Source organism: Lynx rufus, unplaced genomic scaffold (genome assembly GCF_022079265.1).
Source record: "Lynx rufus isolate CCGP_SWC_20201006 ecotype Redwood Valley unplaced genomic scaffold, mLynRuf1.p SCAF_4, whole genome shotgun sequence".
NCBI classification, from domain to species: domain Eukaryota; kingdom Metazoa; phylum Chordata; class Mammalia; order Carnivora; family Felidae; genus Lynx; species Lynx rufus.
In genome coordinates, this window is record NW_025814856.1 from 50,908,591 (window position 1) to 50,970,706 (window position 62,116).

Genomic DNA, 62,116 nt, shown 5'->3' on the forward strand with positions numbered 1-62,116 from the left:
TGGAGACACAAAGAGCCTGAACAGCCAAAGCAATCTTGAGAAGAACAAAGATGAGACATAATGCTTTCTGATTTCAAACTATACTGCAAAGTTATAGTAATCAAAACAGTATGGTACTGGCATCAAAACAGACACATAGATCAGTAGAACAGAATAGAGAGCCCAGAAATAAACCCACACATACAGGGTCAATGTATTTACAACAGAGTACCCAAAAATATACAATGGGGAAGACAGTGTCTTCAATAAATGATATTGGGAAAACTGGACGGTCACATGTAAAAGAATAAAATTGGACCACTATCTTACACCATACACAAAAAATGAACTTTAAATGGATTAAAGACTTGAATGTAAGACCTGAAACCATAAAATTGGAAGAAAACATAGGCAGTGAGCTCTTTGACATCAGTCTTGGCTGTGAGTTTTTGAATATGACACCAAAGCAAAGGCAACAAAAGGGAAAATAAACAAGTGAGACTACCTCAAACTAAAAAGTTTCTGCATAGCAAGGGAAACTGTCAACGAAATGAGAAGGCAACCTATGGAATAGGAGGAAATGTTTGCAAATCACATACCTGATAAGGGATTAATATCCAAAATCTAAAAAGAACTCACACAATTCACTAACTCAAACATTTAAAGATAGAGAATCAGAATAGACATTTTTCCAAAGAAAAAATAAGGGTGGACAACAGGTATGTGAAAAGGTGCTCAACATCACTAATCAGGTAAGTGCAAATCAAAACCACAATAAGATGTCATTTCAGGGCACCTGGGTGGCTCAGTTGGTTAAGCGTCCTACTCTTGATTTAATTTCAGATCATGTTTTCACAGTTTGTCAGTTTGAGCCCCACATCAGGCCCTGCGCTGACAGCCTGCAGCCTGCTTGGGATTCTCTCTTCTCTCTCTGCACCTCCCCTGCTCGCACACTCTTTCAAAATAAACTTTAAAAAATTTTAAAAAGATGTCATTTCACACCTATTAGGTTGTCTTCCCCTCCCACTCCCCCACCCCCAGTTTGGAAGCCAGTTGAATTTCTGATGGAATTTCCTTACAATAGGGTGGCCAGGCCCTTCCATGCTGCCCAGGGCTCCAGGGGTAGGAGCAGAAACAACAGTTTAAGGCTGAGGCTGCTGCTGTGTCCTGGATGCAACAACAACCTGTTAATCATGTTAATCAAGGAAACAAAAAACCCTCTAAACTCTATGGCAAATGGCTATTCTTAAAAAGACAAGAAGTAAACAGTGTTGGTAAGGATATGGAGAAAAGGGAACCTTTATACACTATTGGTGGAAATGTAAACTGGTACAGCCAATGTGGGGAACAGTATGGAGATTCTTCAAAAAATTAAAAATTCGGGGCGCCTGGGTGGCGCAGTCGGTTAAGCGTCCGACTTCAGCCAGGTCACGATCTCGCGGTCCGTGAGTTCGAGCCCCGCGTCAGGCCCTGGGCTGATGGCTCAGAGCCTGGAGCCTGTTTCCGATTCTGTGTCTCCCTCTCTCTCTGCCCCTCCCCCGTTCATGCTCTGTCTCTCTCTGTCCCAAAAATAAATAAACGTTGAAAAAAAAAATTAAAAAAAAAAAATTAAAAATTGAACTATATGATCCACCATTCCACTTCTGGGTATTTACCCAAAGGAAGTGAAAAAACTAACTTAAATGTGTGCACCAAGTACTCGTAGCATTATTGACAGTAGCCAAGATGTGGAAGCAACGTAAATGTCCATTCATGCATGGATGGATGAAGACTCTGTGTGTATGAATATTATTCAGCCATAAAGAATGAAATGTGTTGGCTCAGTTGGTTAAGCGTCTGACTCTTGATTTTTGGCTCAGGTCATGATTTTGTTGTCCATGAGATTGAGCCCCACATCGGGCTCTGCACTGACAGCATGGAGCCTGCTTGGGATTCTCTCTCTCTCTGCCTCTCTCTCCGTCACATGCCTGCACATGCACATGCACACATACGTGCTCACCCAAAACTTAAAATTATAAAAAAAATTGTTTTAAGTTGCCATTAAAAAAAAAAAAAAAAGAATGAAATCTTGCTATTTGTGACAACATGGATGGACCTGGAGGGCATGTTGCTACATCAATTAAAGTCAGAGAAAGACAAATACCATGTAATCTCACTTATGTGTGGACTCTTAAAAAAAAAGAAACTAAAGTCATGAATACAGAGAACAGATTGGTGGTTGCAAGGGAATGATGAAAGGTTAAATAGGTGAAAGTGATCAAAAGATCAAATATGCAGTTATAAAAAATATACATCCTATAGGTGTTGCGTATAGCATGGTGACTATATAATTAATATTGTGTATATTCACATGTTCCTGAAGGAGTAGGTCTTCAATGTCCTCATCACAAAAGTTTGTTGTAACTGGCGATGGATGTTAACTAGACATTGTGATCATTTTACAGTGAGTTGCCTGTTGAACAATGTGAGATTGAACTTTGCAGGCCTACTTCTATGTGGATTTTTTTCAGTAAACATTGGAAAAATGTTTAGAGATTTGCAGCAATTTGAAACAAATTACAGACAAACCACATAGGTAGAAATACCAGGGGGATAGTTAGGTATTATTGTCAGAATACACTATATAACCTACAAAATATGCTTTTATTGACTGTTCATGTTGTTGGCATGGCTTATGTGCTCAACAGTAGGCTATTACTAGTTAAGTTTTTGGGAAGTCAGAAGTTATACATGGATTTCAAGCTATGCAAGGGTCAACTATATATACATACATTTAACTCTTATGTTCTACACCTGACTGTAACTAATGTTATATGTTAAATCTCAATTTTAAAAATCAACAATAAGACTTAACAGGAAGAATGTAACATCAGACATACATAGCCTTCATGTTTTAGGTCCAGCCAACACTGTTAGCCTTATTTCCTCTATTTAAACCTTTTATGTCTACCAATATAACTATAATTTCATTAAGATCAGGATTTCACTCTGTTTATTCTCCACAAGGCTAGCTTACAAGATGTGCTTTAATTCTTTAAGAAATTGACAGAAGGGACATGAGGAAAGGAGAGAAAAACTTTTTTGGAAAAATTAATGTGGATTTAACTAATTTTCTAGAAGATCCAACAAAGTTGAGGATTTTAATAAGGAGTTAATATCCAAAATACGTAAGGAGCTCATACAACTCAAGAGCCAACAAACAGTAACATATAAGTGATATCATGTGTTATTTGTCTTTCTCTATCTTATTTCACTTAGCACAATACCCTCAAGTTTCATGTATATTGTTGCAAATGGCAATATTTCTTTTTTTTTTTTTTTTAAGTACAACGAAATTTTCTGCCTAAAGGACCTTATAAAACAGAAATGGTAGTGAGGAGAAGAAGTAGTGTTTAGTTTACTCATAAAAGATTTAACATATTATTCAGGCACATTGGTTTTTAAAGGCTCTACTTAATGTGTGCATGCATTTTAAGGTCCATTGTTACTGATACCCACAAGTAGGTATAAAGCCTTTTAGAACTCTTAAATAAAGCTTTATTTGTAGTTATCTGCAGATTGCTTCCCTCTCATATCCTTGGCAAAGAAAAAAAGAACCTGATTAAAAAATGGGCCAAAGATCTGAACAGAATAGACGCTTCATGTACAGATGGCAAATAAGTATGTGAAAAGATGCTCAACATCATATGTCATTAGGGAATGACACGTTAAAACAATAATGAGATGTCTCTAGTTACCTATTAGAATGGCCAAAATCCAAAACACTGACAACACCAAATGCTGATGGGGATACATAGTGATAAATACCTTCATTCATTGCTCGTGGGAATGCAAAATGGTACAACTACTTTTGGAAGATATTTTGGCAGTTTCTTACAAACTAAACATACTCTTTTTTTAATGTTTATTTACTTAGCACAAGCAGGAGAGGGGCAGAGAAAGAGGGAGACACAGAATCCAAAGCAGACTCCAGGCTCTGAGCTGTCAGCATAGAGCCCAGTGGGGGGCTCAAACTCAAAAGCTGTGAAATCATGACCTGAGCCGAAGTTAGACGCTTAACTGACTGAGACACCCAGGCACCCCAAAATAAATGTACTCTTAACTATACAATCCAGCAGTCACACTCCTTGGTATTTACCCAAAGAAGTTAAAAACTTATGTCCACACAAAAACCTGCACATGGATGTTTACAGCAGCTTTATTGATAATTGCCAAAATTTGGAAGCAACCAAGACGTACCTCAGTAGGTGAATATCTGGATAAATAAACTGATGTATCCAGAAAATTGAATATTATTCAGCACTAATGACATGAGCTGTTAAAACCATGAAAAAAAAACATGGAAGAACTTTTAATGTATATTACTAATGGTGAAAGAAACTAGTTTGAATAAGCTACATAGTGTATGATTCTAATCCTCTGACATCCTAGAAAATACATAAGTATGGAGACAGTTAAAGATCAGGGGTTGTAGGGAGGGAGGAATTAGTGGGTGGGATACAGGATTTTTAGCATGGTGAAATTATTTTCTATGATACTGCAGCAGTAGAGATCTGCCATTACACATTTGTCCAAACCCACAGAATGTATAACACTAAGAGTGAACCCTAATGTAAACTGTGGGCTTTGGGTGATAATGATGTGTCGTTATAGATCCATCAATTGTGACAAATGTACTGTTCTCATGGGGGATGTTGAGAAGGTGGGAGGATATGCATGTGTAAGTGGTGGGGGGAAATGTGGCAATCACTATACCTTCTCAGCTTTGCTGCGAACCTAAAACTGCAAAAGAAGTTTTATTTAAAAGGTGACAAGTATAGAAGACAGGTCAAAAAAGACACAAAATGTGTATAATAGGAGTTCCCAAAGACAAATAAGGAAACAGAACAAATACCAAAAGTTATAATTTAAGAAAACTTTCCTGAAATATTTTAAACTACCAATTGAAAGAGGATACTGCATATCTGGAACCCAAAATGACCAATATCAAGACATCCTAGTAAAACTGTTGGAGTTTAAAGAAAAGGAAAAAATTTGGGGTATCCAGGCTTCCCAGAAAGTTACTTAAATGGGAAGAAAATTTAGCTATATCATTATATCAGGGTTTTTTTCACAGCAACACTTTATTGACGAAAAAAGATGAAATATTTAAAATACTCAGACTGTTGGGGCTCCTGAATGGCTCAGTTGGTTAAGCATCTGACTTCTAATCAGGTTATGATCTCCTGATTCATAAGTTCCACCCCGCATCAGGCTCTCTCTGCTGTCAGGGCAGAGCCCGTCAGCATGGAGCCCACTTCAGATCTCTGACTCCCTCTTTCTCTGTCCCTCCCCTGCTTTCTCTCTCTTTCTCTCTCTCTCTCTCTCTCTCTCTCTCCCTCTCTCAAAAATAAGTAAATAAACTTTAAAAAGTTAAAGAAAATAATAATAAATATTAAAATAAAAGACTCAGACAGTGATAGTTAAGCATCTCTTGATTTCAGCTTAGATCCTAACCTCATGGTTTTGAGTTTGAGCCCCGTGTCAGGCTCTGTGCTGACAGCATGGAGCCTACTTGGGATTCTACCCATCCCCCAGTCAATAAATAAATAAATTAAATAAATAATAGGGATGCCTGGGTAGCTCAGTTGGTTGATCATCTGACTCTTGATTTTAGTTCAGGTCACAATCTCACAGTTCTTGGGTTTGAGCTATATTGGACCCTGCACTGACATCGCAGAGCCTGCTTGGAGTTCTCTCTCTCTCCATTCTCTTTGCCCCTCCCCTGCTTGATTGCTCTCTCTCTAAAAATAAACATTTTTAAAAAGTTTTTTAGGGGCACCTGGGTGGCTTAGTTGGTTGGGCGACTGACTTTGGCTCAGGTCATGATCTCACAGTTTTTGAGTTTGAGCCCCGCATCGGACTCCGTGCTGACAGCTCAGAGCCTGGAACCAATTTCAGATTCTGTGTCTCCCCCTCTCTCTGCCCCTCCCCTGCTCATACTCTGTGTCTCTCTGTCTCTCAATAATAAATGCACGTTGAAAAAATTTTTTTTGTTTTTTAAAAATAATAAAATATTCAGACTGAGCCAAGTGTTTCATACCAACCAAACTGACTTTCAAGTATATGACAGCAGCAACCTATCCTCAGTGTGCAAGAACTTGGACATTTTTCATTTTTGTTAGCTCTTAAGAATCTATTAAAGGGGCACCTGGGTGGCTCAGTCGGTTAAGCATCCAACTTCAGCTCAGGTCATGATCTCATGGTTTGTGAGCCCCACATCGGGCTCTGTGCTGACAGCCTGGAGCCTGCTTCAGATTTTGTGTCTCCCTTTCTTTGCCTCTCCGTCTCTCTCACTCTGTCTCTGTCTCTCGAGCGTAAATAAACATTAAAAATTTTTAAAAATCTATTAAAAACTGGGGCACATGGGTGGCTCAATCAGTTAAGCATCCAACTTCAGCTCAGGTCATGATGTTGCAGTTGGTGGGTTTGAGCCCTGCATCAGGCTCTGTGCTGACAGCTCAGAGCCTGGAGCCTGCATCGGATTCTGTCTCCTTTCTCTATCTGCCCCCATCCCACTTGCACTCTGTCTCTCTCTCTCTCTCAAAAATAAATAAACATTAAAAAAAAAAAAGGAGAAGAATCTATTAAAAACTGAGCTTCAGGGGCACCTGGGTGTCTCAGTCAGTTGAGCATTCCAACTCCTGGTTTCAGCTCAGGTCATGATCCCAGGGCCGTGGGATCGAGCTCCACATCAGCTCTGTGCTGAGTGTGGAGCCTGCTTGGGATTCTCTCTCTCTCTCTCTCTCTCTCTCTCTCTCTCTCTCTCTCTCTCTCTCTTTCTGTCCTTCTCCCCCACTTGTGCTCTCTCTCTCTAAAATATTTTTGTTTAATTAGGAAAAAAAAAGAAAAACCTTCAGAGAAACTGTCTTGAGAAACATCAACAGAAAATCTGGTAGTGAGTTAATTATATACAGTTAGCTATATGTAGAACTAAGAGTAAATGAGGGATGTAAAGAGAGGTTGTACTATAAAATAGTTTATGTGGGGCTCCTGGCGGACTCAAGTCAGTGGAGCATGTGACTTGATCTCAGGGTTATAGTTTGAGCACCATGTTTGGTGTAGAGATTACTTAAAATCTTTAAAAATAAATGATTTATGTGACCTAGGCAAGATCGATATAGTACAACTAAGAAATATAAGCTGAAAAGAGTATATTTTTAGTGATCATATTGGTGGCAGTGTATCTGAAGCCTTTAATGTGGGACAAAGCAAATGAATCCAATGTCTTTGACAGGATTCTCAATATAGAAGGGGAAAGGAATTATAGTTCGATGTTAAACCAAAGCCTTTCATGTATCAGTATCAACTCATGAGGATTTTATCACGGATGGATGGATGGATGGGTGGTTGGATGGAGGGAGGGCAGGATGGATGGATGGACGGACAGAGAGATATAAACAGATCTGATAGATGGATCCTATATACATATAAGTTTTGTGTGTCCCTTTCTTAGCTCTATCAACAGGAAAAGCTTGGAAATAGGGCTTCTTGGAGAAATGGCTGACTTTGATCTAAGGAAGGAAATGTACAAGATCAGTCTAGAACATTTTGTCATACCTGAGAGGAAGGATACCATCAAAGATAATTAGGGTTAGGTTTAAAAGATTCTCTTTAAAGAGGCCTCTGCTGACCAGTGATGGGACATTTTAACCATTAATGAGGCTAAGAAATGTAATGGAACAAAAATACACCATATATGTTTAAATTCATGAGTTCATAATGGTACCAAAACATAATAATTGTTCATCTCTGGAAGATGTTAGGGAACAAACTCTATTTTTGAAAACTTAAATAAAGGGGAACATCAGTATTTTCCTTGTCTTTCCTACATACATTGTGTGACTGGCCAAGTAGGTTGTAAATACGGGTGTTTCTAGAAGTGTTTCCACAAATACCTGAAGACAGAATGATAGAATTGGAACATCACTGTTTTGTAACTTCTAATGACACAAAAACAGTTGGACATTATGTATCGGATGATGAAAAAAACCCAAAAACTATGAAGCATTTATTAAAATGCAACACACACACACCTGAATCTGAATAAGCATCTAGATCCAAATACCAATTTGCTGTAAATATAGAGAACAGAGAAATTTGCTCAACTACACCCCAAGCATGAAGCCAGCAAAATTCCATCTGTGGAACACTGCATAACAAATTTCGTCAACAAATTACAAGGAGGGATAAAAAGAAATTAGGTGGGAAAAGACATAAAAATAAAGTCAAAGCTAAACTATTTTGTTTAAAGTTGTTCACTTGGGTGAAAAACATTATAAATAAAAGTTGGGAACTGATTACCATAAAGGTCAAGGTGGTGGTTACTCTGAGAGAAGGAAGGGGATCGTGATTATGGGCAAGTGAAAGATTTCTGGGGTATATAGCAAGAATCTGTCACTTTAGTAATAGTAGGGTATTTTATAATATTCCATCTACCTGTACATTTGTTTTATGCTGCAACATGTTTAACAAAACAAAAACCAGAGTCTTACCTAGCGCTTCTAAATAGGCAAACGACCCTGCCACTAACCAGCCTGTGATCTTTTGAGCCCAGGGCCTATGTGTGATTTATTTCTGTATTTCCAGAGCCTAGCAGTACCTGACCAGAGCAGACATTCAATTAATGTTTTTGTTGAATGTGTAAATGAATTTGAAGAAGCCTCCAGGCACCTAAAGGAGCCTTCCAGCACCTCCAGATCTGTTCAGGTGTCAGCAGCTGGCATTACCAGTCCTTTTGCTGTGCCTAAGTGGACTTGAAAGGGATTTCAAACTGGAGCTCCATTTGAAGCTTTGAGTCTCGTGAGTTCTACCAACTTCATGCTTTTGTTACCCTTAGTCATTTCCCAAAACAAGAGTCCTCTGTGTCATCTGGTTCTTGGTGCTCTTGACCCTTACAATGTGGTTCTTTCTCTGTTCTATCCTTCTCTCCCAACTTTTCCGTTGTGCTCTCTGGACACCTCTTTGAGAGACAAATTTTTTATGTGATATGGAAATATGGTTCTCTCCTTAGGACACCACCTCCTTTGCAGCTCTTTTAAGTGGAGGCTCCTCGGGTGCCTGGGTGGCTCGTTGGTTAAGTGTTCGACTTCAGCTAGGTCATGATTTCATAGCTCACAAGTTAGAGCCCCACATCGGGCTCTGTGCTAACAGGTCAGAGCCTGGAGCCTGCTTCAGATTCTGTGGTCTCCCTCTCTCTCTGCCCCCACCCCCACTTGTGCTCTCTCTCTCTCTCTCTCTCAAAAATAAATAAAAACATTTAAAAAAATGTTTAATAAGTGGAGACTCTTCTTTCTCACATCTTTTTGCCTGACGGTTCTCTCCAAATGTTCCCAAATACATCTTGTCCTTCAGGTAAAAATTCTTGCTCCACTGATGCACACAACACCTGGTTATTGTGCTTGGAGTTTCTTTCTATTTTAGCCTTCACCACTCCCTCTTGGACAGACAACTTTGGCTCATCTGCACCCCAATTTCTGCCACTATTCCCACCATTTGGGTAGACCTCCTACCCAGTGCTTCACATCTCAAAGCTGTCTTTAAGAATTAGAATATTCAGGTCAAGCACCCAGGTTTCTAACCACAATTTCCTCTCCTTCCAGCTCTTTCACATAAACTTTAGTCCCTTATTTTCTCCATCTGTCCCATCACAGGCTTTCTTTCTGTAAGCAACCTGGATCTCATGGTAGGAGTGAAACACTCTTTTAGGACACTCTGCTTACCTGGCACCTACCTACCAATCTACAGTCAGCCTTCTCTGTGCCTGCCCTCCTGTTGGTTGATGTCTCCATAAATTCATGGTCATCCATCAGTTTTGTGGTCCTTTGACAGCTCCTGTAGAAACTGTTCCAAACTTTCACCACTTCTTCAACCCCACTGCTCATTCCCTCCTCTCAGTGAACAGTCTTGCCTCCTGCTTCATTGAGAAAATGGATACTATCAGGCAAGAGCTCCCTCAATCTTGTACTTCCCTCTACCCCAAAAAAGGCTTTCTTGCCTCTTCTCAGTCGTTCTCTCTTTACCGTTAAACTCTTACTGGCCATGGGGCACGTGGGTGGCTTAGTCTTAAGTGACCAGCTCTTGATTTCAGCTCAGGTCATGATCTCACAGTTCATGAGTACAATCCCCACATCAGGCTCTATGCTGACAGTGTGAAGCCTGCGTGGGATTCTCTCTCTTTGCCCCTCCCCTGTTCTCTCTCTCTCCCCCCTCTCTCCAAATAAACTTAAAACAAACAAACAAACAAACAAACAACCTCTTACTGGCCATGATCTAAGAACATTCAGAACTGTTTCATATAAAGAAAGATTCCACATCCTGAAATTCAACAATGGTGTCCTTGCTTCCAGATCCAGTAGGCACATTTTTCAGTCCCTAATTCCTAACTTCTTGGCTCCAGTTGACCTTTCCCTTGAACTTGAAATCCTTGGTTTCCATAACACACTTTCATGATCTTCCTCACAACTCTGATTCTTCCTTTGTTCTCTCCTTTTGGACATCCATTCCTCTGACCTTTATGTGTTGATGTTTTCCAGCATTCACTTCATAGCCCTGTGCTCTTCACACAACACAATCGCCCTGAGCAAAGGCATCTCTGCTTTACATTTCAACCATTATCTGTATGCTCATGCTTCTGGCCCAGATCTGTCTCTTGAGCTCCCAAATCCATCCCAGTCAACTGACTATTGGACAACTCCACTGTGATGTCCTGCATGCTTTTTTTTTTTTTAATTTTCTTTTTCTATGTATTTGTTTAAGTAGTCTCTACAACCAACATGGGTCTCGAACTTACAACCCTGAGATCAAGAGTCACACACTCCACCAACTGAGCCAACAAGGCACTCCCCACATGCTTATTAAGTTAGCAAGTCTCTAACTGAATTGGTCATCTTGTTCTGGTGTTATACTGACAATTCTTTCTTGTCCCCCAAGCAAAAAATGTATCCATTATCCTTGGTGCCACTCTCTTACCCCACTGTCAATCAATGAGCTACCAAGTGTCTGTTCTACTTCCTAAATAGCAAAATTCTCACCTCTCAGCAGACTCACTGCCACCACCTTGTTCACCTTGTTTTAAGCCAGACTTTTTCTTTCTTTTTCTTTTCTTTTCTTTTTAAAAAAAATTTTTTTTTAACATTTATTTATTTTTGAGACAGAGAGAGACAGAGCATGAACGGGGGAGGGGCAGAGAGAGAGGGAGACACAGAATCGGAAGCAGGCTCCAGGCTCCGAGCCATCAGCCCAGAGCCTGACGCGGGGCTCGAACTCACGGACCGCGAGATCGTGACCTGAGCCGAAGTCGGATGCTCAACCGACTGAGCCACCCAGGCGCCCCATTTCTTTTCTTTTTTTACTTAGAGAGGACACATGAGCAGGAGAGGGGCAGAGGAAAAGAGAGAGAGAGAGAGAATCCCAAGCCAGCTCCATCCTGTCAGTGTGGAGCCCAACACAGGCTCAGTCCCACAAACTGTGAGATCATGACCTGAGCTGAAATCAAGAATTGGACACTTGGGGCGCCTGGGTGGCGCAGTCGGTTAAGCGTCCAACTTCAGCCAGGTCACGATCTCGCGGTCCGTGAGTTCGAGCCCCGCGTCGGGCTCTGGGCTGATGGCTCGGAGCCTGGAGCCTGTTTCCGATTCTGTGTCTCCCTCTCTCTCTGCCCCTCCCCCGTTCATGCTCTGTCTCTCTCTGTCCCAAAAATAAATAAAAAACGTTGAAAAAAAAATTAAAAAAAAAAAAAGAATTGGACACTTAACTGACTGAGCCACCCAGGCACCCAGGCAAGATTTCTGATTTCCCTTTCATTAAAATTGTCTTCCTCTAACTTGGCTCCCTAACAGGGCAACCAGAGTGATCTTCCTGAAATGCAAAATTAATCATGCCCCTCTCTGGCTGAAATCCTCCCTGGTTCCCCATTGCTCTGAACCTGTCTCCCGACTAATCTCTGACCCTCCCTGCTTGCACTTTATAGTTCAGCATTGCCAACTGCTTTCAGTGCTCTGCACATACCATTCTGTTTCTTACCCAGCTCTTTCCTCAAGCTGCCTTCTCTCTCATGAATGGCTTTCCTGACCCTTGCCTGCCTAACTCCTATTCATCCTCCTGTGAAACGGTCTCCTGCTCTACCCACCCCACCAAATGCCATTTAAGGTGTCCCTACCCAGGGCACCCACAATACCCTGAACCTGCCACATTTTACATCATTTTTACATGTTCATCTCCCCAATCAGATTGACACTTAACGTAGGGTCTCTTTTTTGTTCTTTAAGTGCTTAGACTATACTAAGTGCCCAAAATGTATTGAAGACTCAGTTTCCAAGGGCACAAATTATAATAAATGTAGCTGCCACATGGGACATGTTACAATGTGCCAGATGCTGTGAAGCAACTCACGTTCCCTCATTTGTTCCTTACAATCCCCTGAGATCACTGTCATCAATTCCATTTATGTAGTGGGGATTTAGAAAGAGGCAAAGGGACCCGTCCAGGGCACACAGGCAGAAAAGGGTGGAGTCATGTTTGCCCTCGTCAGAGTCCTAAGTCCAAAATCAAACCTATGCAGTCAACCAGCACTGTGTAGAGACTTCTAACTGCCTGCTCCATCTATGTCTCCTTTCTCCTTGGAAACAGAACCACAGTTTTATTTGGCGTGGCATGTGCCCATTAAAGGATTACATTTCAGCTAGGTACATCCCATCCTATGGGATTTCTAGAAGTCTCTGTCAAATGAAATGTGGCCAAATGACTAGAGCTCCAGCAGCCATATTGGGCCATGAGGTGTCCTTGAAACTGGAAGCCAGGATTGAAAATGGCAGCACAGAAAGGTAAGGAGCCTGGGTTCCTGATAATGCTGCAGGCCATATTGGTCATGGTCTGGCTATCTCCAGACTTAATGTGAAAGGAAAATAAACTCTTGTTAAGCCACAGTGTAGCTCCATTAATATGCAGCCAACTGGTACAAAGGGTAGAATCTCCCCCGTCTTGATCCCCTGGGGGCCAACTCAGAGAAGAAGAAACCAGCATGGGTGATATAAAGTGTTTCTTTATTTGAACATCATTCCACCTGCACTGAAGCTCAAATCCAGCAGCAGCAGAAGGGGTCAGGACTGAAATAAATGTTACCAAACTGGACGATGAACAGCGAGGACACATTCAGACAGAACTTACTAATGGGGTGTAGACAACACCAAGCTATCCTAATGACACACAGCACAGGCCCCTGAGATCTGCTGGTCAGAGCTCTGGGAAGGACTATCCCCCTCATTCCCTTCTCAGGAAACTCCATGCCCACCCGAAGGCTAGCCCTCAGCCAGGCAGGGACCTGCGCAAGTTTCTTGTGCTGGGAAGGTCCCAGCTTCTCCGAAGAGAGGGTTCCCCTGTCTCAATCACACTGGAAGCTGGAGAAGGCTGACTTCCCTGTGCCCAAGCAGGAATCTCAAGAAGGCCAAGGAATTTCCCTATAGCCTTGTCTAAAAGTTCTCCGCTTGGCTAGTCCAGGCCTGAAAAGAATCAATCCTACCCATGGTCCTCAACCCCTCAGGAAAACCATGTTTTCCTGAGGGGGTACTGGTTCCCAAACAGGAAAGTTTTCACATCCTAGAGATCCAGAAGGACTTGACCAACCAGTGCTCTCAACCACCTCCATGTTGTGGCTGCTTTGGCCTCTTCTGAAAGTCCCCAGACCACACAGCAAAGACAACCTATTAGTGCCAGACCCCTCTCATCCAGTCACAACTCGGGGGAGGAGTGCCTCCATGGGCCACTCAAAGGTCAACTTCTTTAAAGAAGCAAGAGTCCCAGGGGCCACACTGAGGTGGGATCTCTGTATTCATCTCCTCCCGAAGGGAAAAGTCAATTTGCCTGCCTTGGCTGAGGGCAAACCACAAACCTCCCCGTGTCCAGGATGGCTTCCTTGCCCCCAGAGAGCCATCTGGGCCACAGGGTGATGGTGCTTCAGCCTCACGTGGGGCCCCTGCCTGAAGCATTTTCCTCACTCTGCTCCCACCTGTGCTGAAGCCTGAGGGATGGGGCTATGGTTTGGTGCCCACTCCAGCCTCTTTCCCTTCCCTGTGTTCCCCTGACACTCCTTCACCTGCCCAACCCTGCTTTCCTAACCCCACCTACACTCCTAGGTGCATCTCTGGGTAGCCCCTTCCTCAGCAAGGTGGCAGCTGGCTGGACGCATGGTGACTTGGAGGCACTCAGACCCCACCTCAAAGGGATTGACATCCCTCTTCCCTCCCACTAACCCACTCCAGTGATGCCCCTGCCCCAAAGAGGTGGGCAGTAGCCTCAGCCTCTGAGGGGCGGTTCTAACATCCCCCCATCCCACAACAGGGCTCCATTGCCCCCACACCCCACCAGCAGTCCCCTTGGGGGAACAGGAGCCCTGCACACAGTGCACACACAGCAGCCACTCCTGTTCCTCATTGTCCTGCCATTACCCTCCTCTCCTCCTCATGCCATCCCCCTGCACTCCAGTCTGCTGTCCACACCTCACCTCTCCATTTGCCTCCTTCCCTCTCCCTATTCCTTCTCCATCTTCCCGGCCACCTCCCCACTACCTCCAGGCTCTCTGCATCAGGGTCCCCTCTCCCCTACACTCTTCATCTCTCCTTTCCCCATTTCTCTGCCTCTCCACCCCTTCTCTCCCCTCTCTCATTCTGGCTCTCTCCCATCTCTCCCCCTTCCCAGATACTGGCTCCTGCCCACCCACCCTGTAGCCTGCCAACACTGGGCTTTGGTTTGGATCTTTAAGGAACTCACTTCTGCCCCCCACTGCCTCCCATGAGGCTCCCAGACCCTCCCATTTAGCACAGGCCCCAGGTGTAGAGCCCCACACTGCAGGTAGAGCCTTGTGGGAGCAGGAGAGGGGAGCATGGGGCTGGAGCCAGAGCACCAGACGAAAGGTGTTTGCCCAGGATGGGGGAGTCGGTGGAGAGGGTGGAAGGTCAAGACTTGGTAAGTTCCAGGTTTCAGGAATCCTACCAGGACCCAGCATCTGACTCCAATTAGGGTCCAGATGGGGGTCTCAGGCAGAGGATTTCTAGGGTCTGTCTTGGAAACCCTCTCAGGTCCAAGTCCTATGGAAATGAACACAAGATTGGCAAATACATGGCACTCGCTGCTTTTCTCCCCTCCTTTGGTTGAGACCCGGATAGGAAGTGATGACTTCCCCACTGAACCTGCAGAGGCCTCGTGCTCCTGCTACACAGTGGACCAGTACTTCCTCCCAGTACCTGAAGACAGTAGTAGGCACACTAGATGAAACCAACCTGCCACCTGAACTGGGAGCTGAAAGGGGCTGTCCATGCCCCAGGCCAGATGGCTCTACTGCCTGCCAGGTCCACCAGGCAGCGAGGGGAGTTTAGAAACACCTGGAGTCTCCCTCACTTGCTCCCGGCCAAAGGGAAAGGAGACGCCCCCCCATTAGGAGGGGAAGGAGAGAGAAGACTCCCCATCTGCCCCCCGCCACACATACTTACACACACACATACGCGCGTGCACACATACACTCACGCTGTCACACACATGCACACGCGCACACATACACACACACACACACACACACACACACTCATGCCTCAGCTCCAAGCACTGCCCATTGGGCTGCAGACCCTGGGCATACCGCAAGGCGAGAGGTGGGCAAGGGGAGGAAGTGGAGGTAGGGATAGGGTTACAAGGCCTGGGGATGGGGACAGGGGGTACCCTGTTCAGAGGTGACCTGCAAGTTCAAGTTATGCAGAAAAAGTATCAAAGAGGCAAGACAGTCTCTGCCCTTGGCAGATGCCTGGGCTGGGGGCATGAGAAGGGGCAGAGGGGTGATGTATCCCCTAATTCCCCACTCTCGGGCCCCCCTCCCAAACCCCCAGCCCTGACAACAGGGCCAAGAAGTCTGTGCTGTACAAAACAGGCTGGGGTCAAGGGTCCAGTCACTGGTGAGACACCCCAGCAGAGAGGAGGCCGGGCCAGCCCCAGGTTGAGCCCCTTCCAGCCCCAGCTGCCATGATCAGATGCCACCAAGACAGGAGTCCGAGCACCCCCTCCTACTGCCTCCAGAGCCTGTCTGTCCTCAGTCTCTGGGCTGCCCAGGGCCCCAGTCAGCCGTTGACAGGGAGGCCCTGTGCTTTCTCCCTCAGTGCAGCTCAGACTCCTTTGGGAGAGGTGAGAACAGGCTGGAGCAGGTGGCAGAGAGGCCCCAGGGAGGCTGGTGGCACCTGGAGCTCTGTAATGATATGATGGAACCATCATCGGAGGAGAAAAAAGTAGGAAAAAGTCCGGTCCACCCTAGGCCAGTGTCTTGAATAAGTTTCTGCAGGAGGCAGGGACCAGAGGAGGCAAGGATACAGCCAGGCAGCAGCCCTCCAGACTGAGGGGGCCTGGGGAACTGGAACCACGGCATCTCCTTCCCTGGAGACTCTGCAGGGTCCCCAGGCCAGGCTAGGGAGGAAAGGAGAAGCCCAAGGGCCCGGGGCTCCAGCTCCCTTAGGTCAGTTGAGGGAAGAGCAGAATCAGGCCCTCCCCCACACTGCATCCCAGCCCCGATCTCTTCAAAGCCTGGAGCTACAGGCAGGTAGCAGATGAGAAGTCAGTCCTCGATGGGGTCTTCCCCTGGAGCTTGAATGAAGGGATGAGAGGGCAGGCAACGGGAGAAGCTGAGGACAGGTCAATTCCTGGGCTGTGATCCTGGCCCTCAGGGTCCCTGTGAGTGAGCGACGGGACAGGGGAGGACTCCCCATCCGGAGACATCACCCCCTGGCCGCAACACAGAGCTTACTGTAGAGCCCACAAAATCTATGAGAGAGAGAGAGAATTGGAGAAAGTCAGAGACTGCCAGGGCATTGGGGCTCCCCTCGGCCACTTCTCAGGTGGGGTGGGCAAAGCTGGGCAGGGAAGTGACCTGCACAGGCTGTGAAATCCCAGCCAGGCCTCTGCCTAGCTGGATGATCTTGAGCCATTTGACCCCTCTGAGTCTCAATTTCCTCATCTATACAACGGTCATCATAGCCTCCTTCACAGGGTGATTCTGAGGGGTGAAAAAGACATAAATAATTATAGCTAAGGGCTTTTTCACAATGTTTAGTGCCTAGTAAATGCTGGAAATGATAGCAATTTATTTTATTTTTTACTTTTGTCCCAGAGGTCTGGCTCAGAACTGAACTGGAGGGATGGAGACCCACAGAGGCTGAGGGAAGGCAAAGTGGGGCTCCTTCACATCATTCTTAGCACTGAGAATAAGGCACTTTGGGGAGGGAGGAGAGGACGCTGGCTGGGCCCATCTCACCCAATTGCACCCCCAGACCCCTTCTTCAGAAAGGCCTTGGCTCTTAGTCATGCACTTCTGGAAGCTGCCACCAGAGGGCAGGCCCTGACCTCACACCAAGAGCACAGAAACCACCAGGTGTCAGGGTCTCCAGGGACAGGAGGCTCACAGACAGGTTTTAGCAGCCCAGCAGCCCAGGAGGGCCCCCCGAAAAGGAAGCAGGCAGCAGGGAAGAGTCTGGCCTTTGAATTTGGACCTGGGTTCAAATCCTGGCTGCACTGCTTCGGTGACCTTGGGCAAGTTAACTGCACCTCCCTGGGGACTCACCTTTCTCATTTGTAAAATGGTGGCCATGATGTCTGCATGATGGGGAGTCTTGAGCAGTGACAGTTTTTTCTGAGTATTCATCAAGTGCCCCTTAATAGACATAATCTTTCTTCTTCACAAGACAGCCCTATAAGGTGGTACTACTTCCACCACCCTCATTTTATGAAGTGCAGGAAACTAAGGCTCAAGGACATGAAGCCATTTCTTTGATCAACCTGCTTTCCACACAGACGGTCTGCCTTCAGTCCAAGGGTTCCACCACCAAACTAACCTGCCTCCTGCCAGATGAGATAATAAGCCTCACTGCCATTATCCCCATTTTATAGGTGAGAGGCTCCAAGAGAGGAATATAATTAATGGAGAGTGCTAAATATACACCCAGAACATGCTAATGTAACATGCAGGGTGCGACTGTGAAAACTACTACTCCTATTTCTCACTGCAGGGAACGCACACGCAGACAGACGGGTGTCTGTCCACTGGTGCCATCCCTGCCCACCCCCCACCCCCCCCGCCCCCTGGCCCCTTGCTCCAGGGGCAGGGTAGGCTCCTGGCTCAGAAGACCAACCCTTCTTTGGAGAGTAATCTGGCACTGCCATTACAATTGTAAGTGTGCAACTCCACTTCTGAAAAAGCACCCAGAAAACATTGTATATAACAAGGCACAAAGATGTCTAGCCTAGCATTGTCAGTGATGGTAAAATCCTGGAAACCTCCCTACCAGTCCCTAAAAGGAGAATGGTTAAGAAATTACAGTTCCTCCATCTGATGTAATGCTAAGCACTGGATATAAAGGGTTCTCCATAAAAGGATAAAGAAAGATCTTTCAGATATGCTCTAGGGTTGGGCACAAGAAGCAAGGGATTTGTTTAGGATGATGCCTATCCTGTGTTATATTAGCACATAACACTACTATATATTTTGTAAAGGGACATATAACATATGTTATGTACATATATGCATAAACATCTGATAACAGTGGTTAGCACTGAGCCTCTGACCTCATGTGTCAATTTTTTCTTTACTGTATTTCAGTGTTACTTGATACATACAAAAGTTGATATGTAATATATTACATATACAAACACCTGTGTGGGCTCACCATGAAAGAACTGTGATCGCCAATAATTTGTACATGCCTACACACCCACATCTCATGCTCCTGGCCTCCCCTCTTCTATCCCAACCACAGATAACCATCATCCTATCTTCTGTATTTATTGTTTCTTTGCTTAAAAAATATATATACAGTACTACCATAAACATATTTATTATTAAGCCACACATTATTTCGTGTCTCTTGGTTTTTTTATTGAGCTCCATAAAAATATCATTCTGTCATCTTCTGGAACTCGATTTTTTTCCCTCTCTTTCTCAATATTATGTTTCCAGGATGTGTCCATTCTGTTACTTATAACTAAAGTGTATTCATTCAATATGCACTATTCCGTAATATGAATATATCGCCATTTATCTATCCATCCTCCTGTCAATGGCCATTGTTTTCAGTAGTTTGCTATTTGAAACTGCTGCTAAGACCATCCAAGCAGATTTCTCATGGGTTTATACTCCTGGTTGGGTCTGCTGGGTCACAGGCATGCAAATGTTGGGATTTGAGGAATAACGTCAAATGGCTTTCACTGCCTGCACCCTTTCCAGCTCTGGTTTTGTCTGAGTACTCTGTGACACCTCTGGGCCCCACCACCAGCCCCAAGCACACTCGCCTTTGTTCTCCTGCTTGAGCTCCTCCTGCAGCAGGTCTGTTTGCCGGTTGCCCAGCACGAAGGCGAGGAAGGAGAGGATGAGGGCGTTGAGGATGCCGATGATGGCCAGGATGTACGCCCAGCGCACTGAACAGTCCCCCAGGGAGTACTTCCCGGTCTTGGCCCCGCACATGTCCCGGATCGTCTCGGCGTCCCAGCCGTCGGGGAAGATCATGCAGCCCAGCACAAGGCACAGAGCTGAGGGGACGCGAGGCCGGGCACACCGCCATGGTCAGGGAGGAAGAGAGAAGGGGTTGAGTACTCCCCAGAGCCAGAGGACCACCACAGCCCTCCAGGCTGGGCTGCGCAGCCCCCACCCCCGCCACCCCCCTACCCCACCTCCATCCCCCCACCTCCGCCCCCGCGCACCAAACCCCCCCCCCCCCCCCCCCGCCGCCCGCCAGTCAACCCAAGAGCCTGTTAACCGCTTCTGTGCGTTCCAGAAACTTTAGGGTCTGAGATGGCCTCCTGCCTCGGGGAGCAGAAGCTTTCCGGGACCTATAATGCCCCCATCAAATCAACTCCTCCAGGAAGCCTTGGTGCAAATACAAGAAAATAGTAACTCACGCTCAGCTGCTTCAGCTCCCTTTAGCATCCTGACCATGCTTACCCCCTCCCATCCTCCTTGTTCTTTATTTTTGTCATTCATTCAACAAACATTTATTGAGCACCATTCCCTTTCCTTCAAGATGCTGGACCTACGTTCTCATTCACGCAGTTGAGTGCTGCTCTCAAAGAAAAGACTGGGGTAAGTTCTTTCACTTACTGGGTGTACAACCTTGGGGATGCCACCTGTCTGTGTCTGTGTCATGGAAATAACAGCACTACTGCACAGGGTGGTGGTGAGGATTAAAGGAAGTCAGGTGTGTAAGACACTCAGTCCCCGGCATTTTCTCACTGAGGGCCCCGCGTGTGCAGGCACTAGACTGGGCAGGGGATGGGGGCATTGCTTGCACTCCAGCCTCACAGAGTTTGCAGTTAGGCAGGGGAAACTACTGAAAAACTCTTTGCTCTCCGTGAGAGCAAAGACATTACAGGCCTGGGGCTCAAATCCTTACTCACGTCTTTTCTAGATGTGGGAACTTAGGCCAGTTCCTTCACCCGTGAGCCTATTTTCTCATCTGTAAAATGGGGCTAATGATGGCATCCAAGTCATTGCAAAGATTACAGGAGGCAGCAAATGTAAATGCTTGACATAGTAAATCCCAGATAAATGTTAAATGTTATTATTACTATCATCAAAACTAGTCATAATGATAAAAAGAATAGTCACATAAATAAGGAAATTATTGGGGAGCAGGGAGCTTAGTTTCAGGTGGTGGAGGAGGGGAAACAGGGAGAGGCCAAGAAGAGGCTTCTACGGAAATAGGCCCCTGCTGGTTCCCCACCTTGGCATCCACTCACCAGTGTTCAGTGACCCACCTCTGCCAATCCGAACCCAAATAGTCTGTCTGGGTAGGCTCTTTGCAGTGCCCAGCCTAGTTGGTGGGACCTAAGTCTGAGCCAAACAGCACAAGCCCCACACAGCCAAAGAGAGCCAACCAGGCTCAGTAAGCAACCAGGGGCTGTGACCTTCCACTCCTGCCATGCGGTGTGAGCAGCTAGCCTTGTGACTTGTGACTGTGTCTGCGGCTTGATGTTGCCCTCTCGGTGTTCGACAGTCCCACCAGCAACAAGGTTACTGTGTCTGAGACCTGAAGGTTCCACACCAGGCCCATGGGGTGCTTAACCTGGGTTTTAGAAGACAGTGATGACAAAGAGAGGGTGGTGGTCAGTGCTGCCCACTGTCCCGGAGGCCCATCTAGTCCCCAGGGTGGGGAGGACGCCCTCAGCCTTGTCACGTGTCTCCCTCACCTATCGTTCAAGGAAGTGCTCCCTAGGCTCCAGACTCCCGTCTACCAGTGCGCCAGGGCCCCTCGCTCTAAGGTTTTGCCTCCTGTAGCCTTCCTCCGTCCTTCTGTGACACGACAGTATTCCCCACATCCCTAGGTTGTGCTCCTCGTCCTGATGCAGGGCTCCCCCACAGCACCGTGACCACACACACATTTAGGGCTGTGTCCCCTCTCCCCGTGCTTGCCTCCTCCAAGATGAGTCACAGCTAGAGTACCGCGAGTCGCTTACCTGCTGCGAAAAGGGTTCTTGGCAAAGGGAGACGGCAAATGCAAGAAGCCCTGGGGTGAGAATGAGCTTGGGGGAGCTAAAGAATCCCACAAGTTCGAAGATGCACTTTGGCCACCCAAATGGAGAGGTAAGCTCAGGGGGAAATCCGTGCTGGAGATGTAAATTTGGGAGCTGTGGGCAGGTTAATCCCTGGGACTGGAGTTCTGGATACAGAGAAGGCCTAGGACTGAGCGCTTGGGAGGGAGGAGAGGAGGAGCCTACGGAGAAGGTCCACCCGCCCACCTCCCCAAATATCCCAGATATTTTGCAAGGCCCTCCAGGCCCTTGTCGGAGACGAGAGGAGGCTCGAACGCCGGGGTCGGGGAAGGGGAGCGAAGGAGCGCCCTGGGTATCTGAGGGCTCCGGCCCAGGAGGCGCGCTCCCGCCTCCTCAGCGAAAGGCTGGGGGTGACGAAAAGAGCCTGGGCATGGGCCAAGTCCACCCAGCCCCTCCGTTTCCCCTCCCCACAGGCCGCATTTCCTCTCCAGCCCAGAGCGTCGCCGTTTCCATGGAGACGGCGCCCGCACCCGGAGCTCTCCGCAGCACCGCCGGGCTCGCAGGGCGGGCCTCTCCCTTTGGCAGCTCCGCGCTCAGCCCTCAAGGACTTTCCTTCCCGTGGCCCTGCGCCCGCACGCTCTCGCTCTCACCGCCCACGTGCCTCTCTCAGTCGCGTGCCTCCCCATTCCTTTCTCTTGTCCACCCTTTCATCTTTCTTGTTTTGCATCTGTCTCTTGTTCTGCTACTGTCTCTCGGGCATGTCTGCATCGCGCTCAAGGGTCGGCCTCGACCCTCCCTCTCCTCTCCCCTTGTCTGGTTAGATCTCTCTGCATTTAACATTCTTTCATCAGCCCTCCTCTTCTCTCATCCTTTTCTCGCTTCTCTTCCTTCTCTGGATCTAGCACCTGGCCCTTTCCTCTCTCTGGCTCTGCCTTCGAACACTGCACACGTAAATCCCGAGGGCCAGTAATGTGCCCGACATTGTGCAGAATGCTGGGGCCCCTGGAGGCGTGGTCCTCAGAAGAGGTGTGTGGGAGAAATAAAATCAAGTCAGTACACAAACAGAATACTTATGCATGTCAAGGAGTGCTTGCAAGGAAGCAGACTCGGGGTGGAGACCCAGAATAACAGGATGCTGGGAGAGGGAGGGGGTGGACCTCTCCATCTCTAACCCACTCTCTCTGCCTTCTCTGTTCTGCAGCGTTGTAGGTGATGGCTATGGGGCGCCCAAGGCTGCTCAGGGAATGGGAAACACCCAGAAGTCAAGCAAATGGAGAAAAACCAATCAGATGGCTTCCCTGGACCTGGGGGAAGAGAGGAAAAGACCACTAGGGACAGCCTAAAACAAGGAAGTGACAAAGAGTTTCAACCATCAGGAGATAGAATGACTCCAGGTAAGGCAGGTTTCATCCCCATGTGCTGAATGAGGAAACTGAGGCTGAAGTCTTTGGAGTCTGAGTTCGAGTCTCTTTTGGAAATAATGAGCCGGCTGTTTTGAATCACACACACAGGTGTGGGGTGCCATGTGGGGTAGGGCTTCTCAAAGGAAGCATTTTTGACATTTGACCTGATAATATTTCATGATGGGGGGCTGTCCTGTGCCTTATGGGATGTGGCACATCTCCCCCCACCCCACACCCCACCCTTGCCGTCATCATAAAAAACATCTCCAGATATTGCCAAATGTCCCCTGGGGGGGGTGGGGGGGCGCGCCAACCTGTCCCTGGCTGAGAACCACTAGTATAGGGAAGGGGCCCTCTGATGGGGAATCTCTATCCATTACCCTTCAGTCCACTGACTTCCCCTGCTCCAAGCAGCCAGAAAGTGTTGTGACAAAATTAATAATATGAATATTCATAATATGATAATAATGTTAACAAAGAGCGTTGAGTGCTTAACTACATGCCAAGGTGCAGAGCTCCTGACACCATGATCTTGTTTAATGCTATTACAAATCTATAAGGTAGGGAAAATCATGATCCTCATTTTATAGATGAGAAAACAGGTTCAGAGGAACCACGTATCATATCTCATGACACAGAGCTAGTCAGTGGTGGGATCTGTATTTAAACCCAGACAGGTCTTTACTTAACATTTTTCTTTTAATAGCCTCACTTTTTAACTTAGAGGCATTTACTTAAAAAGTAAGCTTTATATCACTATCATAGAAAAGGAAACCAGGATCATTTGCCACAAATAGAAGGAAACTATAAATATAATGAAACCAAAACAATGTTCTTAGATCCTAGCTGGATACTTTTGCCTGCCAAATGCTCTCAGCATTCTCTCTCTGTTTAAGAGGTTTAATAGTGTGTGAGGAATTAAGGAAATACTAGCACCAAACTGAGCCTTTCTCCTTGAAGCCATGAGACACTGCCCACCTTGCATGGCCTCAAAAGGAAGCTGAACTCCATTCTTCACTATGTTGCTTTAGGCAAAGTTGGTTTACCACTCTGGGCCTTGGTTTCTTCATCTGTAAAATGGGATCATGACATCCACCCCACTTATTTCATAGCACTTTTGTGAGAATCAACTGGCAGGTGAGAAGAGGTATGCAAATTATTACTGGTGAAGTGGGGACAGGTCATGGCAACTCTTGGGGAAGTGGGAAAAAAAATTTGGACAAAAGAGATAAGCCTTTTTCCAGATAGTCAAGAACGGTGAACAGTCACTGCCTGTGGAAGGTGATTAGCTTAAATTTTACACATAATCATGACAGAGACCAGTACTTTGCTACTATATCTGTTCATCCCCCTTCCTTACTATTATAACCCCCAGTTTTTTGCTGAGAACTTGACCATCAAAAATAAAGCTTCCAGCTTCCTTTTGCAGCTACATGACTAGGCCACATGAGTAGGCAAAAATGCATGCAGATGTGCTATGTGTCTTCATGGAAAATAACTTTATATAAACAGATTTGTAAGGTTGCTAGAATGTGCTCTTTGCCCCTTTTTCTTCACCCATTCCTCCATCCTGCTGCCTGGAATGCAGAGGTGATGGCTAGGGCTCTAGCAACCATCTTCAACTATGAGGACAAGGGCTTTACCCAAGAGTGGTGAAGCAGAGCTCTAAAAAGAGCTCTTGACTTCAGGGGCTACAATACCAGCTCTGGACTGTCTAACTCTTGGGCATTTGTTTTATATAAGAGACTGAACCTTGGGTCATTAGACCACAATTATTTTGGGTTTTCCTATCACATGCAGCCAAATTTAGTCCTGTTATAATAATGTGTTATTCCTTTTAAAGTTTGTATCACATATATGTATTGGGAGAACAGCTTTTTAATTGTGTGTCCTTGGGCAAGTCACTTCACCTCTCTGAACCTCCATTGTGTCATCATAGGGATGGTGATATTTACTTCTTAAGGCCACAACGTATATTGGGTGGTCACCATCATCACTGTAATGGGGGTATGTCTCATTGTTTGTAGCATGTGAAGTGGGACATCTACTCTGCTTGGAGAACAACATGGCAGTATCTATAAGAATCATACATGCACTTATCCCTGACTCAAAAATGTACCCTATGGCTGAACTTGTGCGTGTACACAGAGGGTGTGTATGGGGTATATTCACTGCACCGCTATCTTTATAACAAAGGACTGCAGTGTCTATTAAGAGGGAACTGATTAAATAAAGGCTGGTATATCCATGCCATGGAATACTGCAAAGCTATTAAAATAAGTGGAGAACAATTGTATACACTGTCATGGAAAACCTTCTAAGATATATTAAGAAATTTTAAAAATCAAGGTTCACATTACAATGTATAGTATAATCCCATCTATGGCTTTAAGAAGGATGTACCTTTTTTTTTTTTTTTTTAGTGTTTATTTATTTTTGAGAGAGAGACAGAGTGTGGGCAGTGGAGGGGCAGAGACAGGGAGACACAGAACTGGAAGCAGGCTTCAGGTTCTGGGCTGTTAGCACAGAGCCCAATGTGGGGCTCAAACTCATGAACTATGAGATTGTGATCTGAGCCAAAGTCGGAGGCTTAACCAACTGAGCCACCCAGGCGCCCCAAGAAGGATGTATGTACCTTCTTACAAGGTAGAACAGGTAGAAGGAATGAGCAGCTGTGAGGACTGACACAGGAAGCTTTCTGACACGTGATGTCTGCTGCAACAAACAGTTGTAAATGTAATTTTAAGTAGGCTCCATGCCCCACATGGGGCTGGAACTCACGGCCCTGAGATCAAGAGTCACATGTTCTACCCACTGAGCCAGCCAGGCACCCTAGCAATTGTCATTTTAAAAAGTCAAGCACATAGTGTTTCAGGCACTGTTCTAACTGCTCTATGTTTATGAATGAATTGTTATCCCCATTTGTATAGATGAAGAAACAGGCCCCAAAAGGTTAAGTGATGTGCCCAACGTCACACAGCTAGAGATAGCAGAGCTGGGGTGCATACTCTGAACCACCTCTCCTCTCCAATACATTAGCAGGTAGACAGCCACACATAGGCATGTTCCCTCTTGTTTCAAAAAGGCAGGGGGCAGTCCCTACACACAGTGGGATGTTATTCAGCCTTAAAAAGGAAGGAAATTCTGACACACGCTATAACATGGAGGAACCGTGAGGACATTATGTTCAGTGAAATGTACTAGTCACAGAAAGACAAATACTGTAGGCTTCCACTTATATGCTGTCCCTAGAGGAGTCAAATTAACAGAGACAGAAAGTAGGAAGGTGGTTGCCAGGGGCTGGGGGAGGGGTATGGGGGGTTAGTGTTTAAAGGGAACAGAGATTCAGTTTTGCAAGATGAAAAAGAGTTCTGGAAGAGAGAGATGGATGTGGTTCACGGCATGGTGAATGTCCTTAACACCATGGAATTGTGCAGTTAAAAAACGGTTAAAATGGTACATTTTATGTTATGTGTATTTTACCATGAGAGAGTGAGAGGGAGAGAGAGGAAGAAAGTAAGTAGGGGCAACACAAAAATGACATGATATATTTACCTCACGGACATGTATGTGCACAGAAAAAGATCTAGGGGAAATGGAAATTAAATTTATAAGAGTGGTGGCCTCTGGACAGGGAGGGCGTGAGGACTTTAGCCTTTATGTAATGTTTCAGCTTTTCATGGAGTGAATATTCATGTATTACTCGTGAAATTTAAAAACATCATCTGGGCACCTCAGTGCCTCAGTCAGTTAAGCATCCTACTCAATTACAGCTCAGGTCATGATCTGGAGGTTCATGGGCTCGAGCCCCACGTTAGGCTCTACACTGACAGTGTGGAGCCTGCTGCTTGGGATTCTCTCTCCCTCTCCCCTTCTCTGTCCCACCCCCACCCCCAACTTTCTCAAAATAAACAAACTTTAAAAGATTAAATGAATGAATAAAAATATTGATTTTTCAAAGAATACACACATAAACTTGCATATCTATAAACATTTCTAGAAGTATACAGAAGTAATTTAATGATGGATGCCTCGGAGATGTGGCCTGGGGGGGTGGAGAGGGGGACACTCTTCATTCTGTGCCCTCCTATACTGGTGAAAGTGTCTAACATCTGCACATAACAAAAACTATATTATTATGGACAATCCTTATCCATCTATGCCAGACCATGAAATCCTCTTAAGTTTTTAAAAAATAATTAAGAAACTAAAAGAGAGTTAAAGGGAAGAATGATACTTGAGTTTGGGAATTAAACATGGGTGAGACCAAAAGTAGTGAAGAATTAATGAGAGAAAATATACGATACACTCAGGTGTTTATTTTCTTTAAAGCTTGTGCTGTAAATGTGCCTTTATGTAAAGCTTTTTAATGATGCATTTTATGCTTAGCTATTTTAATAGCATTTCATTATAACACTGTTACACCATCCTCCAGGGACATTCGCTGAGCTGGGCACTCCCGAGAGGCCTCTGTTTTCGCTCAGCTGCCCGCGCCATGCCTGACATGCCACAGCTGTTACCCTTTACTGAGGGGTCAGGCAGGATGTCCCCAGGGCTTTTTGTCCCTAGGCAGACTCCACAGAGTCTTGCTATAGACTGAATTATGTCCCTACAAAATTCATATGTTGAAGCCCTAACCCCCAGTAGGATGGTATTTGGAGGTGATTAGGGTTTGGTGAGGTCTCATGATGGGATTAGCACCCCTATAGGAGGAGACACCGGAGAGCTTGCCCCCCCCCACCTCGTCAGCACACAGCCGGAGGACGCCTCTGCAAGGCAGTGGGGGGGGCCTCTCACCAAAGCAAGACCTTGCCCGAGGAGGAACAAATGCTGTGAGCATCAAGTTGCTACATCTGAGAGCCATACGGCTGAGAAAAAGTGTGATTCCATTCATATACAGTTCAAAAACAGGCAAAACTAACCTCCAGGATGAAAACTCAGGATAGTGATTACCTTTGGGTAGTGACCGAAGGGGGCATCAGGTTCCTGGTCTGTATGCTATTTCCACAGGCACGTTCACTTTGTGCAAATTCTCTGAGCCGCAGAGGTAACAATTTTTGTGCTTTTCTCTAAATATGTTATACTTTAATAAAAGCCAACTTTAAAAAAGGCTACATATGTAATGTGTCATAAGTAAACAGAAGAAAGAACCTAAATGCCCACCAATAAACCACAGGTTAGACAGAGCACATCTGTGCAATGGCACACCACGTAGTCCTGAAAGGGACAAAGGAAGCCTTGGTGTGCTGATGTGGGATGGCATGTGGGTGTGCTAAGTGAAAGACAAAGTCCAGAGCAATGTATGTGGCACGATGCTAGCATTCTCTAAGGAGTGGGGAAAGAGTGTGTGTGTGTGTGTGTGTGTGTGTGTGTGTTCTTCCATGGACATAAATATTTCTGGAAGAGTTTACAAGACACTGATAACCTTGATTACTTTTTTTTAAGTTTATTTATTTTGAGAGAGAGAGAGAGAGAGAGAAAGCATGAGTCTAGGAGGGGCAGAGAGAGGGAGGGGGAGAGAGAGAATCCCTAGTAGGCTCCACGCTGTCAGCACAGAGCTGGATGCGGAGCTTGATCTCACGAACTGTGAAAACTCACGCACCAGACTTGGTTACTTCTAGGGAGGGGAACTGAGTGTCTGGAGGACAGGAAGGGAGGGAGACATTGTACTGACAACCTGCTGCACATTTTGGATTCAGAGCCATGTGAAAGAGTGACCCACTGAAGCCGTAAGGTGGGCAGGAGCTGTCTACTAGTAGGTGACTATTGCCAGAGATTCTCACTCACTTGCAATGAAATAATGAAAGCAACAAAAATGGCAATGCACAGCCCAAATGTAACTCTCAGAAATAATGGGTTAGTCACAAAAACATAAAAATGAAAATCTCTAAACCCCTTTTGACTGAGCTTGCCAATTTCTGGGAATTTATCCTAAGAAAACCCTCATGGATATGCTCTAAGTTTTAGCTACAAGGATGTCCATCATGTGGTTACCTATAAGAGAGAGAAGAGGAGGAGAGGGAGAAATAATAAAGGAAGAACAGAAAGAAAGAAGCAACTTATTTTCCAGCAATATGGGAATATAGCTCTTTCATAACATGGAATACCACTTAGCTATGAAACTTTAATATAAATTTGCTCAGGCAGCTATTGAAGAAGACTTAATGATACAGAAAATACTTACAATATGTTAGGTTTCCAGAGGCTGTAGAAATTAATGCACTATAACTTCACTTTGGGAAAAAATAGTTACATAGCTACAGCAAATAGTTATATAGAATTTACCGTGGCAGACACTATAGTACTTTACACACCTTAGATCATTTAATCTGCACAACAATCTGCATTATTATTTTCTTTTCCCAGAGGAGGACACTGAGACACAGAGAGATTATCTAAGTTATCCAAAGTCACACAACTGTTAAGTTGCAAAACCAGCCAGCAAAAGGCTGAACCCAGAGAGTCTGGCTCCAAAGCCTGCTCATAATGAGTACTCTATAGTCTTATGAGTGTAGGCCAAGCAGTTAAGAATGACTGCTTCTAAACAATCAGCAAAACTAAAAGGCAACCAATGGAATGGGAGAAGATGTTTGCAAACGACATATCAGAGAAAGGGTTAATATCCAAAATCTATAGAGAGCTTATCCAACTCAACACCCAAAACACAAATAATCAAGTGAAGAAATGGGCAAAAGACATGAATAGACACTTCTCCAAAGAAGACATCCAGACAGCCAACCGACACATGAAAAAATGCTCAACATCACTCATCATCTGGGAAACACAAATCAAAACTACACTGAGATACCACCTCACACCTGTCAGAATGTCTAACATTAACAACTCAGGCAACAACAGATGTTGGCGAGGATGCGGAGAAAGAGGGTCTCTTTTGCATCGTTGGTGGGAATGCAAACTGGTGCAGCCACTCTGGAAAACAGTATGGAGTTTCCTCAAAAAATTAAAAATAGAACTACCCTATGACCCCGGAATTGCACTACTAGGTATTTATCCAAGGGATACAGGTATGCTGTTTCGAAGGGACCCCCCAATGTTTATAGCAGCACTATCAACAATAGCCAAAATCTGGAAAGAGCCCAAATGTCCATCGATGGATGAATGGATAAAGAAGATGTGATATATACATATATATATATACAATGGAGTATTACTCGGCAATCAAAAGAATGAAATCTTGCCATTTGCAACTACATGAATGGAACTAGAGGGTATTATGCTAAGCGAAATTAGAGAAAGACAAATATCCTATGACTTCACTCATACGAGGACTTTAAGATACAAAACAGATAAACATAAGGGAAGGGAAGCAAAAAGAATATAAAAACAGGGAGGGGGGACAAAACATAAGAGACTCTTAAATATAGAGAACAAACAGAGGGTTGCTGGAGGGGTTGTGGGCGGGGGGATGGGCTAAATGGGTAAGGGGCTTAAGGAATCTACTTCTGAAATCATTATTGCACCATGTGCTAACTAACTTGGATGTAAATTATAAAAAATAAATAAATTATAGAAAGTAAAAAAAAAAAAAGAATGCTGCTGGGAGCGTGAGATTACAGATGTAGTTTTGTTCATCTATAGTCCCCAGTTTTTCTACAAAGAACAGTGATGACTTTACAAAGCAGTAAAGGTCTTAGGAAAGGGGAGGAACACAGAGCAGCAATCCAGCATAGAACACACGGCCAGCTGCTTGCATTGCCTGTGAGTCCCTCCTTCAGGTTTAGAAAAGGATCAGGCTGCATTTGGAGCTGAGAGGAGCCCAGTGAAGAGTTTGCACACGCATTGAGATCCCAGCACTCCAATGAATTGCTTCCCCAGTGCCCGGTGCAGTCATGACCAGTGGCAACAACCTCTGACAGGCTGACCCTCCAAGGGAAGGAGGGTGTCTACAGGTCCCTGCTCCTAAGTCTGAGCACTGGTTCTGCTCCCCCAAGACAAGCGAGACTGTAACAGTCAGTTCCTACAGGTCAGCTCCAACCCACTGGATTTGTGTAGATCGAGGCCCAACCTTAGTGCCTCTATCAGCCCGATATGCTGGGGCTCGGGACTCCTGTGACTGGGCTCACCATCTCCCATCCAACACCCAGATGCTAGGAGGCACCTGACCCCACCCTTCCCCTCACCCCCACATGCAACCCATTCCCAAGGTCGACTGCCTTGATCTCCAAAACTATCCAGGATCTGACTTCTCTCCACCTCTACTACAACCATCTGTCCAACCTGCCATGACCCCCTCCTAACTAGATGACCACTGGGGCCTCCTAACTAAGTTGTCAGCTCCCACACTTATCTCATCAGCAGCTGCTCTCCACTCAGCATCCACAGTGAACTTTCAGAAACGGAAGGTGCCACTCCCCTGCTCAGTGCCCTCTGCAAGCTCCCCAGAAGCACTCAGAAGAAAGCACTGAGGTAGGCTCACCCACCTTCCTTGGAGCCATTAGGCTTCCATGCCCTAAACTCCAGCCTCACTGGCCTCCTTTCTGTCCCTTAAAACAAGTCAGGTTCAGCCCCACATAGAGGCCTTTGTACTGACCATTCCCTCTTCCTGGGACACTCTCTTCCTCTGAAATTCAGTCCCCAGCTCCTGGTTCCTGATCTTGAGGACACTACAGGATAGTAGGGGAACTAGTAAGAAGACAAATAATAGTGGGTGGGGGGATGGGTGAAATAGGTGAAAGGGATTAAGAGCACACTTGTCTTGATGAGCACAGAGTAATGTATGCAACGGCTGAATCACTATATTGTACCCCTGAAACTAATATTGTACTGTATGTTAACTACACTCGAATTAAAATAAAAATTTTTTTTTTAATTTTTTTTTTCAACGTTTATTTATTTTTTGGGGACACAGAGAGACAAAGCATGAACGGGGGAGGGGCAGAGAGAGAGGGAGACACAGAATCGGAAACAGGCTCCAGGCTCTGAGCCATCAGCCCAGAGCCTGACGCGGGGCTCGAACTCACGGACCGCGAGATCGTGACCTGGCTGAAGTCGGACGCCCAACCGACTGCGCCACCCAGGCGCCCCATAAAAATTTTTTTAAATGAGAAGACCAATAATTGTATCTGGTGTCACAGAAACTGTTACAGAGAGATGGACCCCCATCACTTTGTGGGGTAATCATTTGGGAAGAGTATTTACTTCATCACCCACACCAGGCCCAGACTGCACCAAGCACATGGCCTTTTAATGACCTTTGAACCCACCCACCCATGCATCCCCCATTGCCCTGGCTCAGCTCCGCCACATCTTCTCTTGGGTTTGGTCCAAAGTCTCCTCTCCCTCTAGTTCGGACCAGGCCCTCCCAGGTGGTTCCATCCCTTCTCCGTCCCCCTCTGGCTCCTCCAGGCAGGCATCCTTTCTCGAGGCCATCCTTCTCAGTGTCTCAGTTGCTAATCTCAGCAGCTGCTCTGGCTCTTCTCTCCAAGCCTCCATTTCTGGCTTCTTTTCAATCTGCTGCTAGGCTCTCCTCTTCTCCCTGCACATTCTTCCCGGGGTAATTTCACCCACCCTCAGACTCATTTGAGGATGCCTCACATCTCAGTCTCCACCTGAGATCTCTCCCCTAGGCTCCAGGCCCAAATATCCAATTGCTTGTGAGACTTTTCCTCTTGCACATCCCATAGGGTCTGTAAATTCAACATTTCCCAAACTGATGCGATCTTCCTCCTGCATGTTTGGGAATGTCAGTCCAGAGATCCAATCACCCAAGAAGGAAACCTGGAATCATCTGTACCACCTGCTTTGTCCTCACTCCAGCACAGCCACTGATCTCCTAAATAGGTCTCCTGTCCTCTTCCTCCTGTCTCCCTGCTGCCTCAGCACCTTTCACCAGGACCATGGGCTCCTTGCCCTCATCAAGCCTCCATCTGGTCCATCCCTGCAGCAGCCACCCCAGTCATCTTTCTACACCCACATGTGGCGCTGGTGACTCTCAGGCCTAAAAGTGAATGCCCATCACCTAAGGATAGGACCCAAAGTCCTAGCCCAACTTGGGAAGCTCTCCATAGCCAGCCCTACCTGCTTCTTCAGACTTATATTCTAATTCTTCCCAGTTTTCAATCTTTTCCCCTGTGTTCTAGCACAGACAATGGAATGTTGGAGCCAAAGTGTTTTGACTGAAATCACACACCAGCTAATAACAATTGCTAACAGTTCCTGAGGGTCTCCTTTGTGCCCAGGTCCATACAGTATTCACAGTCAACCCTTCAACAGCCCCTTGAGATAGTTACTATTATTATCCCTATTTTATAGATGAGGAAAACTAAGACTCAGAAATTGTGTAACCTTCCTAAAGACACTTAGTTGGTAATGCCATATTTAGCATTCAAATTCAGGTTGTCCAATCACTGAATATGCTGCCTCCAAAGGAGTGGATGGTGGAATAGGACTTCAATCAGATGTCATCATTCATTCATTTACAGGCACTTGTCAAGCACCTACTATGTGTCAGGCACAGACTCCTGGTCCAGGGCTCTCATTATACCATTAAACTTCTCTGGGATTAAAGTAAGGTTGGTAATGATGAATAACATAAAATGGGAATGAAAAGAAAACAACACAAATAGGAGGCTTTCAGGAAAAGAATAGTTCAGCTCTTGTCCTCTGGACCCCTCCAAATGGTCTTCAGTCCCTCTACCCACAGCCGGATGTGATATGTTTCCCCCCTGCTCAAAACACTTCAAGGCTGTCTAGGTATCACACTAAACCCAGGATGGAACCAACAACAGTATGATTATGTTGAAAAAAAAAAAATCTTATGGTAAAGAAAACATTCATAGACAAAGTAAAAAGATCAACTGGGAACAATATTTGTAACTCTTATCATGAAGAGCTAACTTTCTTAATATACAAAAGTTCTCTTTTTCTTGACATTTTATTTTTAAGTGATCTCTACACACAACATGGAGCTTGAACTTACAACCCTAAGATCAAGAGTTACACACTCTACTGACTGAGCCAACCAGGCACCCCCAAAAAAGTTCTTACATATCAAAGAGAGAAAATACCATTCATTTCTAACTTGATAGATATACACTATATATATAGTGTATATATAATGTATATATATATAGTGTGTGTGTATATATATATATAGTGTATATATAGTGTGTGTATATATATATATAGTGTGTGTGTATATATATATATATATATATATATATATATAGTGTGTGTGTGTATATATATATATACTACCTGGGTGTCTCAGTGGGTTAAGCCTCCGACTCATGATTTAGGCTCAGGTCATGATCTCTTGGGCTCTGCATTGACACTGCGAATTCTGCTTAGGATTCTCTCTCTCCCTCTCTCTCTGCCCCTCCGCTGCTTGCATGTGCTCTCTCTCTCAAAATAAAAAGATAAACTTTAAACCAAGTTTTAAAAAAGAAATATATATATAAGCTGACAGTTTACAGAAAAGATATATATAAAAAGTGTTTACTTCATTCATAATAAGAGAAAGGCAAATTACTACTATAAGAGAGTATTTTGGGGGCACCTGGGTGGCTCAGTCAGTTGAATGTCTGACTCTTGGTTTTGGCTCAAGTCATGATTTCATGGCTCATGAGACCAAGTCCTGCATCAGGCTCTACGCTGAGCATGGAGCCTGCCTGGGATTCTCTCTCCCTCTTTTTGCCCCTCCCCTGCTTGCGCTCTCTCTCTCTCTCTCAAAAATAAAATAAGTAAACATTAAAAAAAAAATTTAAGAGTATTTTTTTACCCATCAGGTTGGCAAAAAATAAAATATATGATAACACAATCAGTTGGCAATGATGTGGGGTAACAGGTACTTTTATACACTGCTGCTGGGATTGTAACTCTGTACAACTTCTACAGAGGGCATTATGGCTGGATCTGTCAAAATTATAAATATACAGACCATTTAATCCAGCAATTCTGCTCTAGGTCTTTATTTTGTCCTTATATGTATGTATCAAATTGTTTATATACAACATTATCCACTGAAATATTGTTATAGCAAAATATCATAAACAACTTAAATATTGATTAAATAACTGATGGCACATCTATACAAGAGTATATTATGCAGCTCTTAAGAAAAAGTAGCTCTTTAGGGGTGCCTGGGTGACTTAGTCAGTTAAGCATCTGACTTGATTTTGGCTCAGGTTATGACCTCATAGTTCGTGAGATTGAGCCCTGTATCAAGCTCTGCACTGACAGAGTGGAGCCTGCTTGGAATTCTCTCTCTCCGTCTTTCTCTGCCCTCCCAACCCCGTCTCTCAAAATAAATAAACAAACATTTTTTTTAAAGTAGCTCTTTATACACTAAAATGGAAAAATCTTAACAGTTGGGTGTGGTAAAAGCGGTGGAATGTGATATTTGAGATTAGGACATAAAAGGCAATGTGATGCAGTGCCTGGGTGGCTTAGTCAGTTAAGTGTCCCACTCTTGATTTCAGCTCAGGTCTTGACCTCAGGGTCGTGAGTTCAAGCTCTGCATTGAGCTCTGCACTGGACGTGAAGCTTATTTAAAAAAATTTTTTTTTTAATTTAAAAAGGCAATGTGATGGGCAAAACAATCTTAAAAAGGAACATGGTTGGAGGAATCACACTCCCTGATTTGAAAAGTCACTACAAAACAACAGTCATCAGGACAGTCTGCTACTGGCATAAGAACAGACATATAGATCAATGGAATAGAATAGAGTCCAGAAATGAACCCATGTATCTATGGTTAATTGATTTTTGACAAGGGTGCCAAGAGCATTCGAGAAAAAATAATCTTTTCAATAAATGGTGCTGGGACAACAGGATTGCTACATGCAAAAGGATGCTGGATCCTTCCTTACCTTACCTCATATATAAAAATTAACTCAAATGGATCAGAGATCTAAATGGGAGAATTGAAACCATAAAACTCCTAGGTAAAAACACAGAGGTAAGTTTTTTGTACCTTGGATTTGCAAAGGATTCTTAGCTATGACACCAAAAGCACAAGAACCACAAGAAAAAAAGATAAGATAAGCTGGATTTTATACAAATTAAAAACTTTTGTGTTTCAAAGGAAACTATCAAGAGAGACAAAAGACAGCCATGGAATGGAAGAAAACATTTGCAAATCATATACCTGATAAGGGACTTATATCTAAACTATACAAAGAACTCTTTCCACCCAATAATAAAAAAAGAAAAATAACCCAATTAAGAAATGGACAATGGATCTGAATAGATATTTCTCCAAAAAAGATAATACAAGTGGTCGATAAGCACAGGAAACCATGAATAATTAGAGAAACACAAATCAAAACCACAATGAGATACCAGTTCACACCTGGTAGGATGGCTATAACTTAAACAGTCAGATAATAAGTGTTGATGAGAATATGAAGAAATAAGAACCCTCATACAGTGCTGGTGGGAATACACAATAGTACTGCCACTTTGGAAAACAATCTGGCAGTTCCTCAAAATGTTAAATATAGAGTTGCCATTTGAGCCAGCAATTCCACTCCTAAGTATATACCCAAGAGAAATGAAAATGTGCATCCATGCAAAAAACTTGTACACAAATGTTCATAGCAGCATTCTTCATAATAGCCCCAAAGTCACAACAACCCAAATGTCAATCAACTAATGAATGAATAAACAAAATGTGGTCTATCCATACAATGCAACATTATGGCCATAAAAAGGAATGAAGTACTGATATATGCTATGACATGAATGAACCTTGAAAACATGCTAAGTGAAAGAAGCCAGTTGCCAAAACCACATAATGTAAGATCCCATTGATATGAAGAACAGCCCAATACAGAGAGACAGAAAGTTAATTAGTGGTTGTTCAAAGGCTGGGGAGGTTGGATAGGTGCTTTGTGGGATGATACCTAAAGGGTATAAGGCTTCTTCTTGAGGTACTGACAATACCCTGAAGTTGATTGAGGTAATGGTTATACAACTCTATGAATATGCTAAAAACCACTGAATTATACATTTCCTATGGATGAACTGTATGACGTATCAGTTATATCACAATAAAACTGTTGCCAAAAAGAAAGGTTAAGCGATACAGCTTCTTCCTTTCTCGGATCACTCATTCTGGGGGCTTCTGCCAACACATGAGGGTACTTAGAAGTGGATCCTCCAGCCCCAGTCAACCTGAGATGACCACAGCCCCCAATGAGGTCTTGGTTGTAACACAGGAGCAACCTTGAACCAGAACTGCCCATCTAAGCTGCTCCACATTCCTGTGACTCACAGAAACTGAGATAATACTGGTTACTTTAAGCAACTAAGTTTTGGAGTAATTTGTTATACAGCTATAGATAACTAATAAGCCATTTTTGTAAAAAAAAAAATTGTTTGCATTTGCTTGTATTTTGTGAGATTTCTTGGAAAGGATACTCAAGAAAATGGTGATAGGGGTTATCCCAGAGAACTCTGAGAGGATCATTGGGGAATGAGGGCAGGAAAGAAGATTGATGTCTGATTGTATACCTTTTTTACCTTTGAATTTTGTATCATGTGCATGTATTAATTATTCTCCAAAAAACTTTCAACAACTATATACCAACAGATAGTCTGCAAACTCCCTACCATGGCTTAGAAGCCTCCACGATCTAGCTTCCCTTTCTGAACACTCACTACTCCTTGCCCTAATTGCTGGTAGTTCCCAAAACACACCAGGCCATTACCCATCCTCATGCCTAGGATCATACTGTTTCTTCTGCCTGGATGCCCTTCTCCCTCCTCCCTATCCTCTATCAAATGCTGCGACTTTTTTGGAAGACTTCCCTGGCTGTCCTTAACTGTGTCGGAAGTCCCCTTTGTGCTCCTAGAATACCCTGTGCTTGACTCAGTCATTTCATGTGTCATGCACAAAGTGATGATCTGTCTTCTTTCCTGCCTCTCCCATTACTCTGTGAGCAGCCTGGCAGCAAGGACCCTTACTACAGATCCCCAGAGCCTAGCATGGGGCTTAACACACAGGGGAGGCTGTCAGTAAAGGACTGTTGTGAGAAAGAAAGGAAAGGTGTAGGGAGAGAGGGTGGAAAAAAGGAAAGAAGGAAGGAAGGGACAGTTGGGGGAGGAAGAAAGACAATGGAGTGGGGGAAGAAAGAAATCCCCCTAATGTGCTCAGCGGGACATACACATACAACAAAGATGTACTGGGGGTGCTTGGGTGGCTCAGTTGGTTAAGTATCCGACTTCAGCTCAGGTCATGATCTCTTGGTTCGTGAGTTCGAGCCTCGCATCGGGCTCTGTGCTGACAGCTCAGAGCCTGGAACCTGCTTCAGATTCTGTGTCTCCCTCTCTCTCTGCCCCTCCCCCGCTCTCACTCTGTCTCTGTCTCTGTCTCTCTCTCTCTCTTTCAAAAATAAATAAACATTAAAAAAATTAAAACAAAGATGTATGGGATGAATAAAATCCCAAACCAAATCTGAAACAAACCCCAAAGAAATGGGGAGGAGTCTGGATACACACTCTAAGGCTGGGAAGGCTGGAAGGTGCTCACCTCAGGATCACCAACCCCCTGCTGCCATCCCCACCTTCAGTCTCCCCAGCACCCACCCACACCACCTCCCACGTCCTATTCCCTGCGGTGACTCCAGCACCCAGGCAGTGCCTGACACTGAGTACTGAATGAATTGTGGTCAGAATCATCTCCCTTCTGTGGAAAGAAGAGCCTCACTCTGTGACATGAACTTGTCTCTTCTCTCTGGAACTAGGTTTTTTCATCTGTAAAATGAGGCAGTTGGGACAGCTGATTTGTAAGACCCTTTTCAGCTGACTGTTAATGACTTCTCGTGGCCTTTGATCATCCCAGCGATCCAAACTCTCCCACCTGAGCAGCAAGAGCTCCTCCCAAGCTGCTCTTCACTCAGACTATGTCACAGGAATGACAAAACCATTTATTGAGTGCCTGTTGTACACTAGGAACACATTCAGTGATTTACACCCAACATTGTGTTTATTTCTTTCTACCACTTCTGAGATAAGTACAGTAATAATCTCCCCAAGGCACCTGGCTGGCTCAGTCAGTGGAACATTCAACTCTTGATCCCCGGGTTGAGTTCTAGCCCCATGCTGGCTATAGAGATTACTTAAAAATAAAATCTTAAAAAATAATAATAATCTCTTTTCTACAGAAAAGAAAACTGAGACACAGAGAGGAAACCCACTTATACAGGGGCACACGTCTGGGAAGGAACAGAGAGAGAATTCTAAGTCCTCTGCTCTAAACCACTACCCTACTCTGCCCCCTCGGACTCTCAACCAGGCTTCCAGCCTGCGTCTCTACTCCAGCCAGCAACCCCCACTTGGCTAACCTCACCCAGCCCACAGGTAAACACTGAGTAGAAAGAGCTGACAGAGAGCTGACAGCCGTACCTTGTAATTTCTGTATTCCTCCCCCAGGTTCCAATTTGGTGGTAAGGAGAGGTACTAGATCCATTTAGACTTGCGTTAAGTTTCAGCTCCACCTTTTGCCAGAAGTGTGACCTTTGGGCAAGTCGCTTCAACAGATGAAGAGTAAATGACATAATAGATATGAAAATGTCTAGCCCGGAAGCTGGCACATTGTGTGTTCTCTCTAAGTAGGAAAGACCAGGTAAAGAGTAGCAGAGATACCATGAGAAGTGACCACTAACTCCATGAAGAGCCACGTGGGTCTTACAGCCTCTCCACTTAACATTCGAGTCTTATGCCAAAAACCTCCCACCACTGCTCCCATCATTAATGCTCCTGTATAAATCCTTCATAAATCCTTGGGCTTTAGAGTCAGACAGACCAAGTTACAATGCTAGTTCTGCCACTTATCATCTTGGACAAATGAATCCTCTTTGAGGCGCAGTGTTCTCATCTACAAAATAGCAATAATAGTACCTACTGCATAGACTGTTGTGAGGATTAAATAATAGTATGCATGTAAATGTTTATTTATTTTTATTTTCTTATTTTTTAAGTCAGCTCCATGCCCAGTGCAGAGCTCAATGCAGGGCTTGAACTCACGACCCCGAGTTCAAGACCTGAGCTGAGATCAAGAGTTGGACACTTAACCGACTGAGCCACCTAGGCGTCCCCTGCATGTAAATGTTTACATGGCCAAGCATACAATGAAGGCTCAGAAATGTTAACTATTTTTCCAAAATAATAATAATAGCTGTAGTAGCTTTGAACTGCTTACTGATTAAAGTCCAAATATCCGACACAGTATTCAGAGATTGGCACACTGTAACCCCATCATTTCTTCCTCACCTCTCCTCCCACTGCTCCCCTATGTGGATGTCACACTCAAGCCTGATGTGGCTTTCTCACTTCTGTGTCTCTGCCCATGGTCTTCCTCTCCATTCAGAATGTTCTCCCACACCTCACACCCGTCCACACCCTCACTTTCCACTCAAGCCTCACCTGCCAACTAAAGGGCCACCTCCTCAAGTGCCCTGGGTTTCCACAGCATTTATGATCCAGCATATATTAGTGCTCAGACCCTCCAGAGTGAGGCTTCTTTCTGTACCTGTCTTATCAGAGGTCACACTTTATTTCCCTTTTTAGGAAGTGACCTGTCTCCACTATCCGTCAATGTGGGCATGTGACTGAGGCCTTAGACAAAGTCACATTGGTTAACTAAGTGATAAACCTGTGGCCAAAGGCTGAGCCAATGAGAATCAGCCCTGAAATTTTGCTGGAACCACTAACAGATGTCCTTTTCCCACAGGCATTGCTAGGCTAAAGCAGTATAAACTCAGAGCTGCTAGTAGCCTTATTTATCACCTTCAAGAGAGAAGTGGACTTTAAAATGATGGAACCAAAAAATGGAGACAGACCTATTCTAAATGGCATTATTTGGTGTCTGGATCCATCTCTGCTTGAAGCAAGATAGTATTTTTTTTTTTTTTTAGGATTTTATTTTTAAGTAATCTTTATAACCCAACATGGGGCTTGAAGTCACAACCCTGAGATCAAGAATCACACAGTCTACCAGCTGAGCCAGCCAGGCACCCCTGAGGCAAGATACTCTTGACTTTTAAGTTATGTGAGTCAAAACCCCACCCTCTTTATTTTATTTTATTTTTATTTATTTAAGCCATCTTGAGTTGGGTTTCTGTCACTCGTCATTGAATGAATACTGCCCAGTATAGCGATCCAACTAGATGGTAAGCTTCTTGAGACTGAGAATTGCACTGTATAGCCTAAATCCCTGGAGACCAGGATGATCTCGGTATTGCAGCAGCTAGCACAGGGATGATCACAGAATAAGTAAAGAATAAATAAAGGAATAGGTATCTTTACATCTTCCCAATAGTTCAGTGTTCTGCACTTAGAAGAGTCTAAATAGGGGTGCCTGGGTGGCTCAGTTGGTTAAGCATCTGACTTCAGCCCAGGTATGATCTCACAGTTCATGAGTCTGAGCTCCACAGTGCTGAGCCTGCTTAGGATTCTCTCTCTCTCTCTCTCTCTCTCTCTCTCTCTCTCTCCCTCTTTCTCTCTGCCTTTTCCCCACTTGTTCTCTCTCTCTCTCTCTCTCAAAAATAAATAAATAAACTTTTAAAAAAGAGCCTAAAATACTTGAATAAAAGTTCACTTGAACAAGAATTCTAATTCTTACCTGATATAAACAAGGCCCTTTGCTGCTCTGTGGTTCCTCTGAGAGTGACCGATTTCTTACTTTCTGAATAAAATGATCTTGGTGAAAGAGTTGTTTTAGGAGACCCACAGGCCTGAAAGAGATACTTTCAATCCACTAATGTAACTGGTTAGTCTCCCACTGTAAGGGTGACAAAACTTAGATTTAAGCTAAAAACAAGTGCTTAATATTGCAGGGTGAATCACCCAGACAAAGTCAGACAAGACCCTATCCCATGACTCATAGTCCAGTGCTCTGGCTTCTGTCCTGTTGTCACTTTATTAAACAAAGTGGATCAGTCACTTACCCAGAGAACTCAGAAATCTCTAAGTAAAATGGAATAAACTGTTCAACTCTGCTAACTGGCCTCCTCAGCCCTCAGGTGGGGCAACAACACAAGGGAAAGAGCACCGGGCTGGGAGTCAAGACCTAGTTTACTCCACTACTGGCTGTGTGACTTTGGGTAAGACCTTTCCTCTAGTTTTAATCTCCTCTCTTTAAAATGGAGGGGTTGGGAGGGTGGGGTTTGAAGGAGCTTATCTCTATGATCCCTGAAATTCTATAATTACACAGGGTTATTGGACACTTCATCAAATCCCAAAGATTAAACCCACATAAATTATAGAGACTTGGAAGGTCAAGAGGTCAGCAACCCATCTGCAGACTCCAAATTAAGGCTGAGGAACTGAGAATTCCAGATGAGAATATATTCTTTCCAGCTTGCTTTTGGAGGAAATAGAATGAAAATAGATAAAATCACCTTCTGGGTACCATGGAGAAATATGGAGAGATATCTCCCACACACTACAATTCTTCTTCCTCAACTTCAAAGGTCCTAAAAGACCCACATCTAAGTAGATGGAGTGAGACAGATTTGAAACAAGCTCATTAGAATGTCTTCCCCTGAATTAACACAGCTTTCTTCAAAGTAGTCCTTTTGAGAGTAGAGAAAACCCTTCCAATGGGACAGTAATTCCTCCCTCTACTTGTAAAAGTCCTCTTGGGGAAGCAAACCAGCCTCATGATTTTGCCTTCATACCTTGGCTCTCATCACAGGTGACAACTCCCAATTTGATCACCTATTGTATTTTCTATACTTGGCCCTAAGTGACTTTCAGCCATTTCCAAAAGTCATATTCTTCCTTTAAAAGATGGAGGTTTCCGTCAATGATGATGTTCAAGAGAACACACCTCACACTCCAAAGAGAATTCCCTCCAGTGTTTTGAGCAGTGGAATTATCAGCAAGTGATATAACACCTCCTGTAGGGAGTCTCTTTTGAAGAGGCTCACACTTGTTGAATGCCCTGAGGTACTTATTTTGAAAGACCATCTCTGCTGCACCTCATCACATTTTCCCTTCTCTTTCTCATCCCTGGAGAGCTCCAAACTTTTCCTAGCCCTCCTCCCCCATTCCTGTTATATCTTGGCCTTTCCCCAGCCCAACTTTCTTCCCTGCCTGCAATTAGGCAAATACCCAAGTTGCTGAATCTTCAAAATCTGCCTTCGATCAAAAGATAGGTGGGGATGGGGACACTAATGGATCCTGGAATATGGTCTCAGCAGTTCCTATTTCCAAAAGTCCCTTCTCTGGTTCTTAGGGTAAGATGTCTGTCCTAGCTAAACATTTCAAAGAGTCCCAGGGACTCATTCCCATTGGGCATAGTACCAGAACCTTTCCTGCATTGGGTGAGGGTAGGAGGTGGAGATCTGCCCTCCCAAGACCCCCATGTTGCCAAATTCTGTCAACCACCCACATTTCAAACACTAGATAGACACTACAGACAACCTCCTATTACCTTCCTTTATCTTAATATAGAACTTTAAAGTTTACAAGATACTATTTCATTTGTTCTTGGAATCTTCTCCATTGTTTTACAGATGAGGAAACCCAGCCTCAGAGAAATAAAGTGAAACACCCAAGTTGATAATGTCACCAAGATAAAGGTCAAAGTTACATCTCTTGATTTCCCTCATCTCATGCTTTTCTTGATACAACAGAAATTGCTCACTCCTAGAGTAACTCCTCGTTCAGATAATTATCTCCCTTAAGACAGCCAAAAGAGACTCTCAGAGACTCTAACATAACACTAACCATCACTAAATGCAGTCTGCCCATATCCAAGCACACACATTCAAAGACCCAGTTCTAAGGCTCTACCTCCTGCTCCAAGGTGTCTCTCTCTCATAAATCCCCTCCCCAGTGGCTGCCAAGGAGGTGTGTCTTTGGATAGAAGAGCAGAATCTATCTCTGACCCCTCCAAGAAGAGGTCCTGGAAGGGGTCAGAGGGTTCTAGGGGTCCCATCCCCACCTCTCCCCTACCTGCCAAGAGCTGCATCCAGGCGCAGATCTTGTAGACCGTGGCCGTGTTGCAGAAGAAGAAAAGCGCAAAGCAGGTGATACAGCCGAGGATCAGCACCATGGAGAGCAGCACGAAGAAGGCGGCTGCCTTGAAGGCGCCGGACGGGATGGTGCTGAAGTCGGTGAACGAGCCGCGGCAGGTAAGCTCGCGGCCCGCCAGCCCGCTGCCCACACAGTAGTGGAAGAGGCCGAAGTAGCCAGGCTTGGGGGTGCTCACGCTGTCGCCCACCCAGTAGGGCTGGATGAAGACCACCACGTTGATGATGGCGAAGCAGATGGTGAAGATGGCCCATAGCACGCCGATGGCCCGCGAGTTCCGCATGTAGTGCTCATGGTAGAGCTTGGAGGCCTCCTGCGAGGGCAGCATGGTGCCCGGGGGCGGGGCCGGCGGCGGCGACGGCGGCTGGCGGGGGCCGCCGGCCCGGGACCGACCGCCGGGCTGCCGGGCTGACGGGCGGGCGGGAGCTGGGGACGCACGCGAGAAGCTGCCCTGAGCCAAAGAACTCTCGGGGCGGAGCCTGGGGAGGAGCTGGGGGGAATCAGGGGGTAGTATGGAAGAGCTAGGAGAGGGTCCTGAGTGTTGGGGCGGTGTCTAGAGGGGGCAAAGATCTCCGATTGGACCTAGGAAGAGGCCATGTGAAAGTTGGGGGGTTGGGATGGGGGGGATGGGATGTGGGTATGGGAGATGGAAGTGGGGGCTGACTAGAAAGTGGTCATGGGGGTGTTGGGAAGGGGGTCTGGGGACCAGAATTGAGGGAGTAGGAGGGGACCATGGAGAGATAGAATGGAAGCTGAGGACCGGTATTGGGGTATATTAACAGAGGCGCTGTAAATAGGGAGCTTGGAAGGGAATTTGGGGACAGGTATTAGGGGTAAAAGGTTTGGTATTGGGTGTCTAGAAAAGCGCTGTGGAGAGGGGGGGTTGGTGCTTCTATGAGGGGATAAGAAGGGGATACACAGGGGCCTGGGAAGGTGATAATGGGGGCTGGGACAGGGAGGGTGAAGTGCAGGAATCAGGATGAGGCTACTGGGGAGTCGGGCGCTGGGACTGCAGAGTCTTAACACGGGGCAGGGGTTTTGGGGGGGTCCCCTAGAAGACAGGACTGGATGTAGGCTGGGGGGAGCCTAGGATTGGCGGGCCAGGGCTAAGGAGAGAGGTTTTCCAGGCCAAGGGGACGAGGAACCAGGGCCGGCAGACAGCTCGGGCCTCGAGGGGCGGGCAGTGGACAGGGGCTATCCCTGGGGCGCTGGGGAGCTACCGGGCCAGGGTAGGGCCGGAGGTGGGGGTGGGGGGCGGCTGCCCGGCTCCCAGGCCGGACGCGCGCGGAGGCTGCGGCCGCAGGAACGGGGTGCAGGGAGACCAACCTGGGCCCGGTCCAGAGCAGTGGGTCCGGGACTGGCACGGCCTAGGCGCCCCGGCTCGGCGCTCCCAGCAGCGGCTGCCTCGGCCCAGGAGGCGGCCTCGGCGCGGCCTCCATCTTGCTCGGGTTCTCCCCGGGGCGCGTTCCCGCGCCGAGGCGCGCGCTCTCGTGCACCGGCGCGGCTTGGCGGAGGCGCGCTCCCGCCGCCAGCGTGCGGGGCGGGGCGGAACGGGGGAGGGGCGCTCCAGGTACTGGCAGTCAGTGTGAGGGGTGGGCACGGACCTAGGGGTCCCCCAGCTTGAGCAATAATCCCTTTATACAGTAGGTTCTCTGACTTGGGGGACCCCCTTCTTCCAACCTGAGCTGCGTGGCTGTGGATCCCCGCAGAGCGCGTGGGAATGGGGGAGGGGCGAACGGAGTATTATTTGATAGGGTTTGAACTGCTCTCTTGCTCCCAGTACACCTTCCCTACAACCTAACACAGTGCCTCAGGTTGCGCCATTACATTTCCAGCCCTTTGGGTCTTAGAGGCATTGAAGGTTCCCAGAGTCTCCTTGGAAACTGCCAACATCCCTGGGAGAGGGAACCCCCTAAAGTGTTAGCATCCCACGCCCGCGATAGGGATTCGTTGGCCACCAGCGGAAGGAGTTGGGCCTGGAGAACAAGATCCAGGGTGAGTATGGGGGACAAGAGGGAAGGAGGCTGGGAACATGTCGGTTTCCCTCCCTACACTCTTCCGAGTACCTGCCATGAAGTGAGCACATCAATAAGATGTGTTAAAGAGCAAAGCGTCCTATTCCAAGCTCCTGATCAGGCCCAAGAACACCCTGGGGGCATTCCAAGGAAGCCAGTGAGGGTCATTTCTTTCCCTGAAGGGGAATAATTTTTGGCTTAAGATCTGCCAAGATGATATGGGTTGGCACCAGACAAACCCTGACTACTTATTTACTACCCCTGTGACCTTGCACTTGGGCTCTCTGAACCTGTTTCCCCACATCTAAAGTGGGCAGACTAAGCCCCACTTCCCAAGCATGTAAAGGAAAGGGGTGGGGTTGAAAAGAATCTCTGTCAGTGGGTTCCAAACTCAACACCCTACACGGGGGCCAGTGTGATGAAATTTGCATCTATTTTCAGAAAAAAGTAATCATGTAACGTTGCCAACTGTCTTTTCCAGGAGAGACACTGTTGTTGTTCTTCTTCTTTCTTTTTTTCCTGAGATTATGTACTTCCTGCTTTCTTGGTGTAAAAATTCCTTTTTAAAGAAATGTTGATGATAGTTAATTTGTTCTTAAGTTTGTCTCATGATAGTTCTTTCTTAATGTCCTCATTTTGGCAAAATAAAAAATGGGTAGTGTTATTTTTCATCCCAAATTTTATTTTTTTTTAGAAAAAAAAAGTTTATTAAGAAGGCTTTGAAATAAAAAAAAAAAAAACTCCTAAGGGGCACCTAAGTTAAGCATCCAATTCTTGATTTTGGCTTGGGTCATGATCTAGCCTGCATAGGGCTCCATGCTGACAGCGGGGAGCCTGCTTGGAATTCTCTCTTCCCTTTTCTCTGCCCACCCCCCACACACGTGCGTGCTCTCTCTCTCTCTCTCTCTTTCTCAAAATAAGTAAATAAACTCTAAGTAAATAAATAAAACACGATACAATTTTCTAAACCTTTCAGTCAGTTCAGCAAATATGTAATCAGTAATTTAGCTGTGTAAGATTAAAGATCTGTTACTTTATTTAAAATAAAATATATTTCAGTTCTTTAAATTTATTCCATAAAGTACATATTTCCCTATAAATTATCTTTCTCAGTGTGGCCTCTTCTCTCCCTCTGGTTGTGTGGAGTTTATCCTGTCAGTTCTCAGGTTGATTTCTTGGTTATTCAGAATGATTTGATAGTTATCTGGCTGTGTTGGAAGAATGAGTTGAGCCTAGGGTCCTCCTACCAGGCTGCCATCTCTCTATCCCAAATTTTAAAACAACATGATGAGGCCCATGAAATGGGCTCCACAATTTGGGCAACTCAGACTCATATGAGGTCATGTCATCTGAGCACAGGGTGCTCGGTAAATTTGGTTTCCCCTCCATTGGTTCCTTGTAGAGGGTATCCTGACTGTTTCCTGAGAATCCTAAGATCCTAGAATCAAGGGGTTGTATAGAGAGTCTAATTCTACACCTTCTCCCACTGGGCAGACAGAGAACAGAAGCCAAAGAGGGAACTGACTTGAACAAAGAGGTGGATTGGTCCTGCCAACTGACTGATCAGCCTGAATCATTTATCCACCCATGCAATAAATAAGTGAATGTCTTCTGTAATGTGCTGCACAGCACTGTTATAGCCTTGGGATGAGATGGTAGGTAAAACGGATGTGATCCTCGCCCTCCTGGACCTCACAACTTCATGGGGAGATAGAAAGTGTTGGGAGGAGGAGAACATCATCCTCAAAGTCTCTTTTTGTGGGTGCTCCTGGTTTGGTTACTATTCTGAACATAAGTTACTAGAGCCAGAAGCTCCATCTTTTCTCCTTACTCTTGAATTATTGCCTTTTTTTCCCCCTCCTTTACTGCTGAGCCAAACTAGTCAGTTCAGAGTAAAAACCAAAAAAGTCCACTCACCACTCTTTTTTTAATGTCTGGTTTTCATTTAATTTATTTTTTTATTTTACATCCAAGTTAGTTAGCATATAGTGCAACAATGATTTCAGGACTAGATTCCTTAATGCCACTCACCCATTTAGCCCATCCCCCCTCCCACAACCCCTCCAGTAACCCTCAGTTTGTTCTCCATATTTAAGTCTCTTATGTTTTTGTTCCCCCCCGCCCCATTTTTATTTTATTTTTGCTTCCCTTCCCTTATGTTCTTCTGTTTTGTATTTTAAAGTCCTCATATGAGTGAAGTCATAGGATATTTGTCTTTCTCTGACTGATTTCGCTTAGCATAATACCCTCTAGTTCCATCCACATAGTTGGAAATGGCAAGATTTCATTCTTTTTGATTGCCGAGGAATACTCCACTATATATATATACCACATCTTCTTTATCCATTCATCCATGGATGGACATTTGGGCTCTTTCCATACTTTGTCTATTGTCAATAGTGCTGCTATAAACATTGGGGTGAATGTGCCCCTTTGAATCAGCACACCTGTATCCCTTGGATAAATGCCTAGTCGTGCAATTGCTGGGTCATAGGGTAGTTCTATTTTTAATTTTTTGAGGAACCTCCACACTGTTTCCCAGAGTGGCTGCACCAGTTTGCATTCCCACCAGCGCAAAAGAGATCCTCTCTCTCTGCATCCTTGCCAACATCTGCTGTTGCCTGAGTTGTTAATGTTAGCCATTCTGACAGGTGTGAAGTGGTATCTCATTGTGGTTTTAATTTGTATGTCTCTGATGATGAGTGATGTCAAGTATTTTTCCATGTGTCTGTTAGCCATCTGGATGTCTTTGGAAAAGTGTCTATTCATGTCTTTTGCCCATTGCTTCACTGGATTATTTGTTTTTTGGGTGTTGAGTTTGATAAGTTCTTTATAGGTTTTGGATACTAACCCTTTATCTGATATGTCTTTGCAAATATCTTCTCCCATTCCATCGGTTGCCTTTTAGTTTTGCTGATTGTTTCCTTTGCTGTGCAGAAGTTTTTATTTTGATGAGGTCCCAATAGTTCATGTTTGCTTTGGTTTCCCTTGCCTCCGGAGACATGTTGAATAAGAAGTTGCTGCGGCCGAGGTCAAAGAGGTTTTGCCTGCTTTCTCCTCAAGGATTTTGATGGCTTCCTGTCTTACATTGAGGTCTTTCATCCATTTTGAGTTTATTTTGGTATATGGTGTAAGAAAGTGATCCAGGTCCATTTTTCTACATGTCGTTCGTTGTCCAGGTTTCCCAGCACCACTTGCTGAAGAGACTGTCTTTATTCCATTGGATATTCTTTCCTGCTTTGTCAAAGATTAGTTGGCTATACACTTGTGGGTCCGTTTCTGGGTTCTCTATTCTGTTTCATTGATCTGAATGTCTGTTCTTGTGCCAGTACCATACTGTCTTGATGATTACAGCTTTGTAATACAGCTTGAAGCACGGGATTGTGATTCCTCCAGGTTTGGTTTTGTTTTTCAGGATTGCTTTGGCTCTTCGGGGTATTTTCTGGTTCCATACAAATTTCAGGATTGTTTGTTCTAGCTCTGTGAAGAATGCTGGTGTTATTTTGATAAGGATTGCATTGAATATGTAGATTGATTTGGGTAGTATTGACATTTTAACAATATTTGTTCTTCCTATCCAGGAGCATGGAATCTTTTTCCATTTTTTTGTGTCTTCTTCAATTTCTTTTATAAGTTTTCTGTAGTTTTCAGTGTATAGATTTTTAACCTCTTTGGTTAGATTTATTCCTAGGTATTTTATGATTTTTGGTGCAATTGTAAATGGGATCGATTCCTTGATTTCTCTTTCTGTTGCTTCATTGTTGGTGTATAGGAATGCAACCAATTTCTGTGCATTGATTTTATATTCTGCAACTTTGCTGAACTCATGGATCAGTTCTAGCAGTTTTTTGGTGGAATCTTTTGGGTTTTCCATATAGAGTATCATGTCATCTGTGAAGAGTAAAAGTTTGACCTCCTCCTGGCCTATTGGATGCCTTTTATTTCTTTGTGCTGTCTGATGGCTGAGGCTAAGACTTCCAATACTGTGTTGAATAACAGTGGTGAGAGTGGACATCCCTGTCTTGTCCCTAACCTTAAGGGGAAAGCTCTCAGTTTTTCCCCATTGAGGATGATATTAGCATTGAGTCTTTCATATATGGCTTTTATGATCTTGAGGTATGATCCTTCTATCCCTACTTTCTTATGAGTTTTTATCAAGAAAGGATGCTGTATTTTGTCAAATGCTTTCTCTGCATCTATTGAGAGGATCGTGTGGTTCTTGTCCTTTCTTTGATTGATGTGAAGAATCATATTGATTGTTTTGTGGATATTGAACCAGCCCTGCATCCCAGGTATAAATCCCACTTGGTCATGGCGAATAACTTTTAAAATGTATTGTTGGATCCAGTTGGCTAATATCTTTTTGAGGATTTTTGCATCCATGTTCATCAGGGAAATTGGACTATAGTTCTCCTTTTTAGTGGGATCTTTGGTTTTAGAATCAAGGTAATTCTGGCTTCACAGAAAGAGTTTGGAAGTTTTGCTTCCATTTCTATTTTTTTGGAACAGCTTCAAGAGAATAGGTGTTAACTCTTCCTTAAATGTTTGATAGAATTCCCCTGGAAAGCCATCTGGCCCTAGACTCTTGTTCTTTGGGAGATTTTTGATTACTAATTCGATTTCTTTACTGGTTATGGGTCTGTTCAAGTTTTCTATTTCTTCCTGTTGCAGTTTTGGTAGTGTATATGTTTCTAGGAATTTTGCCATTTCTTCCAGATTGCCCTTTTTATTGCCATATAGTTGTTCATAATATTCTCATAATTGTTTTATTTCTGCTATGTTTGTTGTGATCTCTCCTCTTCTTGATTTTATTTATTTGGGTCCTTTCCTTTTTCTTTTTCATCAAACTGGCTAGTGGTTTATCAATTTTGTTAATTCTTTCAATGAACCAACTTCTGGTTTCATTGATCTGTCCTACTGTTTTTTGTTTTGTTTTGTTTTGTTTTGTTTGTTTTTGGTTTCAATAGCATTGATTTATTAGAGCATTAATAAAGCTCTAATCTTTATTATTTCCTGTCTTCTGCTGTTTTGGGGTTTTCTTTGCTTTTCTTTTTCCAGCTCTTTAGGATGTAAGGTTAGGTTGTGTATCTAAAACCTTTCTTCCTCTGTTAGGAAGGCCTGGATTGCTATATACTTCCCTCTTATGACTGCCTTTGCTGTGTCGCAAAGGTTTGGGGCTGTGGTGTTACCATTTTCCTTGCCTTCTATGTATTTTTTAATTTCCTCTTTAACTTCTTGATTACCCCATTCATTCTTTAGTAGGATGTTCTTTAGTCTCTAAGTATTTGCTATCTTTCCAAATTTTTTCTTGTGGTTGATTTCGAGTTTCATAGCGTTGTGGTCTGAAAATCTGCATGGTATGATCTCAATCTTTTTGTACTTGTTGGGGGCTGATTTGTATCCCAGTATGTGATCTATTCTGGAGAAAGTTCCATGTGCACTGGAGAAGAATGTATATTCCGCTGCTTTAGGATGAAATGTTCTGAATATATCTGTTAAGTCCATCTGGCCCAGTGTGACATTCAAAGCCATTGTTTCCTTCTTGATTTTCTGTTTAGATGATCTGTTCATTGTTGTACATGGGGTGTTGAAGTCCCCTACTATTATGATATTATCAATGAGTTTCTTTATGTTTGTGATTAATTGATTTATATATTTTGGTGCTTCACATTTGGAGCATAAATGTTTATAATTGTTAGATCTTGGGGGATAGACTCCTTAATTATGATATAATGCCCTTTTTCATCTCTTGTTACAGTCTTTATTTTAAAATCTAGATTTTCTGGTATAAGTATGGCTACTCTGGCTTTCTTTTGTCGACCATTAGCAAGATAGATGTTTCTCCATCCCCTTACTTTCACTTTGAAGGTGTCTTTAGGTCTCAAGTGCGTCTCTTGTGAATAGCATATATGGATCTTGTTTTCTTATCCATTCTGTTACCCTATGTCTTTTGATTGGAGCATTTAGTCCATTGATGTGTAGAGTGAGTACTGAAAGATATGAGTTTATTGCCATTATGTTTCTTGTAGAGTTGGAGTTTCAGGTGGTGATCTCTGGTCCTTTCTAGTCTTTGTTGTTTTTGGTCTTTTTTTTTTTTTTTTTTTTTTGTCTTTTCTCCCCCTCAGAGAGTCCCCCTTAAGATTTCTCGCAGGGCTTGGGGCGCCTGGGTGGCGCAGTCGGTTAAGCGTCCGACTTCAGCCAGGTCACGATCTCGCGGTCCGTGAGTTCGAGCCCCGCGTCGGGCTCTGGGCTGATGGCTCAGAGCCTGGAGCCTGTTTCCGGTTCTGTGTCTCCCTCTCTCTCTGCCCCTCCCCCATTCGTGCTCTGTCTCTCTCTGTCCCAAAAATAAATAAAAGTTGAAAAAAAAATTAAAAAAAAAAAATTTCTCGCAGGGCTGGTTTGGTGGGAAACTTTTCATCTCTCCTTCTATTTTGAACGACAGCGTTGCTGGATAAAGAATTTCTGGCTGCATATTTTTCCAATTCAGCACATTGAATATATCGTGCCACTCCTCTCTGGTCTGCCAAGTTCCTGTGGATAGGTCTGCTGCAAACCTGATCTTTCTTCCCTTGTAGGTTAAGGACTTTTTTCCCTTGCTGCTTTCATGATTCTTTCCTTGCCTGAGTATTTCATGAATTTGACTATGATGTGTCTTGTTGACATATGGGAGTCCTCTGTGCTGCCTGAGTTTTGATGTGTGTGTCTTTCCCCAGCTTAGGAAAGTTTTCGGCTATGATTTGCTCACATAACCCTTCTACCCCTTTTTCTCTCTCTTCATCTCTGGGACTCCTGTGATTCTGATGTTGTTCCTTTTTAAGGAGTCGCTGATTTCTCTAATTCTTAAATCGTGCTCTTTGCCTTAGTCTCCCTCTTTTTTTCTGTTTCATTATTCTCCATGAGTTTGTCCTCTGTATCACTGATTCGCCATTCTGCCTCATCCATCCTTACCGCTGTGGCATCTACTCGAGATTGCGGCTCAGTTATAACATTTTTTATTTCCTCCTGACTAGCTTTTAACTCCACAGAAAGGTATTCTAATCTGTTTTCAACCCTAGCTAGTATTCTTATTATCATGATTCTAAATTCTGGTTTGGACATTTTGCTTGTATCTGTGTTGATTAAGTCCCTGGCTGTTGTTTCTTCCTGCTATTTCTTTTGGGGTCAATTCCTTTGTTTCGTTATTTTGAAGGAAGAAAAGAAATTGATAAGGTAAAAAAATTAAAATTAAAAAATTAAAACAACACACACACAAAAATCAAATAAATGATGCTAGATTCTAGGTGTGTTTGGGTCTGGTTATTGAAAAGAGCTTGATAGATTAGAGAAAAAAGAAAACATTTGAAAATTTGAGAAAATGAACACAATGAAATAGAATCAAATGAAATGATGAAAGTAAAATAGAATTCGAAAAATTTACAAAAAAAGTAAAAAATATAGTAGAAAAAATAAAGAATATTTTAATAACAATGGAAAATAAGAGTAAGTTTTTTATCTTTATTCAAGAAAAAGAAAAGAAAAAAAAAGAAAATTGAATAGATGGACCAGTGAACAGTTTAAAATACAATTGAAATTACATCAGTTTCCCCTAGAAGTTGAACTATGAAGCGCTTTATAGTCCGTAAACTAAGCAGGCGGAGAGATTTGTGGTGTTGCTGAAGAGTGAGTATGGCCTAGTTGGCGGGGCTTAGTGTAACAGCTCCATTCTCCACTAGATGGCGCTGCTAAGTTACTGGGGTGGATTGTTGTGGCGCTTTAGGTGTGTATACGCATGCGTGGGAGAGGTGAAAATGGCGTCATCCAGCTACCCAGTCTCTGGTATCCGAACTCTGTGCTCTCCCCAACCAACAATCGTGCATCCATCCTTTGTCTCTCGCTTTTGTCCACTTCCCGCCTTTACACTGTCTGTGATTAAGCTGTCAGGTTGCCAGACGGCACCTCCCTCCTGAGTTTTATCTCACATGCAGCTGTTTCCCGAACCCTCACTTCTGAGGGACTGCAGCTTTGACCCACTGAGATCCTCTGGGGGAGGGTTTCACTGAGCAATGGCCAGGTGCTGGCCACTCCCAGGAATGTAAAAATGCCCAGAGACTGTAGAATGCCCAGAGACTGCAGCTGGGTGCCAGCCCACCCCAGAAAAAGTTCATGCGATCATGTAGCAGCAGCGTTTCGGGGATTATGGAAAATCACAAATACACATCTGGCTCCAGGCTTCACCCTTAATGACCTTGTTCCAGCACCAGCAAATGTGGTTGTTCTCTGGGGTCTGCTGGGACTGGGTGGCCACACAGCCTCTACCAGATTTCCTCCCAACAGAGGAACCGCTTCTCCACATGTGGCCTGAAAACTTCCTCTACCCCACTCTGCTGCTGGGGATTCGCCCTTCCCACCAGAGCACCACCAGGTATTGAGCTGCGGAGTTTGATACTCTTTGCTCCCCCTGTTTATAGAGTCTTAATGGAATTTAAACCCTCCCCTTTCTCCCTTTTTAGTTCAGTCCCTGAGGCTGCTTCCACTTTTCCACTTTCCAGCTGTTTTGGGGGGAGGGGTGCTTTTCCTGAACTCTCCCCCCCAATCTCTGTCCTCTCTCCACAAACAAAAACAGCTCCCTGCCCTCCGTGGCTTCTTTCTCCCCCAGTTCACCTCTCTGCGCCATATACTTGCTGACTTCTGTGGTTCAGGTTGTGCAGATTGTTGTGTTAATCGTCAAATCAGTTTTCTAGGTTCAGGATGGTTTAGTGTTGATCTGACTATATTTCATGGACATGAGACACAAAAAAAACTTCCATGCTGTTCTGCCATCTTGGCCCCTCCACTTACACTCTCTTTTTTACATTTTTTTAATGTTTATTTGTTTTTGAGAAAGAGTGAGAGAGACAGAGTGTGAGGGGGAGAGGGGCAGAGAGAGAGGGAGACACAGAATTCGAAGCAGGCTCCAGGCTCCAAGCTGTCAGCACAGAGACCAATGTGGGGCCTGAACTCAGAAGTGTGAGATCATGACCCAAGCCTAAGTCAGACACTCAACTGATTGAGCTACCCAGACACCCCTGGTATTTTTTCTTTAAGGAAATTCCTTTCTCCCTCCCTCACTCCCTATGTTTGGTGAGATTCACCCACCACCACCACCATTATATTCTTCTCCAGACAGGGGCAAATGGTTAGTCCTGGACAATGAGAATACTCCATTGTTCTAAACACAATGATTGGTTCAAGCATGGGCACATAAGCCAATTCAAATAGTTGAGATTGATATCCAGGTCATATGTTGCAGTTTGCAAGAAAGAGGTGTTGTCTAGGATTTCTGTTGAGTTTGTTGAGCTGAGGGAATGGTAAGCTTCAGCTACTGGGGGCCATCTTTGACACCCTAAGCAGCGAAATTGTCTAAAAATAAGGTGAGTACACAGGAAGGTAAGAAATGGAGAGAGACTGTTCTGATGATGTAGTTTGACCACCTGGATCCATCCATGCCCTAAGACCTACTTCTAGAGTGTTCTGTGAGCCAATACATTCAGGTTTTGCTTAAGGCAGTTTGAATCCAGGTTTTTTCATTTCCAACCCAAATAGTCCCAAATAACTACATCTCCCAAAAGAGAGCAATGTTGGGATAATGGATTGTTTATATTGTAGAAGAATAGGTGTGCTACTTCTGTCATAATGGAACGAAAACACCAGAATTTGAGGCCCATATCTGCCACTGGACAGTGATGCAACTCCTCGGAGCCTTATTTTCTTCCTTTGCAAAATGGAGAAAAACATCCTTCCTACCTGCAGATGCTGTGAGAATCAGAAGAGATAATGGATGGAAAGGAGTTTGTAAACTGAAAATGGCTTTATAAATGTAAGTGATTGTCATTAAATTTTAATAAGTGGCTTGCCCAAGGATTAGAAATAGCAGCAGTATTGGAAAAGCACTTGCCAAGCTGTGAGTAGGTGGCACAGAATGTATCCTTGTTTTTAAAACTAACCTTAGAGCAGTGACAGCAAGAAAGTTGGAGAATTCTATACAGAAAGAACTTCTCTTTGACCCTAGGGAGGGGCCAGAGCAGAATGGAACAGTTGTGGGAATGAGATGGGGACTAGAGACCACAAGGCAAGGATGACGCTGCACTGAACACCTGGGTGAGAAGAGAAGCCCCCAAGGCACTTCCAGCCAATATCCTAGTGAAGAAAGATCTGTAACTGGCTGGATACCCTTATGCCTAAATTAAGTGTCCGATTACGTCAAACATTTGATAAGCTCTTACAACATTCTAAGTCCCCTGATCTTTGTTTTACGTGTATTATCTCATTCAATCTTCACAGTAGCCCTTTGAGATAGTGTTATGAGCTGAATTGTATCCCCCACCCCCACCCCCAATTCATATGTTGAAGTCCTAACCTCTAGTAGCTCAGAATGTGGCTGTATTTGGAGACAGAGACTTTAAAGAGGTGATTAAGGAGGCACTTGGGTGGCTCAGTCGGTTAAGTGTCTGCCTCTTGATTTTGGCTTAGGTCATGATCTCAAGGTTCATGAAATCCAGCCCCACATCAGACTCTGTGCTGACAGCACAGAGCTTGCTTGGGATTCTCTGTCTCCCTCTCTCTCTGCCCCTCACCCACTTGTGCTCTCCTCTTCTCTCCCTCTCTCTCCTGCTCTCTGAAAAATAAATAAATAAACATTTTTTTAAAAAAGAGGTGATTAAGGCAAAATGAGGTCATATGGTGTGCCCTAATCCATCATCACTGGTGTCCTTATAAGAAGAGGAAATTAGGACACGGACAACACAGAGACCACAGGATGACCATGGAAGACACAGCAAGAAAGCAGCCATATACACCAAAAGAGGGGCTTCAGAAGAACCCAAACTTTCTGACATCTTGATCTGGACTTCTGGCTTCCAGAATTGTGAGAAAATTACCTTCTTAAGGTACCCAGTCTGTAGTATTTTGTTATGGCAGCTCTAGCAAACTCATACCAGTAGGTACTCTTATATCCCTATTTTATAGAGGAGGACACTGAGGATGAATAACTTGCCCAAAGTCACATATCTAGCAAGGGGAAGAGCTGTGATTTAGCCTCAAGAAGCCTGCTCCAGAGCCACATTCTTTTTTTTTTTAAATTTTTTTTTCAACGTTTATTTATTTTTGGGACAGAGAGAGACAGAGCATGAACGGGGGAGAGGCAGAGAGAGAGGGAGACACAGAATCGGAAACAGGCTCCAGGCTCTGAGCCATCAGCCCAGAGCCCGACGCGGGGCTCGAACTCACGGACCGCGAGATCGTGACCTGGCTGAAGTCGGACGCTCAACCGACTGCGCCACCCAGGCGCCCCTAGAGCCACATTCTTGATTACTGTGCCTATGGATCATTCTAAAGAGTAGATGCAATTCTTCTGAACTAACTTTGTTTTCTTTTTAAATCCATATTATTTGCTTATGAATATATGCACTCACATCACCATCTGGAGTCAAGTCTCATTTCTGCAAATTACCAACTGATGTTAAGCCTCAGCATCCTCATCTGTAAAGTGAGGATAATGATAGTAGTATCTCCTTCTGAGAGTTTTTAGGAAAGTTGAATGAGATATTGTGCACATAAAGTGCTAATCACTTGGAAAACATTCAAAAGCTATTTGCTATTATTATCAGATAGCTTGAAAGTAGGAGTTCCAGGATTCAAACACGGGACTAGCTTGGTCAAAGCCAGTACATATAACCATTACATAGAACTGTCCAAGGTTCCTGAGCCCTTGCTGAAAGACACCAGGGCTATGGAGTTAGACAATGGATAGTTTGTATTCTAACCCTGATACACAAGAGTTGTGTGGGTTTGAGTAAGTTATTTAAATTCTCTGAACCCCGTCTTCCTATTCTGTAAAATTGAACAACTTAAGCTCATATGGTTTAAATGAGGTAAAATATGTAAGTTGTTGGTCACGCAATAGATGCTCAGTAAACATTAGTAGAGAGGATTTCATCTTTTGTAGGAGGTTAGGTTCTAAATGTATACCACCCCATCCTATAGTTCTTAGGTACTAAAATTTCAGACAACTGAGATAGACTGAAGAAAACAAACAAAAAGTCTATTTTCAGATGTAGAGACATTCTGCCTTTAGAATATTATTAATCCTTTAAAAATCAGTAGTATGTGGAAAATTGTAAAGAATTAATATTTACCTATAGAATTTACTCTTTACTTATCTAAAATCTCCAGCCAGTCATACTGTCTTTCCTAGTCAGCTCAGGCTAATATTACAGAATATCATAGACTGTGCGGCTTAAACATCAAACATTTCTTTCTCACAGTTCTGGAGGATGGAGATCAGTGTACTAGCATGGTCGGGTTCTGGTGAGGACTCTTCCTCACTTACAGATAGCCACCTTCTTTCTGTTTCCACATATGGCAGAGAGAGCTCTAGTCTCTTCCTTTTAGAAGGACACTAATCCTATTACAAGGACTCAACTCTCAAAGTCCCTACCTCCTAATATCACATTGGGGGGTAAGGTTTCAACATATGAATTTGGGTGGGAAAACAAACATGCAGTCCATAATACTGCCCCACCCACTGACTTTAATGATTTGGCCTCAGGATGAGCAACTCACCCTATCCTAATCAAAGGCATTCCTTGGGGAAATAGGGGTGGGGATGAGGCAGAGAAACAGAAAACAAGAGAGATGTTCAGTTCTCCATTTCTTGGATCATAAACTGTAAAGATGCTACTTTTAGGTTGTAGATGGTCACATTCACCATCCCACTGGAGAGCCTAGAAAGTAAGGCCAACATGTGTGCAGAAGATGGATTGAAAGATGGATAGATTCTTTTTTTCTTTTAAGATTTTACTTTTAAGCAATCTCCATACCCAAGGTGGGCCTTGAACTCTCAACCCCAATATTTAGAATCACATGCTTCACTGAATTGAGCCTGCCAGGTGCCCCTGAAAAATGGAGAGATTCTTAATACTGTCTGATACCTTATGTTTGAAATATGTTTACATCATTCTTTCAAATCCCCCCTTTTTTGTTTACAATAGTTTCAATTAGCTATCTCTCTAATGTTCCTATAAGAATCCCAATAAAAACCATCATTCTCTTTCTCCCTCAGTCTCACACATTATCTCTTTTTGACATGAGGCTTGTCATTCATTCCTTCAACCATTCAACCAATAAATATCAGTGGCATCTCATATTTATAGGTCCTATGCCAGGCAATGGGGACACAAAGATTAAGACCCTATCCCTTCCCTTTAGAAGCTCACTGTCTAGAGGAGGAACAAGGGAACAGATGCAGTGTAATTAGTATGACAGAGGGTCACTCAGATTTTGAAAACTATGTGAAGGGTTTCCTGGACTATGATCTTGAGTGAGTCACCTAAACTTTCTGAATGTCAGTTGCTTCATCTATAGAGAGGCCCTCATAAAAAATATTATTTCACAGATGATTAAATAAAATAATGTGTTTTATACTGGAAGCAAACTGAAAATGTTAAGAATTGTTCATAGAAGGGGTGCCTGGGTGGCGCAGTCGGTTAAGCGTCCGACTTCAGCCAGGTCACGATCTCGCGGTCTGTGAGTTCGAGCCCCGCGTCAGGCTCTGGGCTGATGGCTCGGAGCCTGGAGCCTGTTTCCGATTCTGTGTCTCCCTCTCTCTCTGCCCCTCCCCCGTTCATGCTCTGTCTCTCTCTGTCCCAAAAATAAATAAAAAACGTTGAAAAAAAAATTTAAAAAAGAATTGTTCATATAATCACAAAATGCCTAAATAACTGTACCATACCTTTCCTTGTAAGCATCTGTATTATTCAGAACTCTTGGGTTGCAAATGACAAAGATGCAACAAAAAGCTGACACAAGCAGCAATAGAAACCAGCTGCTCACATGATAGGGTTGGGAATCAGTCTCTTCCCTGCTTTCCTTTCCTTTTCTTTTTTAAAAAATTTATGTCTTGAGTAAACATTTTATTTTATTTTTTAAATATTTTTAGTGTTTATTTATTTTTGAGCGAGAGAGAGACAGACAGACAGAGTGCAAGCAGGGGAGGAGCAGAGAGGGAGACACAGGCTCGGAAGCAGGCTCCAGGCTCCGAGCTGTCAGCACAGAGCCCGATGCGGGGCTCAAACCCACAGACCACGAGATCATAACCCGGGCTGAAGTCGGACACTTAACCGACTGAGCCACCCAGGTGCCCCTCTCCCCTACTTTTCTATCCATGGTTGGCTCCATGCCCCAGCAAAATCTTCCCAAGTTATAGCAAGATGGCGTTGCTGGCTTTGTGGTAAAAAATATATATATGGTCTGTGTGATACTCCCATTTTGAAATTTATGGAAAATCCCTTTGAGGCTTAGTACATGGTCAATTTTCATAAATGTTCTCTGTGTTCTTGCAAAGAATGTGCATTCTTTATTAATGGAAAGCTCTTTGTGTGTTTATTAGCTCAAGCCTGTTAATTGTGTTGCTCACATTTTATAGATCATTGCTATTTTTTTTTCTGAAAAGTATATTAAAATCTCCCATTATGATTGACTGTGAAAGGATCTGAGAGAACTTTATGGAGTGATGGTAACATTCTATATCTTGCTGGGAATTTAGGTTACAAGGTGTATGCATCTGTCAAAACTCAGCAAACATACACTCAAGATTTGTGTATTTCATTGCATGCAAAATTTGTTTCAAAAGAAAAACTGGCAACTAGGTAGTCAACTTCAGATAATAAGGTCTTTAAGGGAAAGGAAACTGACTGCAACTTACTTTGGAATGCATAAAAAATAAGATGGGTTAATAAATGGGTAGAAAGAGAGATGGACAGTTGTGTGTAAAAGCAAATTTAGAGTAAAATGGTAGAATTTAGGTAGTAAGTATAGGCATGCCTTGTTTTATTGTACTTTGCTTTATTGTGCCTTGCAGCTACTGTGTTTTTTACAAACTGCAAATGTGTGGCAACCCTGCTTTGAGCAACTCTATTGGCACCAATAGTATTTGCTTACTTCATGTCTCTGTGTCACGTTTTGGTAATTCTCACAATATTTCAAACTTCTTCATTACCATTATATTTGTTATGGTGATCTGTGATATTCAATGTTACTATTGTAATTGTTTTGGGGCTCCGTGAACCAAGAACATATAAGATAATGAAATTAATCAGTAGATGTTGTATGTGTTTTAATTGCTTCACCAACTGGCCATTCCCCTTCGCTCTTCCTCTACTTGGGCTTCCATGTTCCCAGAGACACACAATATTGAAATTAGGCCAATTAATAATCCTACAGTGGCCTGTAAGTGTTGAGTGAAAGAAAGAGTCACACACCTCTCACTTTAAATCAAAAGCTACAAAGGATTCATCTTAGTGAGGAAAGCATGTCAAAAGCCAAGGCAAGCCAAAAGTGAGGCCTTTTGTGCCAAACAGTTAGGCAAGTTGAGGATGCACAGGAAAAATTCTTGAAGGAAATTAGAAGTACTACTCCAGTGAACACATGAATGATAAGAAAAGGAAACAGCCTTCTTGCTGATGTGAAGAAAGCTTTAGTGGTCTGGATAGAAGATCAAACTGGCCACAACATTCCTTAAACCAAGGCTTAATCTAGAACAAGACCCCAACTATCTTCAATTCTTTGAAGGCTTAGAGAAGTGAAGAAGCTGCAGAAGAAAAGTGTGAAGCTAGCAGAGGTTGGTTCATGACGTTTAAGGAAAGAAGCCTTCTCCATGGTGTAGAAGTGCAAGGTGATATAGCAAGTGCTAGTGTAGAAGCTGCAGTAAGTTATCTAGAAGATCTAGCTAAGATCAATGAAGGTGGCTTCAATAAACAACAAATTTTCAATATAGATGAAACAGGCTTATATTGGAAGAAGATGCCATCTAGGACTTGCATAGGTAGAGAAAAGTCAAAGCCCAGCTTCAAAGCTTCAAAGGACAGGTGACTCTCCTGTGAGGGGATAATGTAAATGGTGACTTGAAGTTGAAACCAGTGCTCATTTACCATTATGAAAATCCTAGGTCTTTTAAGAATTATACTAAATCTACTCTGCCTGTGTTCTATAAATGGAATAACGGAACATGGATGACAACATACCTGTTTATAACATGGTCTACCGAATATTTTAAGCTCACTGATAAGATCTACTGCTCAGAAAAGAAAGATTTCAAAATATTACCACTCATTGACAATTCACTTTGGACACCCAAGAGTTCTGATGATAATA

The 62,116-nt window shown here is 44.2% G+C and overlaps 1 protein-coding gene across 1 annotated transcript; it reads right to left on the reverse strand.

Moving 5' to 3' along the window:
* Positions 1-16,711: 16,711 nt before the first annotated feature.
* On the reverse strand, positions 16,712-44,262 carry LHFPL4 (LHFPL tetraspan subfamily member 4). Its single transcript, XM_047094573.1, has 3 exons — positions 43,857-44,262; positions 19,333-19,569; positions 16,712-16,812 (listed from the first exon to the last, which is right to left on the reverse strand). Exons 1-3 carry the CDS (start codon positions 44,260-44,262, stop codon positions 16,712-16,714), a joined length of 744 nt encoding a protein of 247 aa, XP_046950529.1.
* Between the last annotated feature and the right edge of the window lie 17,854 nt (positions 44,263-62,116).

Bases quoted from the DNA above. Each gene is read 5' to 3' on its own strand.
- LHFPL4 (XM_047094573.1), bottom strand. From the start codon at position 44,262: ATGCTGCCCTCGCAGGAGGCCTCCAAGCTCTACCATGAGCACTACATG. The intron at 19,570-43,856 runs GTAGGGGAGAGG...GCGTCCCCTCAG, and splicing joins CTGGATGCAGCTCTTGGCAG to CTCTGTGCCTTGTGCTGGGC. The intron at 16,813-19,332 runs GCGAGTGTGCTT...TCTCTCTCATAG, and splicing joins GCTCAAGCAGGAGAACAAAG to ATTTTGTGGGCTCTACAGTA.